Below are 59,261 nucleotides of genomic sequence, written 5' to 3' on the forward strand. Positions count from 1 at the left end.
TAGGGAACAGTTTTTGTTGTTGCATGTTTGTTTGTTTGTTTGTTTGTTTTTTTCTTTCAGTTGATTTATTTGATGGTCAGACCAATAAAAAAAAATATTTGACTAAGAATTAAACATTTTCATCTTTTTTTTTTTCTTTTTTCTTTTTTCTTTTTCCTTGTTGAATCAGAAAATAAACCTCACACCATGTTTTTATGTTGTACTTTAAAATCAGTGTTTAGGAACTTGCATCGAGTCAGTTCAAATACAAAAATTACTAGCTTTTTAAAGGATCCCAAACACTTTCATTCTCAGATAAAAGCTTCACCAACTGCTTTTTCTTTTGTCCAGTAAGTCAGAGAGTTGTAGGGGTCCTGTGCCTGGCCACTTTCTCAGACAAGGAATTTTAGGTGTATTCGAGCAGAGTAGCTCCTGCTTTTCATGCTGCTGGGCTGTATCTAGAAGGCCTGCTATCATTCGTTTTCAATTGGTGCAGTTCCATCTGTTAAAAGAAGCAAATGCTCAGATTCATAAAATAGTGAACCTCCTGCCTGGTGATCAAAACAGCCTCCTCAGAGAGAAAAAAAAATCTACACTCCAGTTCACTCTCTGATGGATTTGAGCCTAGATCCTATAAGAAGGCTATCCTCATTGCCAGTGTAGAGTTTCAGTGGATTATTTCAAGTCCTGAAACAATGCAGAGAATCACAAGGAGATCACCCTTCTTGAAAATAAGCTTCCTAGTAGTAGGAGTAAATTTTAAGGCAAATTCCAGGGTTTCATTACCTAGAGAAGGGCACTAGCATGCTATTTTAGTGTCTCATTAGAGGATTATTGAGAAGCATGAGCACTGTTATATTTTTTCCCTGTGGCTATTTGTGTATTTTTTATGAATTCACTAATAATTCAGAAAAACTAATATTTTCATGAGTAAATGCTTTATTGGAAAAGCCTGGTTTCACTGAGCATTGCTGATTCCATGTATGACTTTTATTGCCCCAGTCCCTAATTAGGAACAGATCTGTTTGTGGAAGATGTGATTCCAGTTTCTTCACAATTTTTCCTATAAAAGGCTGGGGGGAACAAAAGCCTTGGAAATGACATTTCCAGATATACTCTTTCTGCATGACAGCATCAGCCTGGGTTCGTGCATGTGTGTAGGAGGAGGTGTGAGTACTGTGAGCAGTAGGGCATGTTGCTCTGCAGTGGAACATGAGCAGCAGTCAAGAAAGTGCTTCCCCTAGAGAAAAACAGATATGACTGAGCTGCCAGGAACTAGGCAAAATCAGAACAGCCACTACTGCAGCATGCATAAACATGTTTAACCTAAAAAACACCGAGGAAACAATACTGTATCTAGCTGATCAAGAGGCAGGTAGGCTGGTCAAATGTATATGCTGCAGAAAGCAAGACAAAAACAGCAAGAATACCCATGCTATTTGTAACAGCGCAAGGATGTGAGAAACAACTGTATTGATAAACTCTTAAAATTCATTGCAATATAGATTTGTTTGAACTAGCACTGACAGAGCAAGCATAGAATATGCTTGCTTGCTCTGTCAGTTGTCAGCTCAAGCATAGAATATGCTTGCTTAGGATAATAATGCTAACTGTACTAATGAAGAAGAAAGTAAATTAGCTAAGGCAGAATATTATGCAGATGGGATTATATTGCTTCAGATGCTTGACATGAAATGGCTAGCAATGCTCCTGTGTATCATTACTCACAAAGGGTTTTGGCATGTAGACTTACCCTTCTTTACTCCCCAGAGTAAGTGATTCTGGGGAAAGCAAAACAAAACCAAAACCAAAAACAAACAAACAAACAAACAAACAAACAAAAACTTATGGAGAAGACTTTCAGAGAAGAGGAAGATATTTACTCGCTGACTTCAACAATGCCAAAGATTCTTTGTCACACATTGCAGAAATGGGATACTAGTTGTTCAACACCCAACATAGCAATTTATATGTTAGAGTAATAGAATTCCAGATAGATAATGTAACTAACTACAGTATAATATTAGGAAATATATTTTCTAGGCTGAAAAAAGAGAGGAAGTATATGTGACTAAAACTGGAAACCATTTGGGTGCAGCAAGGCACACTGAATGCAGGCATAACACTGGATATGTCTTGGAATTTGTAATCACAAACATGCAAATTGGCTTGCTAGTCATCTTCAAAAAATTTACCTCTTATTGTTTATATTTTTTCCTTCAAGCTTCATACAAACTTCTGTGGTCACTGGAATCTCTGCAGATGATTGTCATTGTGGTGTTTTTCATTAAAAATGAAGAAGAAGAAAGTGGTAACAAACTGCTTGGAATAGTGAGAAAGAAACAGAAAATGCTAGAGAAGTTTATGAAGCTGGTCAACTCTTAGTTTTTTTTGTTTTGTTTTGTTTTGTTTTGTTTTGTTTTTTAACTATGCTGGCAGCGTCTATAAAGGATTTATTTCTGCAGAGCCAGCTACATTAAAAAAAATTTACAGGCTTTTAATAAATTCATAATGCAAACTTCAGTCAAGTTGGCAGATATGTCAGAAATGTCTGGGTACTTCTCACTTCTTGAGCCTCACTTTTTTAATGCTTTTCTTTACAGTGCAACCATCCATACGCTGAGCTGAGGTGTTAACACATCTGTGTTAACTGTCATCATTTCAAAATTAACTCATACCTAATATGCATTTCTGGCAAAGCACTAGGTATTTGTGGCTTGGTTAGCTATTGACCATAGTTGCAGTGTTATTAAGGTGACTTGACTTATTCTGTTTTACATACTTCTTCTAAACATAGTTGCTTCTTTACATGATAATCCGTTCAAATCAGTTTGTAATGCACTTTGGTAATTAAGTGAAACAGATGTCAACTTTATGATGGTAGTTGTGCATTCAGACTGGACAGATGAGTGGTCTGCTCCTCCCTCCTTGCAGTGGAAGAGGCTGCACTTTTTCTGAACCATAAAATATCAGTGGTGAGAGTTAGAGAAACCATGGATTAGGAAGAATTAACATCAGACTTTCAAGCACAATGATGCTTTTTACATTGTTTTAGAGATCCTCTTCATAGGGAAAAAGGCAGTGTGTTTTACTGTTTCATTTATAGTCTTCTGGCATGACAAATGAATTAGATGAGATGTGGCTGAAAGCCTACATCAGTTTCCCATTTCCTTTATATTGTTTGATTCATCTGTGATAGCAGAAAGATTTGAGCATGAATACAGTCATGTGATTCAAAAATGATGTGATTTAGGCCTGTTATTGGAATCTGAGAGGGAATTTCACCAACTTTCCCAGAATATTTAGAACATCAAGACCATTGCAAATAGAGTTATGAATGCAGTAAAACTGCTCAACCCTCAACTAAGGTTGATTTATCTTGTGAAGATCAGTGCAGTAAAAAACCTATTTTTCATTTTACATTGAATTATTTAATTCTATAGATACTTTTCGTTCTACTATGCAATCAAGATGGGACAAATTAGCCTAAATGGGGATACTTGGGGTTTTCTTTTTGTTAAACTCTTTCCAGATATGAAGTCAGCTGGTTGTATCAAAGGTGTAAGACATAAAGCAGTTGGTAACAACAGCTCTTCAACTTAATAAATTTGTCCAAGGAAGTATCATGAACTTTTGTCTTCATTGAGACTAACTGGGATTTGCCAATTACAAGTCCTTAGGATCAATCCACATATGTACAAAGATTGTTCCGAAGACAGACAAAGACCTTTGAAGAATTCATAAGGCTATCCGTCCTACAGTCACATATCATTAATTGGAAAAAAATCTGTTGATATCAACCCAGCTGAGGGAAAGCAACCATTAACAGCAATTGTATTATAGAAAACATAATGTCCCTACCAAGAAAACTCAGTACATTCACATTCCATTGTCCCTGAATGTTTTTAGTTCTAATAGATTAAATTATCTAATAGATAATTTTGACATCTCTTTGGAGAAGGGTTAGTCTTTTTTGTTTGTTGGTTGGTTTTAAAACCAGATAGTGTCTAAAGTGTCATAATCTTTGGCTGGAACTTTAGGATGCTTTCCAATATTGTCCATTAGGACTTATAATAATGTGCATATATACCTCTAAATACCCACACTGTAATATGTATATTTTTTCTTTGTTGGAAGTAGAAATTAATTTCCAAGTACAAGCAGATGATCGTTATAATTTAATTAGTAACACTGTCACACAAATTTTTTTTTCAAAAAATAAATTACTATGTTATTACTAAATTAAAGAACATAGGTAAACATGCATATATACTGTAGAGACTTTTTAAATCTTCTGTATTTTTTCATATAGATTGAACATAGAGGAACAGAAAATATTTTGCTAAAATGGCAGAAGTTTCCCAGAAATCACATAAAATGAACTGCAATAATAAAGGTTTTCATAATAGGATTTCAGAAAAAGAGATTATTTCTATGTTGGGTTTCTATACTGAATTATATACAGAAGTGCACTGGAGGAGAATAAGGCCTGAGGCCTCTGAAAGGCTTTTGGGGGGGGGGGGGAGGGGGGGAAGACTCTGAAAGTTGCAATTCAAGGGAATGTTTTCTCTTAATTTCCTAATTTTATATTTATTACTGTTATATTAACTTGACATTCTAATTTCTGTGAAGCACCTACTCTGTGATAGGGAATCATTACTTTACTTGGTTTTATCTCTAGGGAAACAAAATATAAACCAAATACTCAATGACAGTCCTAAAACTGAAGAAAGAAATTATGTCAACATTAGAAATGGAATACTGAAGAAAGAAACAGCACAAAATTGTCACTTTGATAGAGTAAGATTTCATGTCATATACCCTTGTAAGGATTTGAGCTGGATAAGTGTATTTCAATTTTGAAATCACACACTGAATAAGTCATATATCAATATATATTTGGTATATTGTTTTGGGGCCTAAATCTCACACATTTCATGTCTTAAAATACCAATATCTGTCTTCCCATCTTCAAGGGATGACAACAATTTATGAATTATTTACATGGTAAGTAGCTGTTCATTGTTAGACAGTGACTATCCTAAAGACTGACAGTTTTGATAGATAGTGTTCATGTAAAACATGATTTTTCTATCATATATTTAGCCAAGTGTATCCACATTCTTCATGCTAGTTACTAGGTAACAACTACATGGAGATATAATTTGTCTATACCAATGATGTTAATAGGTTAGATATCACAGGTTTTGACAAGAGAGATAGAGTAGGTAAGAATTCTTTTTGGAATATTTTGAATAGTACTATAGATGTTTTTCAACATATTTGCATTAGGAATTCTTAGGTAAAGTATTAAGAATGTCTTATGTAGATCCAAAATCTCTTCTAAAAGAAGAACAATCTTTTCAGCTGTAGAAAAGATGCAAGCAAAGAACAAATTAAAGTCAAAATAAAACTGCTACTTCTTGATTTATGAGTTGGAACAAGTTTCATTCCAGCAAAACTTGTATCTTAGAGATCTCACAGAACAAGACTGACACTGAAATATGTTTATATGACAACAGCCTGCAGTAGTCGGAAACATATCATGATGTCCAATGGAATTGGAGGCTGAATTTCATTTCCATCCAAGCGTAGATAGCGGAGGCGAGGAATGTTACCATAAAAACCATAGTCTTCTGCTACAGTAATTGAGACTGGGCATATCTGAGTACCATTGACACCTGAAAATATAGATTAAACATGTTAGGTAATTTCCACGGGAAGGATTCATGAAGATAAAATGTGTTTAGAAGACAAATATGACAGCCTTTCACCAGTATTTTTATGGGAGTCACTTGTCAGAGTTGGAAAAACACAGAATTAACAATTAACTACTTTGTTGTTAATGTAATAAAACATGTTAAATAATGTAATCTAGAACAGTGAATTGCATATTTAATGTTCTGTAATTATGACTAAAAGGTACTAGATACATAAGATACACAATTTTTTCTTGGACAGAGATTTTTCTTTGACAGAGACTAGCTTAGACAACTGTCTGTATTTATTGAGACATAGCTCTTTGACCTCAGAGGGACCAAAACAAGGCTAATGCTGAGGAATTTCAAACCTCTTACTGCAATTATAGTGCACAATTTTTAGCAGATACACTTCACTGAAGATGTCATGTTCAAAATGATAACAATATTGACCTACTTCAGCCTTATTCTAGAAAATACTGGCGGTGTTGGCTTATCAAAGATGTCAAATTACTTGGACCAAATTACAGTCTTTAGTGATTAATCTGACTGCATTAAGATCTTGTTGGTGCCAGACCACCTGCAAAAACTACTTGAATAGAGAATGTAACAGATTTTTTTTTCTGAGTACCCTAGAAACAGAAAAAGAAAAGCTTTTTGCCATTTTTCTCCCTTATACATGTATTTAGCAATAATAATATCCACATATTATATCAACAATAGTATATTCACAATATCTGATTACAAACCCCAAAATTCATTTAAAATAAAACATGATTTGATTTGATTTGATTTGATCAAAAGAAAAATAATATTTCTGAATAACATAGTACAGATGTTTGCAACACCTTGGAAACAAACATTATCTTTGTCATGGAAACTAGATAAATACATCTATTCAGGCAAGGACTGCATATTTTATCAGAAATATTATATCAAATCCTCTTTGCCTATTTTGTGAAATTTTATTAATTCATCTGATATTTTGGGAAGGCATTTGATATTCTTGGAAGAAACAAGGTACAACTTTTTTTTCTTGTGTGAAAATGAAGCAGGAAGCTTGAGACTATCATTATGGAAACAATATTTACATGGTATTTCCAAGTTTTACAAATGAATCGACATTATGTAGCAGAAAATATATCTTCTCAAGTCAAAATGCTGTCCCTAGGAAACAAGATGGCTTCAAATGAACTCTAAACCTCTGTGTTCTCTGATCTAGAGAATATCTCAGTATAATAGTCTTCACTGGGTTAATTACTCCAACCTTAATGTGAGCAAGAAATTATGTAACAAGCAACCTGTGAAATGATTTCTTGATGGTGTGTGGTATGAAGAGGTTTGGTCTTTTACTGTTTTCCTCCTGTAAGTAACAAATCCTGCCAAATTATCAGAAGAGTAAAAGTCTCTCTTTCTTCTCGTTCAAACTTGGGGTTCATAGGTATATTGATAAATTTTACCAGCAGAAGCAAGAGGGACAGGGCAATCCAGTTGTATGGAATGCATCCACCTAAACTGATCTATGCAGACAATAGTGTCAGACTAAGCAAATCATTTGACTCTGTTTATAAACTTTGGAAAGATGGATACATTCAAAAGGTGATACAGATCTCCCTAAAATGGATTGAATTTCCTTCTGGAATTGTGTATCACTTTCCATTTCCTAAGTTGGAAGACTGTATGACTAATTCAAAATAGATACTATAATCTGGGATGATTTATTCAAATAACATGAATCCATATGTGGTCAACAGTATTGATAAGTAGAATATTTAAAAATGAGGTTCTGGAGCTGCTATAGAAGAAAGCTTCCTCATTACTTACTAACACTGTGTATCTGCTGAAGAACCAGAAAGAATCTTTTTTTTTTTTTTTTTACCAATAAAACTCATAGCCTCTCAACGTTTAGAAAATGAGTTTATATAGAAGATTAATCTGTAATGACATATATGATCAGGAGGATGCTTCTGGTTTAATCTTGTAACCTACAGCTGCACCCATTGTGGTCTAACTCAAATAGTTGGACTTCCTTTTTCCTTTTTATATATTAACTACTGCAGCCAAGGACAAACATGGCAAATTGTATGTTTCTGGGTTCTTTCAGCAAAGAAGCCAGTAGCAGTTATAGCTCAGGGGTCTGACAATAAGTCAGAATCTAGAACTTGTACTATTTTACCATTTTCTTCCAAATGCTATATAATGGATTCTGATAGAAAAGTATTGCTGCTTGGCCCAAAGACTTCTTTTTTTAAAAAGTTTATTTGACCATTTTATACACGGCTACTTAGAGTAAATCCTCATTGGGAAAATAAATAAATAAATAAATAAAAAGAACAACCTTTCAAAGTGATTAAGCAGTTAATGAATGTCCCATTTTGAAAAGTGGTAAAGACATTTAATAATGTAAATCTTGTAGAAAATTATTATGACAGACTAATTGGAAAATGATACTAGGTGTGTGACTTTTCCTGGTTTTAACATATTTTTTTTATCTTATTAAATAAAATAAAATAATTTGGTAGGATTTCAAAGGGTCTGTGTTACCTGGACACAAAACACATCTTAACTGGGCAAGTTATATTCCATTGATCTTAATTTAGTATCCATTTAAAGAGACAGGAGATAAAGTCTACTCCTGAGGCCATTCAGTGAAACAATTAAGCTAAATCTCTTTGCAGCCAAGGGGGCAATGAAACATGTTCAGTGACAGTATATGTCATGACCCCTAACTTTAATTAACTGTTAGGCTTTTTGCAGGCCAGTTAAATATGTTTGGGTTGTACAAAATTTATTTGTCTTTATGAGGTTTCATACATTTGATTTGCTGCATTCAATTAATTAAATTATTATTGGTTATCTTCTTCTGGTATATTTTTCTTTGATAGAGCAGCCAAATTGTTATTTTTAGTATCTTTGTGAACTATGGTAATACAACAGAGAAGTAAGGAACCATTTATTCAATTAAATCAGTGTAACAAGATGAAAAATGTGGAGAGGTGAATATATTCTGTACAGTGATAATTAGAAAGTGATTACTTTGATTTTGGCATGAAACAGCTTACTGTACTGCCTAGCAAAAGGCAACCACAGATAAGTAAACTAAGGGATTTAGGAACTTGGATCTTAAAGGATCTGCAGAACTTGTGAGCAGATGCTCTCTCTACCCTATATACCTAACTACCATGTTCTTGCTGTACAAGGATGAATGCCTGAAACATTGCTAGAAGCAAAATTATGACATGATGGGCTTCTATTGCCTTGAGAATAAAGTCTTGTGTCATTTATACAAAGAAGACATTTCAGGAGATAAGCATTAGTAGAATGAAGTTTCTGTAAAGTTAGTTAAAAGAATTTTCAGGAAGAAAGGTTAATGATAAATACCAGCATTTCATACATAAAAAAATAAAACATGGGTAGAATATTCAAGCTTGAAATATTCAATAGCCACAATGTTCTATTAGAAAAAGACCATTTTGACTGCAGATAACATTTTATTCTGCTTTAAGGGTCTCTCACATTAGGCTCCCTTTTTTTGTTTGTTTAAGTAACTTAGGTAAAAGAGAGATGTTCAAATCAGCTGATCTTTGTTTCTGTTAGCTTAGTGAAGCTTCTAAGATGCTCATGAGCTTTGGAAAACTAGCAGTCTATATGTATATATATATGTATATATATATAAATATGTATGTATGTATATATATATGTATGCAATAATCAAAATGTGAAGGGAAAAAATTTCCTTAAGCCACCTATATTTCTGACCTTCTGATCTGCTTGTATTTTATTTTATTTATTTATTTATTTTCAGTATTTGAATTAACAAATCAAATGTGGTATTACTTACATAAATATATTTGGTTGTCATATTTAAAACTGACTTGAAAATCGGCCCATGGGAGCTTTTTTGCTTATCTCCCTATAGCCTGTGGCACATTTTTACTCTTTGTTTTCAAATAATAATTTTTGTAGTTAAACAGTCATTTTCAAAGAATTAATGTTAATTGACAATACACACTTACTTTTGATTCTGTTGTGATCAAGGTGAAGGTGCTCAAGACGAGCATTGATAGGTGGAATTTTAGTGAGCTGGTTATGAGACAGCTGTAAGTCTAGAATAGATGAAACATTAAACCCATTTGGGGGAATACCATCATCAGATAACTTATTATAGTTCAGCCTAAGGAACGTCACTTTGGGTATTGCACTGAAGTAGTTTTCTGGTATCACTTCAATGGAGTTGTTGTCTAAAAACAGCTGCAGTGTGTTAGCTGGAATGCTTAAAGGCATCTTTTTAAGGGAATTTTTTGCTATGTTGAGTTGCATAAGACTGTTGAGTCCTTGGAAGGTGTCACTTTGAAGAGCGCTGTCCAACAAATTGTTCTGGTGCAGATCTAACATAGTGAGGTTTTCCAAGTTGCTGAAGACTCCTTCTGGGATTCTGGAGATTTTGTTTCTAGCCAGCCTTAGCTGTTCCAAGCCCACTGGTAATGGAGCAGGCACCTCTTCCAATTCATTATCTTCAAGGAACAAGTAAAGCAGCCTTTTCAGCTTGCTCAGCACACCACTTTCAATTCCACTGTTGGTAATTTTATTCTTATTCAGATTTATCCACCTCAGATGAGTGGCATTCACAAAAGGCTTATCTGAAATTGTTTCAATTAGGTTGTTTTGAAGATAGAGGTACCAAATTCTTGCTGGGATTGCAGGTATTTCTTTAAGACCTTTGTTATCACAGTATAATGCATTGGGGAAACTAGGAGGACAAAAACATTCTTGTGGACACTCAAAAGTGTAGTGAGACCAATGTTCAGGATCCAGGTCATCATAAACTTGTCTCACAGTTCGAGTCCACACAGAATGAGCTAAGAATAAGAGCAAAAGGCTTGGACAGACTTTTAGAGTCATCTTTTGCCTTGGAAGGGGAGAAAAACAATTAGTTGTTTTAACACAATTCTCTAACAATATACCAGATTAACAAAACTGTATTACATTGCAAATAATATTTCCTTTATGAACAGCCAAATTCAGTTACCTATGGCATTAATATAGCATGTTCAGGACAAATTTAACAGTAATACAAGTGTTAAATGTTAAACATTTTCCTGATTCAACTTAGTTTTTACATTTACTACCAATTTAACAGATGTTCTTTCAGATATAATTTCAAAGAATCTGAAAACACGGATCATTTCTCTGACAATAAATCATTACTTCTTATAAATTTATTTAAGTTTTCCTTAAATAAGGAAATAAGTGCTGTTTTGCATAAGTTAGTTAAGGAACTGTATTATTTTCAATAATGCTATCAATACTATGATGATCTTTATACCTTTGTAGTCAGTGTTAGTCCATTTAAAATTAATCTTGAAATCTTTTTCTGTTTTTCCTCTGTCCTAAATTATAGTGGCATCTGGATCAGATTTTCCAGGTCTTTTGTCATCACAGAAAAGTGAAAGATCAAAGAGTGTTTTAACAGCTGTTTGTTGGGCATGTTCTTAAACAGCTTGGACGGAATATGGACACCCTTCCCCTCCCTCTCTCTTTCAAATCCAAAGTTTTAATTTTTTATTTTTTTTTTCTCTAAAGCAAACAGCCAAAATAAATGCCTGATCTAAATTACAGAAAAAGTCCTAAAGAAAGTATATCATATACATTCATGCTTCTTGTATCAGTTTTACCTACTTAATTACTTGCTTTGTTTATACTCTTTTATCATTAAAAAATGAGCAACATTTTCAGTGATAATTTGCTACAACAGGAAATATCTATGCAGCACAAAGGCTTCACAAACTCTTTTTTTTTTTTCTTTTTTGCAATGAAGAGGTAAGTGAGAGCTGAGATTTCTGGTCAAATAAAGAGATTAGTTTTAGCAAAAATAGTATTTAAATACAGAGGGAATTCTCTCATATGGTTAATGAAAAAGTAAGGTTAATAGCTCAGTTAATCTCTGCATATCATATGTAGTCATTTAATAGTTTTCATTTTTGTTATTACCAGTAACAAGTGCAGTATCCTACAGATCTTACAGCCCTACATTCTGCTATCTGGAAATATTCCAAGTATTTGAAGAATAGCATATTTAAGTTACACAGCGAAATAGTACTTTAATAACATTTTTAAAAATAAATATAAAGTAATTTACCTTGTTAGTCAAGTTCTTGGAGCTATCTGAAGCCAGTTAAAAATCAGTGTTTGGCTCCTTTTGGCTGCTAACCACTGTGTTTTGCTTCCTGTTCTTCTAAGAATTAATAGCATATAAAACTTGAAATGAATGCTAACATTCCCAGCTGTATTACCATACACACCTTATTAGCTATTGTTTCTAATTTGACATTGCTTCAGAATTTGGGCTTACCTCAGCTTTCTTGGATCTTCTTTTCTTTCTATTGGTCACTGTTGTTAGACCGTAATAGCCTGACTCAGGCTACAAGCTGTGTTCTATGAATACAGCCTAATATATACGCATCAGTGACTACAGCTTTTAACCCCTAAAATAGCTAAGGCACCTCAGCACCTAAGCAAGAAAAGACAGGAAATACTGGTTTTAATGTCAAACAGCCACAGAGTTGAAGTAGTTTGATTTTTATAGTTTAGCAGATGAGAGGAACTGGTCTAGATGAAACAGGTAACACAAAATGTACCTTTATTCAACATTTTTGTCAATTGATACTTTACATGCAAAGCTTGCTTGCATCATAATTCATTCTCATGATACCTGAACTGGCCACAATGAATGAAAAACAGTGCCATCTGCTCCTACGGAAATCTTTTATTTGATTTTGATCAAATGCAGATGCTGACATGCCATTTAAAGACATAATTCTTGATTAAGAGAAGAAGATAGCAAAAGCATTCGCTAAGAATTTTTTAATAACATCTATTTCCATTTCTCTAAGGATTAAAGCATGCTTTTTTTTTTTTTATTTATATATATATTTGCATATATTTCGTCAAAGAATTCATGCTCTCCAGTGCCTCCTGCAGTGATCTCTGTTTTTAATTATCAAGGCACATATTAATTATCTTGTTTTATCATCGATCTGAAGTAAACACTTTCCAGCCAACTTGCTTTCCAAAGCATAGACACATATTTCTGATGTTAAGTACTTTGTTTTCTTTTCTGGTACAAACTTAAAGTAACAGATGAATATAAGAAAAACTAGACATTCAAAGACAGAGCCTAAGCATTTTAAGGGGAAAGCTAATGAAAATACTCTAAAAACAAAATATATCCTCATAACTTTGATGTTTATATTAGTTATAAAATTTATATAATGTATTAGAGTTTAGTCTAATTCATTTTAATAATAAAATCTCTAACAACTTATATCATAATGTTTAATACTTTGATTCCTAAGAATGTCTAAAAAAACACATTTAAGAACAGAAAGAAATATCTAGTAATATAATCTTCATTTTAATCCTCACTCTTCTGTGTTATCTTGCAAAAACAAAAAGGTGTAAATCAACTAGTATGTGTTCAGCTTCCAGTGAGTTCAGTAAGGTTAATGTTAAACACATAACAAAAATTTGTTCATGAGTAAATATTTGTGCTACTTTGTATAGGAATGAAATACATCCTCATTACCTGTTATTTTTACATAGTTTACATGTAAGTATGTGCTTAAAAATGAAACAAGTGTTTATGTGTTCCACCCTATTAGAACTCCAGACTCTCCAGCATTTCATACAAATTATTAGGGCTTTCTTGTAAGTAAGGGATAAGACTGATTCCTTCATGAGTGCTATGCTGAACATTTCAAAATCTTAAATTATATGAAAACAATCTATACCTATACCTCAAAATTAAAGTTTCTATCTTTGAGTAGATGCAATGCCTGTAAACAAAAAATTATATGTACAACATTCAATTTTTCACTATGTGTGCCATTTTAAACACCTAGGCCTTAAAATGTTACCTTTGACATCCTGCAGCAGTCATGGTGCTGCATATTAATGACAAGAAAGATGGTCAGCTAGACTCCACAGAAGAGAGGTGGGTAAAAGCAGAAAGTGCTACTGTATGAATGTTACAATAGCTGTGAGTTCAGTAACAAATGGTTTAAGGAGGCTTCAACATGAAAAGTGTATCTATGATTCTTGTCAAAGCCAGACAATACAATGCAAATCTGGTTTGTATTTGTTCTAAATCTTCATGGAGTACATAGTGAAGATATGGACTTTCTGAGATCTGTTCACTATTAAAGAACAAGCCAAGACCTTCACAAATGTTATACTGAAAGGTTTTAAACAGTGAGTACTGGTGGCAGATATCTTCTGTGACACACTTAAATACAAGTTCCCAGATGTTGCACATTTAAAAAGAAAGAATTTATCTTATACTTCAGGAGGGTCTGAATTTACCCTTTAACCTGCTAATCATGTACAGATGTTCATTATGTTATCACAGAAGTCATGGACAAGGGACTTTTGCCTTACCTTGTGACAGGTAGTGGTACTATTTGAGTGAACTACTGTTTAGCAAAGGAAAGCGGGTCACAATGAGACCTTTGTGGATCTGGAGACCATAAATTTGATCCTTATCAAACACATATGTTGCCATCCCTTTTAAAGATGCAGTTCCTCACTAGGAGAAGAAAAGAACAAAAACATTTGCTAAGAGATTCTTTATAAGGTGCATTTTTTTTACTGATGCAAACTGTAGGGATAAATAAATAAATAAATAGAGACAAAATTCCTCAAAATCAATAATATTTTTAAGAATATATCAAGACTGTGATGGCTGCAATATGTATTCTCACATGCACTCCCAAGTTTTGGAAAGAGCTCTTCAGGAACATGTGACTGTTTGGGTGCCCAAGCAGATGTTGCAGAAAAGTCTACTTTCCATGAAGCCATTAAGATTACCCACAAATTCTCCTTCATGCATTTGTTTTGTATGGTTCTCCATCATCTTTATTATTTAAAGGGTGAAATATATGGTGATAAAGTTTTACAGACTAATAAAAGGCCATAGCCAAGATTTCCAAAAATGACTAATGGTTTGGGAGGCTTTTCAATGTGAGTATCCAACTTGAGAGACTTTCCAGAGCCTTATTTTCAGTAAGAGGGGACTGAGAGTTTTGTGTTAACAAGGTCACTTTTAAGTTGCAAAGCTGAGCAATCAAAGACAAATATCACTGAAACACAAAACGTTTCTGAGATCGTGAACTATCTCTAAAACTGTATTTCAGCATCACAGAATTGTAGGGTTTGGAAGGAACCTCAAGAGATCATCGGGTCCAACCCCCTGTGCTTGCAATGTTATCACATGACAATAAAAGGAAGTGTAAACATGAATATAATAAAAATCCTGCAAATACCTATTCCGTGGATCCTAGACGTCTTTTAAAAAATATGGCTGAAATTATCCTAGTTTAAGAAGAATGTCTGAAACTATTACAGAATTTTTGCTCCATATTTCTCCCACTGGTCCACATTGCTAATCAATGTCATAACAGTCACTGTCAAAAAAAATCAGAGATTGAGGGACACCAATAACCACAGAGGGCAATAAAATCTCCTTGAACAGAGTGGTGTACTTGTTTGGGAATTGAATAGCCCATATGATTAAGAAAGACTGGAATGGCTAAAAGGTCAAAGACTAGAAAGAACCACAGACAAGAGATATGGACAACTGAGACTGCTGTAAGAACAGTTGCTCTGTTTCAGTATCAACATTGCTGACAGGGAAGAAATGCGTTGCTTTCTTTCAATAATGGCTGCCATATGATTCAGATTTAGTATGAAGCAAGGTCTGTTAAACATCAAGCATGTGTATAGTTCATTACCAGCAAACCCAGGAGTACACTGCAAGCAGAGCTAATTCACCAGCACTGTGGACTGCTCCATTTAACAAAGACTGCAATCCCGTGTGCCTAATTTAGGTACTACTTTACTAAAATTTTAGGTTTCTTGCCTAAAAGGAAAATCAGTTTGCCTTCCCCAAAATTCTCTTAAACTCTCTTCAGGGCGACTGGAAAAATGGTGATGATTCAAAATCTGCCGAAACAAAGTCTGTGCACAGTTTAAGCACCTTTCACCATATATTCTGCAGTTCCAGACAGCCGTGTGATCCATTTAATCCAGGTGTTTATATTTATTCAGGGTTCACTCTGCCTCTTTCACTTCTGCAGATTGGCACTTAGTGGTGATATATTTCTCTTTTTGCATTGTTGCTTAAAACATAGAGAAGAAGCTTTCCTTTTCAGGCTGTTCTCAGAGTCAGAAGGACAAAAGATTACCCTGCATGATATATTGCAATTAATAATAGCTTCTACTTATTTTAAAAGATATGCAGTCAGGTTGGCAAGACCAAGCAGCATAAAATAAAGAAGATGGGTGAGGGCATCAGTCTAGCTCAAAGGACAATGCAGTTAGCCCAAGCGGCCGGACCCAGCACCTATAGACATGGTACTTCACAACATTCACATCATTCCTGGTGAAAAACAACAACAACAACAACAACAACAACAAACAACAACAAAACAACCAAAACCAAACATACATCAAAAACAGATTTAGGAGCAGGAACTCTGACCCTCTCCTTCTCTTAAAGTAATTTCAAGACTTTGTAATTTTCCTCTCCTCAACAGTCCTTCAAACAGCCTTCTTGAACAGTACAGAGGTTCAAGAGAAGGCTGGGGCACTGGTGCCTACATTCCTAGCTACAGAGAAGGTAGGATCAAACTCCAAAGCTAAATACAACCTAGAACTGCCTGCCTAGACCTCTCAGTTAGGAGATGTCTCTCCTGTTTAAACAGGCATTCTGTGCATATGTGTTCAGATGAAGTACACCAAGTTTACCTGGTGAGCTCTCAGGTTCAAATAGGAAGCACTGGTTAAGGGAATCCTGGAAAACTGTTGAGCTGGCTTATGTTGTGAAATGCAAATATCACCTAACTCTTGGTTTATATGGGATTTAGGAAGATTTGGTTTTATCCTAAAAGTTTGGAAAAATATTTTGATGGTTTACTTTCTGCACACCCTCACTTCCTTATGAAATTAATATTTCAGTTTAAAGAGATCCTTGCATAGCAGCAAAATTCAGAACACAGTAGCTCAGCTTTTATTGAAAATATCAAGCTCTCCTGAATATGCTTCATTAAGGAATGATTTGTCTCTCTGTTGCTTTTCTCTCTATATTTTAAGCTCTTTACCACAGTCACACAACAAAAGTTCCACAACACAATGCCAAGATCTGGTATTTACCTTGGCTAGCTAGATTTAGATTACCTACCAGGTAAAAGTACTTGTTAATCTCTTACCTTAGTTTGTTTTCAAGTTTTCATCAATTTCAATATTGAGACAAATCTATCCTACATTAATAACAGGAACCTGATTTTTAAAATGTTAGATGTACAACACTATATGGTAAGTGTATCTTAAATTAAGTACCCAAATTACACATTTGTCAGTTAAACACATACACCGAGTTCTTGGCCCTCCATATGACTTTTTAAATGATTAATAGGAAAATAATGATAAAATAAAACATGAATTAGTCACTCAATGACTATTTTGTATATCTCCAGTTTTGAAAAGTAAGCTATCATTGATTAAATACTTGAAGGTAGCACAAAGATAGTGAAAATAGATAGTGAAAACAGATAGTGAATCTTTGTAGTAGTGTTTCTTTTGTTTTCTTATTTAATTCTATTGTTTAAGAAGTGCAAATTGTTTGAATTCTTCTACATTTAGCTTCCCACAAGAGGGAACCTAATTCTGAGAAGCTTAGACCTATAGAAAGATTTGTCTTCTGAAAAGAATAACAAGAGTTTCAAAGAAAGAAAAATCTTTCTTTGAGAAAACTTATTGAAATGTATATATATATGTATATATATAGTAGTCCTCTTATAATAAAACCATACTATACTTATTTTGCCAAATGAGAAATTCAAGGATCAGGTGATTTTTTAATATTTAAAAAGAAAATCCAAATGGTATAAGCTGTATGAAAATGTAGCCCAAATTTTATATTCCATTAATTGTAACATATTTTGGTCTAATTTGTAATGTAGATACTCCCTGGAAAATATTGAAATTAACTGTCATGATGTTTGTAATTTTCCAGAATTGGCATTTCCAAAGGCATTCATGCTATCTTCCAGAGTCCTAACTTGAAGTTAGAATCTCACTCACCATGACCACTCCAGTTGTTAATCATCCTTCCAGACAAAATATGTTGAAACTATCTCTTTATACTGTAGATGAAATTCCTCAATAAGCACTTTGGTGCCAATTGACAACATCTTCTTCTCTGAAGAAAGATGCACAGCCCAGCTCCATGCCAGAATTAATGCATCCATCACTATCCAAACATGCTGCAGCATTCCAGAGACCATAAAGGAGCATGGTCATGTTCCATCATTGCCTACTCTTTATCTTAGCTGATTTCCCACTCATCACACAGTTTCTATGAAGCCCAGAGCTAACTGACTAGTTTCTTTCTGTACTATACAGGTATATACAACTCATGCCATGGTTTTGGATACCTGTCATCCTGAATCTAGAGTGGGACTAGATTCACTAGTTCAGAGTGGGACTGAAAAATCCTGCAGGGGATGAATTTTCTTTCCCACATTTAGGAACCTGCATTAAAAAAAAAATAATAAAAAAATCTTATTTTTATACACAAAATCACAATTCCTTTTCAGAATAAACACAGAGTTGCATATAATTTTGGCATTCTTTTGAGAACTTATTAGTTTTGATGTTTATTTCTTTGGCAGTAAAATGGTCCTCATGGTGAAAACTAAATGTGAAGTTCACGAAACATTTTTTTTTATTCCATTTGGAAACCAGTCTATAAAGTAAGATGTACAGCAGATTCACATGGCAAGGTACTGGAAAGTTCATGAAAAAAAAATAAAAATTAAAAGACATTGCTCAGCCTTGTTTATCTTCTAGATATCTTACTAATAAATTGTTTTACAGGGTATGAAATTTATAAAAACTTCCAGTGCTTCTGTCTGTAATCTCATATATGTTTCAATAGAAATATATTTTTACAGATATTATACAGTACATTCCAAAGTGTCTTTATAATTTTTTTGGAATGTATTCTCTAGTCAGGCTGATCAGATAACACTGCTCTCTTGCACAACTTATCTCATGCTAGGAGACACCAAAAATGTTCTTTTGCACAGCATAACTGTCCATACAGTTAAATCTAACAGCCCATTTTCTTTGCATATCCAAAGGCTACCTGACAACTGTGCCAATCTCCGTGGCTGTGCTACTAAGTGATACAAGAACTGTTAGAGCTACAGTGGAAATGATACAAGGAGCTGCAACTTCCATACTAACAGCTCCTGAAACAGAAGCTGTCTAGGTCAGTAATATTGTAGTATAGTAGTGTCTTTCTCTGATGAGTGCTGGCATAACAACTGCTGCAAGGAGCCCATATATCTATTAAGAAAATATATGATTAAAGGAAAGTTGTGCTACCTTGCAGGCAATGAGACTGTCCTCAGAGATGCAGCTAGCAAGCAGCTCCTCAAGGGATATTCTTAAGAGATATAAGATATGTGAGTTTTTGCACATCTAATGAATGATAGAAGCCTAAAGTTAGCCAATGTCATATCATTTTAAGGAGGTGGTTATGTTTTCTGGAAAAAAAAAAAAAAAAGTAATAAAAAAAATAGTGCTGCCATTCTCATTGTTTTCCTAGACATTACTGCTTTCCCTCATAAAAATTCGTGCCTGTCTCTTGGGAACAAAAAAGACTAACAGAGTCTGAGTATGAAAAAATATTTGATTTTTCCAACCTCCATTGCAGAGATTCTATAGTAGGTAGTTTTCTGCAACAATAAAAACATGGCCTATATGATAACCAGAATAATCTATGTTTGCTTAAGCTCTTATGACTAAATATGACAGAAGGCACAGGCAGCATTCATAAACCATTTTAAGTCATGTGGATTTTTTTTTTTATTAACAGCTAAAAGTATTATTAGTGTTGTCTTAGTGATGAATTTAGACACTCATTAAAACATTGTTGATGATTGTTTTCTTGGAGAAAATAAAAAACTCTGTGATCTGTATAATTTTCCTTGTGCAATGAGTATGATTTGCCTTCTTTTGCCAGAAGAACAGTATAACTTTTCTTTAAATAAAGCTTTTAAATAAAGCTTCCTCTCTTGTTTATATATCTACATCTGTCTGGACATGTAGACAAAGGCATGTAAATACCAGCCAAAAAATATATATATATATATGTATACATATATATGTTTAAAAAAACAAACAAACAAACATACAAAAAAAAAAAAAAAAAAAAAAAAAAAACCTTGAACTTGCTCAAGTTGGGCAATTTTGGAAGGTCCTTTTCCCTCAGAGAGAAATCTGTCTTTTGGTTGCAGCACGTAGACATATGGGCAAAATTGTTTCCTGTCACAGCCCATAACAGAAAACTGTTTTCCTTTCCATAATAAAATGCCCCAGGCATCCAATCTGACATTCCTTCATTCAAGGTGAATGCCCTGAAGCACAGATTTAGCTCATCTTTTCTTCCCTTGTGTCAGCTAGTATTCAACTATTCACATTAAGTAGAAAAGCTTTAAGAAAGATTTATCCATGAAATTCATATAGTTTCTTGATTAAGTTATTTTCTTACAATAGAGAGTCTTTTTATCCAAAATCTAAATATGCAAAAAAAGTGAGAACCAAAATGTCACAGAATCACGGAATGATTGAGGTTGGAAGGGACCTCTGGAGATCATCTAGTCCAACCTCCCTTCTCAAAGGGGGTTCCCTAGAGTACATTGCCTAGGATTTTGTCTAGATAACTTTTGAGTATTTCCAGAGAAGGAGACTCCACATCCTCTCCGTGCAACTTGTGCCACTGCTCTGTCACCCTCACAATAAAGAGGTTTTTCCTTTTGTTCAGATGGAATGTCTCCCATGAGCACTTTGCCCATTGGGGCGGTAGCCCTTAAGACTCACAACATTATTTTGTATATATATCTAAGCATTTTTGACAGTGCAGTCCCACATGTAAGAGTTAGATAGTCTGGATCCCTGACTTCACTGCTAGTACTCAGTAGTTCACAAGTGTCAGAATGGAAACAGATTTGTACAAGCCAAATGTAGGCATCTGGGTATCAAATGAAAGTTTCCACAGTTCTAACCTATGGAATATATATCCAAATGTTAGCTGAGTTATGATTTTGCAAGTATCAGGGGAGTCTGAATTATAGACTGGAATGCGAAATGATAAATTTTCCACATGAATTTAAAACAAAACTCTTCAACTGTAGTGATGATTCTTAAAATTGATATTTTTTCTCTATTATTTACCATCATTCTTGGAATCACATATTCTTGTACAATATGAATATGTTTGAAGGAAACTCTGGAGGTCATTTAGTTCCACCTCATCTTCAAAGCTCAGGGCAATGCCAACACAGGTTATGAAAACCTCCAAGGACAGAGAGTCCACAGCCTTCCCAGGCAACCCATGTCAGTGTTTATACGCTCATTTTGAAGCAGTTGTTCATCTGTCCAGCCTGAATTTCTGTTTTTGAAATTTTTCCTTTGCATTCTTGTCCTTTGTGCACCCCTGAATCTGGTTCATTGTTCTACAGTGTTTTTTTGCCAGTGGAAGACTGAAATAGATTCTTGGTCTGAGGTATATAGTATATTCATGGATACAAAGGGAAGTGAACTCACATTGCTTAGAAAAAAAAGTAGACTGAGGGACATTCTTACAGGCACTTTCTGTCTTTGTGGCTCTCTACTGGAATTTTATTTATTTATTTATTTATTTTTACAACCTCACAGCTCCTAGCCTCTTCACTGGATGTTTATTGCAGTTGTAGGTACAAAAATTAAAGCTGCCTTTCTTAAAGATGTTTTACTTTCTTGTCCCCATTTTTCAAAATAATTTAGTTTATGCTGAACAGACACTTATTTAATCCCCTTTTGGTAAAACTGAGGGTTTTCTGGTAGACCATACATACCTGTAGAAATGTACACAAAGTTATAACACCTTGAGAGAACGTAAAGAAGTCACAATAACCACAAGCAGTCAGATAGATTTGATTCCTTCTGCCAAGTGTATTGGGATATTTCCAAATAAAATTACATTTATTGTCAAACTACTGTGCTACCTAGAATAAATGTTTCCAATAGACATTTTGTTCCCTAGCCTAAAATTTGTTCCTTCACTCCGTCTCTTTGTGACAGAGACAACTCTCACCTCTCCCAGATTCAAAATGGGAACCAAATTCACAGCCTAGGTCTAAAGACAACTTTTGCACTTGAACGCCTGTTTTTTCTGACCTATGATTCTTCTTTTTAGATTGCCTGTTTTTTTTTTTTTTTTAATAAATTCAAAAAAAAAAAAGAAAGAAAATGTTAATATCATTTTTATGAGTTTCTCAGTCACTAAATTCATACTTATACTAGGAATTGAGATGAGTCCAGCAATAGTAAAATTCAATTACAAAAATGTTATTATGTCATAACTATAAAACTGTAAAAGTAACAATTTATAATGGAAATATTACCACCATCTCAGTTATTGCCATAATTGGTATTATAAATAATGTTGTTTCTTTTTCTTTTATTTATTTTTTTATTTTCTGCAAAACAACTTTCATCTGCTCTTTCTAATTTAGAAATACCTGGATAGCTACAGGAATTCATGTGCACTGTGGTCATTAAGGCAGTTATTTTCAGGAAACATGATAGGCCCTTTAGGGTAATTTTTATATAGAAGGTCTGTACAATTATGAAGTTTCTGATCTTCTTATATTGAAGATAACAGGGAGGCTTCACTGGTTTTCATGATTTCATAGAATCATAAAATATCCCAAATTGGAAGAGATCCACAAGGATCATTGAGTCCAACTCCTGGCTCCACAAAGGGCCACCTAAAAATTAAACCATATATCTGAGAACATTTCCCAATGCCTATTTGTAGTCCTAAAAAGAGTTTAGTTCAGGCTAATTTACAGACTTCATTATCTCCATACTACTGCAGCTGTGTTATTATCCATTAATGTCTGCTTACTTTTAAGTTAGATTTGCTCCTGTACATACATGTATTTCATAATATGACCAAGGTTAGGAGAGAACAAGGGTGTATGCAACACGTTTTTCTGTATCCAGGGTGCTGAAGCCTGTATAACCAAGCTCCATCAACTTACCTTCCAGAAAGAGCAGAAATTGCAAGTTATAGTGACTCAATTTCTAAGCCTCTAGCTCTATTAAGGATTACTGAACACCTATATTTCTGTCCAGTGCCTACAAAACTATTTATGTAATTTTCATAAAATGAGAACTAAAATATACTGATGCACCTTAGTATAAGGTACATAATATATATCATTGTATATCTGCTTCTCCTAGACATAGGGACTGGGAATTTAAACAATCTTCATAGTGATTAAAATGACCACTTAATGCAAAAGTATGCTATTGTGGTTTACAATATAAGAGCAAAGAGATACAGGATATAATGTCCCCTTTCTCCTTTAGTGGAGGGACATCATGTTCTGTATTTTTATTAGTTTTTTAGGGAATTTCCAAATCATAGGAAAGAGCTATTCAACACAAAACAGTGCTGCCAAATACTATTTTCTCTTAATTGTCCAAGTGCTTATTGCAAGATAAAGGTTTCCCAGTTTCTGAGGAAGCTCACTGGTATCATTTGATAATTTGATATTTTGTCAGTGAGCTTCACTTTCTTGTGTCCCTTGAATAAAAGACCTTGTGAACATCAGTGGATGTTTTATATGTAACAACTGGCTATGCAGAAAGTACCCTCAGTAAGAGGTTTTAATCTGTCTTGAGGTGAACTGTTTTCAGTCTCACTGCTCACAGTTTCATTTTGCACAAAGAAAAATTACTCACTGAAAAAAAAAATGAAAAGATTTTTTTCTGTCCTGTTTGCTAGATCACAGCTGAGTGGCAATATATTTCAGTATTGGTTTGTGCTGCAGAAGTCCTAGTGTTCAGTGTTTTCTGTGAAAAAGACATCTGGGTTAAAAAATCTATGGAAGTGGTTGAATAATTTTCCCATAACCTTCTCTACTTGTTAATTCTTTAATATTTTTTTGGCACTCACAGAATCACAGAATCACAGAATCACAGAATCACAGAATTTCTAGGTTGGAAGAGACCTCAAGATCATCGAGTCCAACCTCTAACCTAACACTAACAGTCCCCACTAAACCATATCCCTAAGCTCTACATCTAAACGTCTTTTGAAGACTTCCAGGGATGGTGACTCCACCACCTCCCTGGGCAGCCTGTTCCAGTGCCTAACAACCCTTTCAGTAAAGAAGTTCTTCCTAACATCTAACCTAAAACTCCCCTGGCGAAGAACTCCTTTCTCTTCTCATTTTACAATTCCTAGGTTCTGTTCCATAATGATCTCCATTCTTATGTTTTACAAAACTCCCAGATTTAGACTTCATTCTTCATTCAGCTTTAGACTTTTATGAAAATTCTAGCTTACTTGAAGCAAAGGTTATTTTCAATCCTTCCTGTATGTGCACATAAAAGTAATAACACTTTTGAATTCCGAATGACAAAAATAAGTAGGGAAATGTCTCCTGCACCTCAATTTTTTTTTATTAATTTTAGGGTTCCTTGGGATTACATATTGATTCTGAACACTTGCAACTGGCAAGGTGCTGACTAAGGTGTCTTGTTGTTTGAGATTTTTTGTTATTTTCTTTATTTTATTTGATTGCATTTTTTCCAGAGGTGATATTTTCTCTTTTTGCTATGGAAACTGTAAGTTTCTGTTTGAGTGCTTAATAGCCTAGTACTTGGAGGGGAAGGAGTACCTCTGGGATTATCTGTGTTTGCAAACAAACTATTTATAATTCTCATCTACATTTATTTTAACGTGTGTTCCAGAATGCTGACAATATTTGGACTATTCATTCCCAGGTAGAATATACTACTGTTTCTCTATTGTGAATAGCTATGTTTACCTTTTACTTATTTTCTGCAGTTTCTGAGAGATTTTATTGTTCTTTTGACAACATTGATGAATTAATTCACACTGTTGCATGGTTCTGTGACTCCCATACTGCAAACTCCATAAGACATTGGCTTAATGACCAACACAAGTACAGTGTTAAACTATATCTTTACAAACATATTGAAACTTGAAAGTAGAGAAAACAGTTTATTTAATCTTACAATAAATTTTGCAAAATAGAATAGCTTAGATTATCATACTTTAACCTTTTTTTTTTTTTTTTTTTAATTTATAAAAGACTGAAACACAGTTGACAATGATATTGGCACAGAAATACTATTTGCTATATTTTATTTTCTACAATTTTGGATAATATTAGCATGCAAGTAATTGAATAAAAATACCTGTATATATGACTTATTTTGAAATAAGAATTTTACCAGCAATAGATTAAAATCTTGCCATGAAAATTTAGATGAAACATGACAAAAAAAAATAAAATAAAATAAACAATTTTTAACCTGAAAAAATATTCATCCTGTTATCTTTTACATATTCCATTAATAGTATATTGTAATGGTCTCTGAAAGATATTTTCATATATTTTAAACTGTTTTTATATTGTTAAATCATTTGTTTTCCCTTGAGATTGGTAATATGAGCAAGGCATGAATAATTAAGAATGCTGGATTGCTTGCAGGAGAATCTTCTATTTACACAGGCTAGCCCATACTGCTCAACGCTCTGATGAAGCCCATCTGACTATGTAGTTATGTCTGATACCAGATGGCACATACTGCATGCATGGATGTAGATTTCTATGAGGCCAAATGTTTTCCTTCAATTTAACTAACCAGATGAAGGCATATTTTACACCACATCTGGTCAGTCTTGTGCTTCCTAAATACAAGCATTTGTAAAAGTATGCACACATTTCTTTACTGTTGTCTTAGTGTTGCATGCTAAATATTAACAAAGAGAATGGTTAATATGCAGACTGATATTTTTTAAGGCATATTTTAATTTTAAAGAGCTATCTTGATGTAATTCATGTAATAATGACCACCTAGAAGGGAATCTAAGATTCTGAGGCATCTCACTCCAGTGAGATCTCAGCAGCCACCCGAAGGCAGTTGTACATCTCCTGTGGCAGGTCAGCCCGAGTGAGATTGTTTCCATCCAGGCGCAAATGTGTGATCTTGGAATAGGTCAATGGTCCAACAACCTTACAGAAACTGCTCAGTGGGAACTCTGAAACAAAGGGGACACGAGTAAGAGAAAGCACAAATAATTAAGACAAATGAGATAAAAATATTATTTTTCTGCCTTTTCTTTTTATCTTAGAAATTGGGAGTTCTATATTTTATTTTATTTTATTTTATTTCAATATTTTGTGTGTCTCTGCTTATATCATTCTACTTGGGCTTACTGGGACTTCAGGGGGTTTTGTTAGAGAGCTTCTTCACATTAATTGTGAGAAGTTCAGAATTTAAAGATTGGGTATTTCAAGTGCTGTGTGCTTCCAGCATCTATTTAATTTTTAAGTCTTCAGATTTTATTTAGAGGCTCAATTTGGCATTTAAAAAAAAAAAAGGAAAGAAAGAAAAGAAAGAAATGTCAAGGCAAGGAAGAAGGAAGGAAGGAAGGAAGGAAGGAAGGAAGGAAGGAAGGAAGGAAGGAAGGAAGGAAGGAAGGAAGGAAGGAAGGAAGAAGGAAGGAAGGAAGGAAAAAGAGAGAGGGGGGGAGAGAAAGAAAGAAAGAAAGAAAGAAAGAAAGAAAGAAAGAAAGAAAGAAAGAAAGAAAGAAAGAAAGAAAGAAAGAAAGAAAGAAAGAAAGAAAGAAAGAAAGAATAAGAAGGAAAGAAGGGATAAGTTTATGGAAAAGTTGTACATAATATAATCTTATTCATATGAAGAGGCAGTCCCCTGAGTATGTTTGTAAAATATTATTTTTGGAATGTTTCATTTTAATTTACTAGTTTTAAAATGAAATTTGGGCTGGGGACATTTAAATCGTATAACTGAACCTTTCCAGAAAAGCAGGACTGCAAGGTAAGTATAAAAGTAAAAAAAAAAAAAAAAAAAAAAAAAGTAAAAATATTTATATTTATTGCAGTTCACATATCATGCCATGTATAGCTTCCATCCAATTGAAATATGGCAGGCTATGAGTGGAAATTGTATGTTATGAGCAGTATTAACTGTAAGCAGAAAAAAAATGCATGAAACAGAAATTCTGTGCTCGGTATACATAAGTTCATATCCATGAATTGTATACCTCAGTCATTCAGAAAAGATTTGTCCTCAGGAGAGAATCTCCTGATTACCTTAATGTCCACTGTATACCACATTGTGTAACTCTGCAAACATAGTTTTTCATTCTTCTCTGAGTTCCCTTTGATTCAGACACTGTCACCACTCAAGAACCAATCTGAGAGACTTGATCTTCTTAAGTTTTTTGTCAGTGATTAAACGTTATTAAATGCTTTTGTGGTACAGAGGATCAGCTCTCATAATTTCTGAGAAATCAAGGTAGGATTCTCAAAATCAAAAACGCTTTTGACTACAGGTCATAGGTCATTCATGGGTTTTTGAAAATACCACATTATATATCCTTTCTGCATGACTATTTACCTCATTTAAGAAAACAAGATGACCTACATTCAGTTGTAGTACTAATGGAAGAGGAAGTGGATATCTTTGATATCTCTACTTTAACCTCAATTGGATTTTTCCAGAACTGACATTACAATAATCTTGTATACTTGATGAAATATTTATTGTGTAAACTAGGTATAAGTGTACACCCATCTCTAAAGGCAGATCTTTAAAGAATGACAGTGTAGTTAATTTGTTAGAGACAGAGAGATGATGTCAAAGAAAGGGTAAATATTTGCATATCTTTCACAAAGTAAGGAATATTATGTGGAGATTGAGGAAATGTATTTCACGTGTTAGATCTTGATCACCAAGAGTTTTTAGACTAAACAAAAACAACAAAAACAAAATTCCTTGATTTTTGAATATTTTACAACCTTGTTCTGAAAGGGTGAAATAAAAAAGGCATTCTTAATGGAACAAGTATCGGGCAGTCCAGATTGGAATATTGTACAATATTAAACTTGTAGACCAATTCTAATACTTTACCAGTTAATGTACCCACTGAAGTGAACTAATGATTCTCATGAGATAGGGTCACGCAATCTAAGAAAAAGTTACAAGATTGGATCTGTGTAGATTTTGTTGTATGAAAAGAAGTTTGCTTGGCCTACAGCCTCAACCATTTATTATCTAGGCCAAGGTCTCTGGAGATTGTTTGGGTAAAATTTGTAAATTGGTAAATAAACATGAATTTTAATATATATGTTTTTCGTTTTCTAGTCTTTAATGGAAAATAAAATGACACAGTAAATATAATTTTATTGAAGACCATATATATATATAAGTTTTCAAAATTTACTTCTTTGTTTACCATATTGTTACTTTTGAGCACAAGTTCATATGTAAATGTTGTGCACGTAAGCAAGTTTATTAGTGTTACCAAAATACCCAGCTGTGCAGATCGTTTATGAGATTGAGACAACTTTGCAAGTAGATTCAGATTTAGTCTTCACAGAAGTCAAAGGAACTCTGTCATGGACTTCAGTGATATTTGGTTCCATTTCTTGGTGTAAAGTGCATGTATTTGGGAATTAATTTATTATGCAGTTCATATAATTGTCATTTGTAAGAAGCATATTAAAAATATCTGTTTTCTAATTGTATCTATATTAGCAGAAAATTAGATAAGTGTTTCTTGGAAGTGCACCCAATGTGTTCTATATGTTCTGTATGGAAACTGCAACCTGTGAAGCTGAAGCACATAAGACATTACTAGTTTACTTCCTCCTTTATTGAAGTGATTCATGTTTCAGATGTTCCTGTTCAAATATCTTTCTGATTAAATAGTATTAAGGTTTAGAGGTAAAGAACATTGAATTCTGCTATTAGTATGACATTCATGTTTTCCCTACTCAGAATTTCTGCATGAGTCAGACAAAGAGATAGTTACAAGGATTGGGTAAAAATTGGATTTCCACCTGAACAGTTATTTTCTCACTAAATGTGTCTGTTCCCAGGAGAAATTCTGTTGTTTTAACAATATTTAAATAAGAAATATCTAAAGAGAGAGAAAAAATATAAAAAAGTCAGGAGAATGTTTTGCCCTCTGCTCTCGGATACCCATAGAGAAAAATAGGACCATAGAAATATTTAAGTTTTTTAGACAGAATTTATTTTGACTATATGCTAGGCAAGAGTATATCCCTTGCACATCAGGACTACAAGCAGCCTTAAGCTGAAGAAGATTAATAGTGTTAAGATTTTTTGTTCAGGTGTGCAATACAGCAGAAAAGATTAATGGGATCAGCTGTCCTAGTCACCTTTGCTGGTCTGTGGTCCCATAGTAATTGTATCTGAGTCATTACTGTACAAGCCACTGTAAAAAAAACATTTTGGTATTGCTAAAGTATTTCAGATAAAATACCACGAAGTATCTCTCCAACTAACTGTGTTTATAGTAATTAAAATTATGGTACAGCTACTGATCCAGCAGAATATTTTGTCTACTGACTGTCCCTTTGAACATTTTCAAGTTTCCCCTTGTAATACTCTATTCATATGATATCTTCTTGCTAGGAATTCATGTGGAAGCCACTGTTTCCTTAATCCTTCATAAGTAAAATATGGAGAAGTCCATCTGTGGACCCTCTTCACTGATCCTCATTGATTTCTATAACTACAGAGTGTATTTTTGCCTTGAGCAATCTACATATATAATAATAAATATTACAAATATGTATTTAATCCCAATGCAATCCTAAGGCATGGGAGTAAACCAATGTTGTCATTAATCAGGAAACTCCACCCTGAAATTATTTAAAAAGACATACTAAAAAAGAAGATTCAATCTTATCCATTCTGAGTTTGAGGTATGAAGAGAGCAAAGGCACTGGTCTTATGTTCGCTTGGAGATCCAACTAGCACATAACATTACACTTCATTACATCATTACACTTAAACGGAAAAGCTGAGCAAAACCTAGCACATAAATAGTATCTCCTTAAAAAGAAATGATTATTGCTTGTCCCACGTTGATTATTAGCATATTAGGGAACACAATATCTTTTCTGTGAAATTAGATAGTCAAGGAAATCTATTATGAAAATCTGCTACATTTCTTTTTCAGGCAAAAGAGTAAATCAGAGCTCTCTTGCATTATTCCATATGGTAGCAATGAAAGTGCAGCAGTAGCCTGTCCTGCTCCTTACACTCACCCTCTCCTGCTGACTAGCATTTTGGAAATACAGCTTTCATTGAAAAGTATATTGCTGTCACAGTTGTTTAGAAGTCCTTGGAAACATGAATGGAAAACAAAGTTGGTACCTGGGTATCTTGCAGAAGGCTCAGAAAAGCCATTCTAATCAGTTAAAATTGCCTCATTTATCTTAGGATAAATTAAATATCAACAGCTCTTTTAGGAAAGAGAGTGTCTGACAGAGTTCTACAGGTTGCTGTATGTAGTACCTCATGTGGGAAGCATTAATTCATTTTTTTTCCCTCTTCAAAACAAGGAAATGAAAGGAAATGAGATACAGGGGAAAAAAAAATCATAATATTGAGGAACATGTGAAACAATAAATAACAAACAAAAGGTCTTGCCTTCTCCCTGGTAAGATCTCCATTAAAATATTTTGCTGCAAAGGCTAAGTCTGTATTGAGTAAGGAAAAAAATGTTTCTTAGCTAACTGGTATCCTAGACCCCTGATGGATACAGATCAGAAGATGAGGATTTTATGGTTTATAGTTTATGCTAGCTAGCAGGATGATGTAAGTCTTCCAGCAGAAATGCTGTATTGACCTTACTACCTCTACATGAGAGGCCACTGCTGACAGAGATCCAGCTGGAGAGCTTCTAACATGAAGGTGGGGTTGGCCCAGCTTTATAGTATCTCCTTTCCATCCTAGGATTAGGAAAGCCTTCTAAAAGCTCTGTCTCAGTAGAAACCTCGTACAAGGTGTGGCTGTTATTGATTTTAGAAAGAACTGTTTTAAAATCATGTTTGAATGGAGACAAACTTGACACCTAATCATCTGATGCGGAAAATGAGAATTAAAAACAGAAAACAGGATGAGGATCTGCTAGGTGGAAGGGCAGGAAATGGGAGAAAAAAAAAAAAAGATATATATATATGTATGTATGTATGTATGTATGTATGTATATAAGCTTTTTCATTGTCTTTTTCATTATGCCTTGTGCCTAGTATCACAAGTGTTTATACTAGTATTTATTGTACTCTTGTTTTCTCCTCTCCTCCAGCACTTTCACTGACACTCTTCTGAAAGGTTGCACATACTGTAGTTTGATTCTCAGCTATCTTTTTTTGACTTACAAATTATGACTATCCTTCACACTGATTAAACTTTTCCCAGAGTTTTGTTTGTTTGTTTATTTTCTAAATTGTATATGTGCACTCCATTGATTTTGATAGAGGTGCTTCAGTGTACCTGAGATGAGTATTTAGCAAATAATAACCATATATGTATGAAAATAGAATATTGTATCTTTAAGATTAATTTGCATAGCTAAATGTCTGTCTTTTAATATCAATGCAAGCAACAGTAAGAAAAATGATAGTCAGTACCATTTATTTAAACTGGTTGAACTACACTTCCAGATACTTGCATCAACCATTAGTGTCTAGGTAGTGGTAAACAGAAATGAAAATATGCAAATTTAACTCACTGTTAATTTTGTTGACTTGGAGGTAGAAGTTTTCAAGATTCTCACTGACAGTTGGAATGCTCTTCAGCTGATTGAAGGAGAGATCCAACTCAACCAGTGATGTGATATTGAAGACGTTGCCTGGTATTCCAGAATCTGTTAATTTATTGTGGGATAAACGTAAATATTGCAGGGTTTTAAAACCTTGGAAATACTCATCAGGAATGTTGGAGATCTGGTTATTGTCAAAATACAGCATAAGCAAGGAGTGAGGCAGTCCTGTTGGTAGCTTTGTGAGTCGATTGAAGCTTAAGTCAAGATACAAAAGTGAATTCAGTCCTTTAAATGCCCCAGAAATAGAATCTGCTTTCAGCTGGTTGTTCTGGAGGTGAATGACAGTCAGATTTGCCAGCCCCTCAAGTGCACCGGGATTAACTTTTGTGATCTTGTTGTGACTTAATTGCAGGTCATCCAGAGTTTTTGGGAGTGGTCCAACAGCTTCAGTCAAATTGTTGTAATTAATGTGAAGTTTCTTCAGATGCTTTAGTTTAGAGAAGACTCTTCCCTTAATTTTTGAATTTTCCAAATGGTTGTGATCTAGGATAAGCCATTGTAGGTCTGTTACATTATCAAATGTATTTTCTTCAATGCCCTCAATCATATTGTTTCGAAGATAAAGGTATTTTATTCCACTTGGTACAATTGGAATGGTTTTCAGTTTAAGATTGTCACAATACATTGCAGTAGGGTAGCTTAAAGGACAATTACATTCTGGGGCACAAACTGCTGAGGATGGCCCAAAAGGATCATAACCATAATCATCTGCAGGACCATAGTCATACTGGCAAAAAATGCCACTAATCAATACCAGAAAAATGTGCAGTGAGTTTAAAGTCATCTTTTCAATGTGTCTTGTCCCTGTGTAGTGAAGGGGGATAAAAAAGTTACAATTCTGTTTTGTTTTTTTTTGTTGTTTTTTTGTTTTTTTTTTTAATCAATATTTGAAATTTTAGCACACAAAGACTATGATTCAAAGCTAATCAATTCAGGCTTCCCATATAAAGATATTAAATAATAAAAATGTATTCCTTTGTTAGTAATGCACAGTTGCTATTACAAACTTACAGTCCCTGTTTTGTTATAAACTTCCTTTGTAGTGTGAAACTGCAGGTTATTCTGCTGTTGCAAATAACACATTTTTAAAGTCATACTGCTGCCATTCATCAAGTTACAATAAGGATGATAATGTCCAAGTTTTCTAAACTTGGCACAGAAGAGTTTCCAATTTTGCTGAAGGCCATGTTCAGAGATAGTTTTTCCATGTAAATTCTATCAAGCTTTCATTGCTATTACTAATATGTTAGAATTCCTCATGTTTAAATAACATATGATGTTTTCAATTAAGTTCAAAAAGGTCAGGAAAGTTACAAACTGAGAGGGATGGTCTACTATATAATTTGTTGTTAAATTCCAGTAGCTTGAAATATTTTATTCTCCCATTTCCTCTAAAGAAAGGTAGGAAGTTCCACCAAGTTTCATATTCAGATAAACAAACTCATAGAAACATAGTGCATGTTCTCCTGGACCTGTCAACCAGTACTACATATAGTACTACATATGGTGCATGAGTATAATCTCTCTGTCTAACAGGGGTCTACAGTGGATCTGAAATGACTGCACTTCAGATAGTGCAAGTGTCCTTGCAAAGTCAATATATAACAATGAATGTGATAATTACATTGTGTTACCATTCTAAATAAATCAGTCAATAAAGTACTTGCTTTGCATAGTTGGCCTTCTAGATCACATATAGCTAAAGGATGTTTTAGTGTCTTTGGGTATTTTATTGTGATACAATATGAGTGATCTCACCTTACATTTTAAAGGCATACTTCATAAGATATTAATTTATTATTATATCACAATCTTCATAGATTAATATCTTGATAATATTTCTTGCTACCTACATGGATTCTGTGTTGTAAAGTCAGTGAACTAACTTTGATTTTCACTGGTGAAAGTGTACTCAACTACTGTTTAAAGAGTGAGACAATTAAGAAAATCCTTAGTAAAATCATGCTCTCAAGTAATTTGAGACAGCACGTACAGCCTTTAAACTGACCACTATGCATTGATCTCACATCTAGGCAGTCTTCCAGAAAAGTCAGCGTTGCTATTGGCACTGTTTCATGTAACACAGAATACCTAAAGTTGAAATGCAGGGTCATTGCTAGAAAGTCTTTAACTAAATTGGCTTGCTTTTATTAACTTGATAAAATCCACATAACCACTCAACTAAAGTAACTCTAAGCAGGGCCTATTGATCTGGTGCAGAAAAAGGATTTTTTTTTTTTTTTTTAAATTTGGTCAACCATCCCAAAAGCCCCTCTGCTGGATATTAAGCTGGAGATTAAGTCTTCTGGATGAATAGGAGTATTGCATATCTTTTTCCATGGTGTTGGTTTCATCACATTTACCTAATTACAAAGTATTGCATAGAGAATCAATCAAATGTGATTTGTCAGTGTAATTTTCTTTGTTCTTTAATACTGCATGGGAACATGAAAACTTGATCTTCAGTCCCCTGCTGGTATAAGTAAGTACAGCTCCTCTGAAAGAAAAATTACATTGACAAAATTCACCTCAAAATCTGGTCATATTTAAGTACTAAACATTAAGGACAGGAGACTAACTGCTTCTGTTCTCAAAATATAAAATACTGTAGAGAACTTCTTGGACTACATTCTTTGGATTTACAATGACATTTTTATACGTCCTCATTATTTTATAGTCTTACTGATAAAGTAGAGTAAACTTATTTTTTTTAAATTCAAATTATATTGCTCTTGTATTTATAAATTATATTCATTATTCTTGATTTATTACTGAGGCTGACATAGTTATTTTAAAGAGTATACAATGTTTAACTGCTTCACAAAACCCTGGAAGTAATTTGGAGTTAGACAGCAATTTTTTTTGAATGATTTTATCAAAAAATTTAAAATTAAATGCCAATTCCTTATTGCAAAGCCATAAGTGTATGTGTCTGACATAAAATAGCACAATAAAGTAAATATTTAGTGTAGTTAATTTATTTTATTTATTTATTTATTTTCATTCATGGTTCTAAATGTTTCTCTGTCAGAAATGTAAGATGTAAATAGATCATGTACACATACTTGGTTGTTACACTGAACTATATGAATTCAAAAGATAACATCAGAATATGTTCTTAGATGTTTATCTTATAAATATAAGCATTCTTGAATGGATTGCTTGTGTTTGTTCTACTCAGTTATGTTGTAAAATACCTGTGAAAACATTTATGAAGTTGCTCAGGCGACATGCCAAAACATTCTAAATGACAAATCCACAAATTTGGAAAAAATGCTTACTACAGTAGAGTAGACAAACTATTTAAATTATTTTGGAACCTATACTGCCTTAGTTCTAAAGTTGTTGTGAAATAAAATAAATATAAATTTATGATCCCACTGTAATATAAAATATAAATATACCTTAATTCTGCAGCATAATGTTTTACACAATTTGCATAAGAGGTATCATTAATAAGCTTCAATAGGATATTTCAAATATGTCTTAAAATTAACTACATTATTCAAAGTATCTATGATTTTCCTCTTGTTGTTTACTTGATTAAATATTTCACTGTCTGGATGCCTTGTCTTTTTGTGAAATGAAGCAAAATGATTTAACAAACGGAGTGCTATGGAGCTATTACTAATAGACTATGAATGAATAAGTCTTTAAAAATATATTTCTACTGTACATCAATTCTTCTTTTGAAGTAAAACAAAACAGACGAAATGAGAGCAAGATTTATGCACAAAACATGTGAGGTCGTTTTAGGGAAACTAAAAAAGTAAATGTACTAAACAACTGTTGATTTGTGTTCAATTTACAAATTGGCAAACTTATCCTGACATGTTTTCACATTCATATTACAACTACATTTAAATAGCTGAACATTACAGTTAAAACATGCAGAAACACTTACCTTACTGCCTTGAAGCTGCTTTCGTTTATTCCCAGAGCAGATGCAATAAGGGACTGTATCGACCAATATATGCTGTAAACAGTGTCAGGAGGTAAAAGTCTGCCAGATCCTCTGTGTTACAGGAGGAGAAAAAAAAAAAAAAAAAAAAAAAAAGCCCTAGTCACGCTGTTCTCTGAAGCTGCTATGTCATCATGGTGATCTTGTGGTGTGGCATGTACAAAAATGCAGCTCTCTAATGAAGTGCAGGTGGATACCATATTTTGTACAAGGACAACCCATCTGCTCTTCCTGTGGGATGAGAGAATGATAAGTGTTCAGAAATCTGAAAAAGTTTAGACCACTAGCCACAGCCTTATACAAAGATTTTTTTGTATTTTAGAAGGAAAATATTTTCCTTTATAAAACAAATTTTAAACAGACTTTTGTTTCCCAACTTATTTTATACTGCTAGACATGAGTTAACAAATAGCTCTAAGACCTCAGTGCTGCTGTATTTCTTTAGCCAAGTGACTCATTCCTTTGTTTTTATTTTATTTTATTTTATTTTATTTTATTTTATTTTATTTTATTTTATTTTATTTTATTTTATTTTATTTTATTTTTGTAATATGTGCACAATAAAACATCCTTAATACAACTTTTAGCTTAAGGACTAGATTAAAAGATGTAAAAATTATCTTTAAATTACAACCTTTTGCTCAGCATTAAATAATGAGTTCAAAGTTTGTTCTACAAAGCTTAGGAATTTACATGGTCTCTAACTTTTCTTTGGTGATTAAATGCATGTCTGTTTAGTACAAACACATCCGAGGAATATTTTTTTTCAGCAGTTACTGTAAACTTTATATGTTTGTTCATTTTTACACTTACAACTTTCTTCTGCTTTTCAGAATCTGGAACTACTCAGCTTTACATTGTCTGTTTCTTATTCCGTGGATGTAGTTCAAGAATGCATCTTACAGCTTGGAGAAGAATGTTATTTTCACTGGGAAATGCCAAGAAAATAATGCACTAAGACAGTAACTGTTTAAAATGGATCCTAATGTTTCTGTGAGAACCTTCCCTTATCTCTAATTGGTGGATATCTTCTCTTTTTATGGGATGCAAGCTCTGTTCTAAAGTTGGATGGAGACAAATGTGCATATAGAAAACACATACATTTTAAAGAACCTTGTGTGTTTAATTACATATAACTGTAATTATCAATTTTGTTGTTGGTGGTGGTTTGTTTGTTTGTTTGCTATCTGTTATCACCTGTATGGAGTAAATTACTTTTCCATAACTTTTTGTAATCCATTCCTTTTGCTAAATTTAGTTTTGTCTTAAGTCACATGATAATGCAGTGAATGAAACCAGTTACTTCTATGGAAAGTCATGGTACAGTATTTATCTAGGCTGGAGAATCCTAGCAGTGTCTTGCAGCAGAGAAGCCTGGATGGGGCTTCCACTGAGATCTGATGATGATGCATCTAGGCCACCACGCTTGTGGGGGTCACTGGAAGCAGGGAAAGATTGGACATAATTCAGTGTCCTTCACAGAGAATGGGAAAAAACACCACATAGTTACAGCCCCCTGGGCTACAATTCCTGTTTCTGCCATAACAAAATTAATATACAAACTTACGCAGGACAGTGTAGTAAGTACCAGTTCAGTTCTGAGGGAGTAAATTTTACTCTTTTGATGTTCTGACGTCATGCTGGTCACTGTGGCATGGGAGATCCATTTATATATTAAGAAACAGAGGCTGAAGACGGATCATAGCTACACTGAATGATGTAAATCACCTAAATGGTTAATAGAATGTGAAAACTCCTCCCATTTAAAGCCATGGGATTGCCATAGTAAACTAAGCTAAGTAGGTGAAATGTGCATGGGATCAGGACTGGAAATGTAAAAGTGGACAAAGTTGTTGTCCTGTGCATGGACAAATGGATACCAGATGGAGTTTCTCATGCACGGTATGATACTTATCTGAAAATAACTTCATTAGTTTCAGTTGACCAGAGAAAACCTAAACTGTAGCCTTGACTGCAAATGGAACAATAAACAGGAGTATTGAGCAAATGATCTATCTGGAATAAAGAAAACATTCTGAGTACAGAAAGGGATGCATTGGAGTGTCTGGGGAATTGCTCTGGGGAAGAAGGTACAACAAACTGAGCAATGGTGAATAACATTTGTAAAGACAATTTAAAAATCCACAGGAAAGGTACTGGATGTATTTTCTTTGATCAAAAACATATTTTGAAAGAAAAGCTCATTATAAAAAGTTAACAGATATTTTGATCTTTCAGTAATAGATATGGTTTTACTTCTGCAGTACAAACAGAATTGTACATTGGGTAGATATATCATTGTATGTTACATGTTAGTGTGGGCTCATCATGTTTTTGGCAAAGTTATATTTACGTACCAGTAGTTTATTACACTGATTTATGTAGGTCCAGTCTAAATCTTTGGTCTCGTACTATAAACAGAAACACAAAACTTGCATATCTTTCATATCTGGTAGAAAAATCTTATTAAACAAATGTGATGATATTTTACAGTTAACATATGGTAAGATCTTAGGTCACATAAAGTTCAGATGAGATTTTTTTCATTAATATAATTCCCTTCTTGCTAACTGATTTCAATTAGCTATATAAATTGCACAGTCAAAATGAAGAATCACATGCCAAGAATAAGGTATAAAATAATAGAATTTTCCTTTTCTTCAATAAGATTTTTGCCTTCTCTCTATTCTGTGATTGAATGCTGTTCCTTCAACATCATTTTATATGCTTTCTTAATCCTTCTGCTCTAACTCAGGAAGCACACACCTCATAAACGTATGCTTAGGGGAGCAGGTAGGGACTAAAGTACAGCTGGTAGAGGTATGGTTTCTTCTGCAACAAAGGGTGGGAAAATGGGTGGGTCATTTCTTCTCTCTGTGCCTTTTTTTTTTTTCCCCACAGCTTACAGAAGTCATTAAACTGAATGTGAGTATAGTCTAGCTAATTTCCAATTAATTCACAAAATAACATGTAAATTCACCTATGACATATAATTTAAAAAGCAATAATGAATATGCTTTATGCCTGATGATGTCAGGACATACAGATATTTCATCTTACAGTAGCTGTACTTCTAATTAATCCATCTTATTTTTTCTTTTTTTTTTTTTTTTTTTCTCCCCTTTCCACATTTGTCTGCTTTATTTCCTATTTATTTCCATTAATGGAAAATGTGATCAGAACGTACCGTCATCTGTTTCTCTTCAGCTTGTGATACATTAACAGAAATGTTCTTTTTACTAGATTCAGGACTTCTTCTCCAGACATGTACAGGGCTGGAGAGGGCCAAGAAGTCTGGTAGATCTTAGTAAAAGGATATGAAAGCAAACCTCACTGTAAGCATATCACTTTGCTGTAAGTCAGATCTAGCTTTCAAGAATTGTGAGTTACAATACCACTATTTTCTCCCTTCAGTCATTAGTGATATCCCTTCTGCCCTTCCTCTCTTGTAAAAAATACCTTCTTAATAACCCCTCCTAATCTGTGTGTTTTTTTGTTCGTTTGTTTATTTTTGTCCTAATTTTCTAAAAATATTCTAGTTGCTGAAACTTAATAGATATTACGTATGACAACTGCTTCTTTCTAGTCTTAAAACTGTATGTATCTGGTACTGAGTAGAGTACATCAGTGCTTAATTGTGACTAAACTTCAACTCTATGAGTACTTATTCAGAAGCAAGTACCATTTCCATAAAACCCAAGAGATCTGAGTGGTTTAAGAATATGAAATCCGGGTTCTAGGACCACATAGCCCCAGATAAAGTGTTTGTGGAACTTTTCAAATTGCCACGTAAATGGAGTTGTAATTTTGTTCACTGCTCTCTTTTAATTTAAATATTTCTCTCAAAACAAAATGAAGGCCAGTTCATTTTAATTGGATATTTTTACTGCAGCAGAAGGTAAAGAAATATCCATTAAGGAAAAAGATCATGCCATGGGCCACATAACATAAGCCACAAATTATAAATAGATGGTACCGTGTTTGTTGTGAGTTATTGCAAATGTGTGATGTTTTCCACATCTCTATATAGTAATTGCATATAGGCCTGTGAGCCTATATGCAGATAATAAGCAAAAAATATAATATTGGCTCAAACCTCCAGTAATAATTAGTTAAATGTTTTTGTGAAGTTCTGCAGCACTTTGAAAATATTGCTTAAGGCTGACTCATATCAAATGAATTCCACTAAAAACAATTCAGCTCCAGATTCTGAAGGCTGTAGGTGCTTATTATTTCTTCATCTGAAAGCTTGCTTTCTTCCAAATTGAAATTTTATTTATTCAGCCTCTACAGTGCACTTACACGTTAAATGGAAATTTTTAGAGCACATACTATAAGCATTACAAAATTTGTAGTGACCCAAATCCTTTTTTCCCTTTCTCCTAAAAAGGAAATAACAGCTTTGGAAATTTACAAAAATGGTAGTAGTGGTACAACCTATTAGCAGACCACAACAGATATTTTAGTTGAATATGGATATTTGTTTTTGTGGTTCTGAGGAATTACTGTTTTACTTCAGACTTGACAGTGTCTATATTTAAGTACTCTCCATTGCTTCTCAGACTGTTTTTGGTACTAATCTGCACTTAATTCAACTCAAATCATCAATGACAAAATTCCTTTTAGTTAATTCAAAACTTGACCAGACTTGTATGTTAAGAGAGACTAAGGTTATGTTAGTCTCTGTGTTAGCAGAGACTAAGGTTGGTAACTGTTTTATAAACATATAGAAAATCATGTATCCCTGGAACAAGAACCAACTCAGATAATACTAAAATATAACATATGAGAAGATAGAAGATATCTAGGAATTTTGGTGAATTTCTGGGAAAGTTGTGGTTACAGTTAAAAGTTACGAAGTATTAAACAGCACAGATAACTTATAGGGAAAGAAAGATTAGACATGGCAAACTTGATTAGCTCACTGACTAACATTCAAATATAACAATGCTCTACCTTCATAGACCTCCATTGAAAGTCATTAGCTTCTTACATCTTCTTTTAATTTAGACATTAGCAATGTCTTTCTTCATTCAGATCACTACTGTTTAAGGCCAGGAGGGTTGTTGCATCGCAATTTGTAATATATCACAAAACGTTAAACTTTATTCTGTTTTTGCTGTATTAAATCCAATTAAAAAATAAAAATGAAAATAAAAATAAAATCATCTTTGGCTCTGGTAACTCTTTTTCCTAACAGATGAAAGAAGTTGTAAGGCTTGCCACCATTAAAGAATACCCTCTAGCACATGGTCATTTCTTAATCTTCCATTAGATCGTCAAGAAAATAAACTAAAACAAACAAACAAAAACAGATCTTCTGCCTTCCATTTTAGCTATCCTCTCCATGAAGTGTTTTTTTTTTTTTTTTTTTTTCCTTTTGCTACAGCTATATGTGTCACTATTTTACACAAAGATGAAAACACCTTTAATTCCTCATTATTCTTTGTTATACAGCCAACATTTGCACAACATAAGTGTTTTTTTTGTGACGTAAAGGTCTTAGTAGTTCATTTCTGAGCCTTTTTTTCCATTATGATTTCCCTACTGGAAACTGAAAATTTCCTTACTGAAAAATAAGAGTTCCTTACTGGAATTGTTTTCACAAGCTGGCAGGTTACGATGGGAACTGTCCCATCTGTGGGCAGAGAGTTGCTTTCTGAAGCAAAGTTGGACATTAAGACTGCTAGTTACGAAAGTAAGTTTTATTTATCAGAGATTTCACAGTTTTCATCCTTGTGTCTGCTAGCATGTACTTTCAGGTATCACTCAGCCTCATTCCCAGGCTGGTAGAAAAGAGGACCTGCTCAACTTGTGCAGACCCAAGACATTCCCAGTTTAAATATTAGTGTTACTCTGTTTCTCCTTCAAGCATAAACATCAAGCAACTTTAGCTTTATGAACTTAACAGAGTTGCCATGTTATCCAGGAACAGAAGCTCCCAGCTCATAAGGCATACAGGGTGGTCCCGGGAATCTAGCTACTTATGTTTGTGCATGCAGCTGCAGCACTCAGCACATGCTGGCACATCCTTTTCCACAAGACCTCAGTGGGAGTGGGAACTGCTTCCTCCTGCAAAGCTGGCTAACTGTATCATGCTTCTCCATGACACACTGTCTACAACTAAGTTCCAACAGGGATTTGACAGAGACAGCTGAATCTGGTGAATAAAAAATAAATAAAAAATGCAGGGCTGGTATTGCAGTCAGGAATTTGGCTACTTAGACCATTGGACTTGCTTTGAGAAACCTGGTCTACTGGGATTAGATGGGGTCCATCTGTATGAGGAGAGAAAGTACATCTTTAGTTACAGATTTGCCAATCTGGTGAAGAAAGCTTTAAACTAGAGCTACCAGGGGAGGAGAATGTTGATGCTGACATTAACTATTGCTGCCCATAAATGCAGCACAAAGAAATGCCAACCAGTAAGTCAGTTTCATTAGGGGCCCAACTCAAATGCCTCTATGCACACTCACATAGCATAGGAAATAAGCAGGGTAAACTGTAATTTTTATTCCAGTCTCAGGGCTATGATATCACATTCCTCAGTGAGATGTGGTGGGATGGCTCACATGACTGGAGTGCTTAAATGGATGGCTACAGGCTATTCGGGAGAGATAGGAAGGGAAAAAGAAGAGATGGGGGTATTCCTCTACTTTAGGTCTGGAGTGTATGGAGCTTATTTATGGCGATGAAAGGGTTTAATGTCTCTGCCTAATGACCATAAGAAAGGCCAAAAAGGAAGATATTAAGGTAGGAGCATGTTATAGACCCAACCAAGCTGAAGAAGCAGGCAAAATATTCTGTAAGCATCTAGAAGTGTAAATCACTAGCTCTCATTCTCACGGGAGACTTCAACTTCCCAGGTGTCTGCTGGAAATAGAGGAGAAGGAGCAAACTAGATTCCTGGAATTTGTGGAGGATTACTTCCTGACACAGGTGATGAGGGAAATGACTAGGGAAGGCGCTCCACTGGAACTCGTGCTTATTAACAGAGAAGGTCTCAAGGCAGATGTAATGTTTGGAGACTGTTTCAAGTACAGTGACCATAAAATGATAGAGTTCTCAGTCCTTGGGGAAGCATGGATGGCAGTCAGCAGAACTGCTGCTATGAATTTTCATAGGGTTGATTTTATCCTATTTAAGGACCTGGTTAACAGGTCCCTTGGAAGAGACCTTTAAAGAGTGAAAGAGTTCAGGAAGGCTTAATATTTATTCCTCAGGAAATAAATCCTGAAGGCACAAGAGCAGGCTGGCAGGCTGTCCCTATGTGCTGAAAGATGATCTCGTAGGGTAGAAGACTAGCCTAGCTAAATAGAGAGCTTATTTTGGAACTTGGAAAAAAATAAATAATAATAATAATAAAAAGACCTCTGGAAGAATGGAAGAAGGGGCCAGTATCTGAAGAGGACTCCAAAGGTGTTGTGAGGTTATGCAGGGAAGAAGTTAGAAGTCCTCCACCTGGGGTGCAATAACCCCAAGCAGAGCTACCGGCTGGGAGATGAGTGATTGGAAAGCTGCCAGGCAGAGAAGGACCTGGGAGTATTGGTTGATAGTCGGCTGAATATGAGCCAGCAGTGTGCTCAGGTGGCCAAGAAGGCCAACAGCATCCTGGTTTGCATAAGAAACAGTGTGACCAGCAGGGCTAGGGAGGTGATCGTCCCCCTGTACTTGGCTCTGGTGAGGCCGCACCTCGAGTACTGTGTTCAGTTTTGGGCCCCTCACTACAAGAAGGACATCGAGGTGCTTGAGCGGGTCCAGAGAAGGGCGACAAAGCTGGTGAGGGGCCTGGAGAACAAGTCCTACAAGGAGCAGCTGAGGGAGCTGGGCTTGTTCAGCCTGGAGAAGAGGAGGCTCAGGGGTGACCTTATTGCTCTTTACAGATACCTTAAAGGAGGCTGTAGTGAGGTGGGGGTTGGCCTGTTCTCCCACGTGCCTGGAGCTTTAGGTTAGATGTTAGGAAGAACGTCTTTACTGAAAGGGTTGTTAGACATTGGAACAGGCTGCCCAAGGAAGTGGTGGAGTCACCATCCCTGGAAGTCTTTAAAAGACGTTTAGGTGTAGAGCTTAGGGATATGGTTTAGTGGGGACTGTTAGTGTTAGGTTAGAGGTTGGACTCGATGATCTTGAGGTCTCTTCCAACCTAGAAATTCTGTGAAGTTTGTGAAGTTCCAGAGCACAGATAGAGCTTAACTTTCCAAAGTGTTTTTATAAGTGCACAAACAAGAAATGGAAGATTGAGGAGAATCCCCATTCTTAACTGGCTGAAGGGGGGAAACATAATGATGAGATGAGGAAAAGGCTGAGGTACTTACTGCATTATTTGCCTCTGTTTTTATTAGTAAGTAGTAAATTCTACTCAAGGTACCCATATCATTGAGCTGAAAGACAGAGACAGGGAGCAGAATGAAGCACTTTCAATCCAAGATGAAATGGTTAGCAACCTACTATACCACTCAAATACCCACAAACCTATAGGATCAAATGATATCCACCATAGGGTACTGAAGGAGTGACTTGCCAAGGTTCCAGTTGACTGGGTGTTGGTGAATGTGACACCCACCTGCAAGAAGGTCAAGGAGGATCCAGGGAATTACAGGCCTGTCAGTCTGACCTCAGTAAAAGGGAAGGTCACAGATGGCATCTTGAGTGCCAGCACACACCATGTACAGGAGGACCCAGTCATCATGTGTTTATGAAAAGATGGTCCTGCCTGACTAGCTTGATCTCTTTCTATGACAAGATGACCCCCTTAGTGGACAAGGGAAGGGCTGGGGATGTTTATTACTTGGATAGTAGCAAAGCATTTGATACTATTTCCAACAGCCTTCTGCTGGAACAACTGGCTGCTCATGCCTTGGATGGATGTACAGTTTGCTTGGTGAAGAACTGTCTGGTTGACCATGCTTAAAGAGTCACAGTGAATGGAGTTAAATCAATTTGGCAGCCAGTCACAAGTCGCATTCCTCACGGCTCAGTTGTTGAGTCAGTTTTGTTTTACATTTTTATCTTTGATCTGGATAAGGGGATTGAGTGCACCCTCAGTAAGTTTTCAGATCACACTAAGTTTAGTGGAAGTGTGGATCTGCTTGAGGGCAGGATGGCTTTTCAGAGGTATCTGAGTATCTGGATAGGCTGGATTTATGTCCTGAGTCCAATCCCATGACTTTCAACAAGGCTAAGTGCTGGGTGCTGCACTTGGGTCATAACAACCCCATGCAGCAAAATAGGCTTGGAGAAGAGTATCTGGAAGGTTGCCTGGCAGGAAAGAACCTTGGGCTGCTGGTTAACAGCCAGCTGAGCATAAGCCAACAGTGTGCCTAGGCGGCCAAGAAGGCTAATGGCATCCTGGCTTTTATCAGAAATAGTGTGGCCAGCAGGATGAAGGAAGTGATCCTCCCTCTGTGCCTCTGTACTAGTGAAACAACACCCTGAGTACTGTGTTCAATTATAAGCCCCTCACTACAAGAAGTATTCTGAGTTGCTTGAGAGTGTGCAGAGAAGGGCAACAAGGCTGATTAAGGGACTAGAAAACAAGACTTATGAGAAGCAGCTGACAGAACTGGGGCTGTTTAGTATAGAGGAGACTGAGAGGAGATCTCACTTAACACTCTCTATAACTACCTGAAAGAAGGTTGCACTGAGGTGGGTGTTGGTCTCTTCTCAGATAACAAGTGACAGGATGCAAGGCAATGACCTCAAGCTGCATCAGGGAAGGTTTAGATCAGATATTAGGAAGAATTTCTGCATGGGAAGAGTGGTTAGGCATTGGAATGGGCAGCCCAGGGAAGTGTTGGAGTCACCATCCATGGAGATATTTAAGAGACATGTCTCTGGATTTTAGGGACATGGTTTAGTGATAGACTTGTAGTGTTAGGCAGGTTTTTAGGCTTGATCTTAAAGGTTTTCTCCAACTTAAATGATTCTGTGATCCCATGATTACTTATTTATTAGTACCTATTATAACATTAGTTGTTACTTTATTCATTAATTCATTCATTTTTACATTATTTTTACTGGGACTGATGGCAGATTAGCAAACTTGTAGCTATGGTATTTACCTATCTATAATCCTGAAATACTGCACTGATGTTCTGTTAGTCCCAGGCTCATGAAAATGGACTTTGAATGAGCCAAAGATCTCTTACATAGCTTCATAAAACATTTAGGTACAAATTACTGTCACATCCCAATTTAAAAATGTTTATTACTAATAAATATTATTTATTTATTTATTTATTTCCCCTTAAGAGTTCATTCTCATATGATGAAAGTACTTCAGTCTAATGAAAGTATGTCAGTCTACTCTTCTCCAAGTGCAGAGGAACAATTTATACTGACTTTATTTGCATATTTAATTACTATGAATATTTTTGTGTCTGTCTAGCTGTGGCTTTATAAAATTAATAGAATTTTTCTTGTCATAAACTTCAGTTTCTTCTAACTATCTTTAGCCTTGCTATCCATGGATCTTACACTGATATCTTCAATGCAACTCAGATTTATTTATGTCTTATTGCTGGTATGAGCAAAGACACTATTGTATGTGTACAACATGTGTTTCCAGCTCAGAAAGCCAAACATATCCTGGGCTTTATCAAAAGGGGTGTATCTGACAGGTTGAGCGAGGTGACTCTGCTCCATTCTCATGAGACCCCCACCTGGAGAGCTGCATTCATCTCTGTGGCCCCCAGCAAAAGAAGGACATGGACCTGTTAGAGGAGGGCCAGAGGAGGGCCATGAGGATGATAAATCAGCTGGAGAACCTTTCCTTTGAAGAAAGACTGAGGGAGTTGTGCTTGCTTAACCTAGAGAAGTCTATGGGGAGATCCTTTCAGTAGCCTTTCAGTACCTAAAAGGGGCCTACAGGAAAGATGGGGATGGACGCTATTGTAGTGACAGGTCAAGGGGCAATGGCTTTAAACTATGAGTGTAGATTTAGATCAGATATAAACAAGACATTCATCACTATGAGAGTGGCGAGGCATTGGAACAGGTTGCCCAGAGAAGTTGTGGATGCCCTCTCCCTGGAAGTGTTGAAAACCAGGCTGGAGGGGGCTTTGGGACTCCTGATCTAGTGGAAGGTGTCCCTGCCCATATCAGTGTCATTGAAACTAGGTGATCCTTAAAGGTACCTTCTAACCCAAAATATTCTATGATTTTATTATTCTCAATATACTTTATATTTCCTAATTTTTCATGTCTCATACTTTTTTATATTCTTTCGATTCCAATTGCATTTCACTTTTCTACTGAAACAAATATGCTTATGGCTAAAATTGGCCTTTTTTGGTTGCAAAATCATGGGAGTATTTAAGGACAATCTCTTAAATGCTTTTTAAGTATAGGTATTCTTATTTTTCTTCTAATTTTTTCCTTCCATACAAATTTGTTAATCCTTTTCCTCTTCAGGGATGTTTAGCTCTTCTGAAGTACTGGCTAAAAACATGCTTTTGACCATATTAAATGGTCAACTTCGGCAACCACCAGATTCCAATCCAGTGATTAACTTGTCTTTATTCATCATAAGGAAGTTCAAAATGGATTTACCTCATGTTGTATGCAATACTTTGTGTCTTAGAAATTGTACAGTGTTGAGAAGCTCTACTAATGCTTTATTATGACAACAGTTCAGAAAATAAAATTTCCTATTAGAAAAGATATTTGTTTTAAAAGTTTCTTCATCTTGCACCTCATCAAGATTACCTCCATCTCTCTGTAAGATGTGGACTTTCTCTTTTATAAATTGTCTCACATGCTGTATCTCACACTTTAGCTTCTGAGAGACAGCTAATGTAGGTGTCTACATGTATGTTAAGATTCCAAGCATTCTTTATAGTCAATGAGAATCTAGAAAATAGAGTTATGAAGCCTAGGGAGTGACTTAGCTCTCTTTAACACAAACACCATGACAGGATTTAGTTACATAAATTCTAGTATTATTTGAGATACTCTAAGATATCAAGGTCATCTGTATAAGTTATGAGAAATGGCTTAAAGATCTGTTCTATTTTCAAATGGCAACTGATGACAAATCATAGTAATTCATATTACATAATAAAAAAAATACCTGTGTTCAGGCAATTGCCATTTATCAAGGTGCTTCATTTAGCTGGTGATATGAAGACATCTACTGCTGTCAGATATGTCCAGGACTGTCCAGCACATCCACATCTCCACATCACTGACAGTTATGACCTAAGATCATGAAATTTTTTGTTATTTGGAAACAGTGGCAGGAAATCAGGTATGTCTAAGTAATCTAAAATTACTTTAGACATGTTTGGGGACCTGATACTTCACTTGGAGCTCCAGTCCAGGAGACAGCCAATCTCTTAAAATGAGGTAATATTCCCACTTTGTGGAAATTGTCTGAATGATATTCTCTCCAACAGTTTTCATTGCCAATTTATATTAGCTGAGTGTTCAGAACAATATCTGCATTCAAATATGATAGAAATAGTGTCAGGCAAAATGAGATGTACATGGTACAAACCTGGAGACAGTCAGGATCTGTTCCGTTGTCCTGAAGGTATCTTTTTTTTTTTTAAAAAAAAAAAAGTATAGTTTTTAAAAGGGGTGGAAGGGGTCAAAGGTAAAACAAAAATTTAGAAGACAATCTAATATTTCTATTAAGTCATTACTTGATTCCTCAGCGAGCTGTTTTCTTTTATTTTATTAAAGTCTTTTAAATGGATTTCTTATATAATTGTATGAGTTAGAAAAGAAAGAAACAGCTTACAGCTTTTGAGATTTGCGTCATAGGCTTTCACGGGCTTATTGTGAATTTATACAAGACTGCTTAAGGTCTAATTTGCTCTTCATCCAACTCAGGAAGGGACAAGCTATACCAACATTTTCTTCATCCCATGTTGATGGAGGAAAATATATCACTTTCTAGGTATAGGTTTCTTCCTCACCTCTCATAGATCTTAGAGCTCTCTCTACTCAGTCTGACATATTTTTCTTTACCTCTTCATGTATTTCAAATTTCAGGAAACACTTCACAATCATTTTGGTATAATTATGCATCTGTATATTTCTATACGTGTACGTCTGTTTGCTAAATGGTAAACAGATTCGGCCTCACAAATGGACATAGTAGAAATCTCTTTGACTTTCTGGTGGATTCTGTCATGATTTCTTGATATTTATACTTACTTTTGCATATGTAAATATATATTATGGAAAAAATGGAATTACATTTTCAAACACACTTCGTGTTTTCAGAATAGCGGTATGTATTTAACCTAGAGGGGGTCTCTTTTTTCTCTCTTCAAAAGCTGGATTGCAATTTCTCTTGCATTTCTTCTCATAATTATGTAAAGTAAAATATTACATTCAAACATTGTAACTCCTCCAAGCTTTCAGTCAGATCAGAACTCCATGTTATTAGCTGTTGGTCAAAGACAAAGACAGATGTAAACTTTGTTGTGAAGGGCTGAAGAAGGCATTACAAATGACTGAGAAAAAAATAATGATAAAGGAAAGCCTTCACAGAGCAAGTAGGTAACAAATTTGTCAATTGGCCAATGCAAGATATGAATAGAACCCCATTTAATATTATTGACTATGAGCACGACACATTTCCCATTTACTCTCTATTTACAATAGTAAATCAAATAGTTCCTCTGGCATTGACAAATAATTTATTACAGTAAATTTATTAGTTTATTTAATTTTATAATTGATCTAGCCTGAATTGAACAACTCATAGCCATGGTCTGAGACTTACTACTCTCAGCATGTTAAAAGGAAGCCATATAGTTTTGTGGAGTGAGATAGCCTTAGAACAGAGACCAGGCTAAGCTATAGTAGCTAGTAGTTTCCAGAGCTGGAAAATGGCATGTTTTCACTTAATAGTAAAGACACATCTTTAAACTCTGAACTATAATCTGGTCTTTAAATATAAAAATTAACGTTTGGATCCTAAAGTCTGTTGACATTAGCTGAGCCAAAATTTGACTTTTATCAAATCATTATTTCATTATTTTCATAATTTTCTCAAAATGTCTATGTGTTTTCGCATGTATGTGCATATGTCACGCTTGCTTTACACTGAAATTCTGAAGACACATGGATTATTTGAAAAAAAAAAAAAAAGGAATAAATTCTACAGAAATAAGATCTGATTCCAAGTCTCAAGTCTTAATAGAGTAATGATTTTTAAATGGAAAAGCTGGTTTCACAGAGGATTGTAGACACAGACTTATAGACAGCAGTACTAATAAGACACACTATAATTTAGGTTATATTCATATCACATATATAACTTCAGTAATGGCTAGCCAGTTGTGGTATAGCAATCCATTGCTTCTATTCCAATATCCTGAAAGCAGAATGAGATCTTGTTACAATAATCATACATATTCATAATAGTTTTTTCTGGTAAACAAAAGTGTTCTACATGTGTTAAAGTGGTTAAATCTTTGCAATTGCTATGGAATTTTGATCACAACTGTAATGGAATAACCCTGAGAGTAGCCAGTAGCATAAAACAGTATAAACACGGCAATATATTAGAAAGTCCCACACCATATTTAAAATAATACTTGATAAGTTCTTCCTCCATTTTTGTTTTGTTTTGTTTTTTATCCCACTGAGGTTTAGTTTGCCCTCTTTCTGTGTCTTAGTAAAGAAGTTTCTTGAAGCATGCAAGTGATGAAGAATGACTAAGACTAGTATTGAGCACAAGTGTGTGAGACTGCATCATGTCCTGTATATCCAGGCCCATCAGAGAAGACTTGTGTTGTCTCAAATTGTTAACTTTCCTAGGGAACTCAGAGAAGGAGCATTCTTTACAGCCAGTGGGGAATAGATGGTAGGTAATGGCCTGTGACATTCTGACTCAGGACATGGTGATGTAAAAAAGGTGTTTGCTTTACCAATAACAGTAAAAGCTCCTTGAAAGCCCCCACTAATGTTTTGTCCCACATTCACATCCCAAAACATTTTCAGAAAAGTATGTGCTTTTCCAAGTCTTGGAAAACAGGGTTTGGGCTACTAATTCTCTCAGGTGATGTTGAAAACTTGAATCTGTGCCTATGTGCCTCTAAGCCAAATAAAGATTATCTTGTCTATGTCTGAACTTCCTGCTAAACTTGGAGCTAAGAATGTCCTTAGAGAAGATCTCATCGATTTCCCATATTTCAAGACTGCAAAACATGCTGTTGGGAGTGACTGGGGGCTTTTCCAGGGTCTTTTATGCCAACATATATGGTTGGTCATAGATGCCAAGTGTCTAGGCCCTCAGCACATCAGCTGGCTCTGATAACACTGACAATCCCAATTCGCATTCTCTGGCCATGTTGTCTCTATCTATTGACCCAGCAGCTGTATTTAAACTAAATTTCAAAACCCAGCTGTGGACATGCTTTAGATGGTTATCTACCTTGCCAGTCCTGATATTGACTTGACATTTGAGTGTGATCATGGATGTGCCTCATGTTTGCAGATCTGTCTCTGGACGGTTGGCCAGCCCTCTTTACAGTCACTGAAACACTTTTCTTGATCAGGTGCTATGGGACTGCGCACCTTGCTGATGAGGATGTTGTCCTGCCTTGTGTGACCACTGGCTCCCAGCTTACCTTCCCCTGCACATCTGCTATCTCTTGTTGCTCTTCAACAGTTATCTCAGGTAAAGCACAAAGACCTGAGTTGAAACAGCTTCTGGATGAATTGGTAGAAGATGTCTAGGTAGGTGGAGGCCCTGGGGGGAACTGGCCAAAACACTTAGACTCTTGTGCTATACCCACTGCCCTGGTACCACATAGGTTTGTGTACTACTGCACATGCTCTCATACCAGACCAGAAGTTTTCTCTAGCTGAAAGGTGAGAAAGTATGGGAGGTTGTGGTGGTTTTACCATGCTGGGCAGCTAAACACCACAACCGCTCTCTCACTCCCCCTCTTTAGATGAGGAGGGGGAGAAGTAAAGCAAAGAACAACTCACGGGTTGAGATAAGGATAATTTAATTAAAGGGAAACAATAATAATAATTAAAGAAAGATTATTATGAACTAAGCAATTTAACTAAAGGGGAATAAAAACGGAAAGGGGAAAAGGGAGGGGGAAAGGGAAAATAAAAAAAAAAAAGGAGGAAAACAAACAAATAAAACAAATGAAGGCTATGTGGAAGTGCAGAGGAGAGAAATTACTCTCTACTTCCCACAAATGAGCGACGATTGACCACGTCTTTGAAGCAGGGCCTCAATACACACAGCCAGTGTTCGGGAGGAGAACCGACATTTTCACAACGAGCACCCACCCCTCCCCTCTTCTTCCTGTTTCCCCCTTTTATTGCTGAGCGTGACATCACATGGTATGGAATATCCCTTTGGCTGGTTAAGGTCAGCTGCCCTGGTGATGTTTGCCTTCTCACTTTTTGCCCACCCCTTAGGAGGGTTAGAGAGAGGCCCAATGCTATGCCAGCACTGCTCAGCAGCAGACACAACACTGGTGTGATAACACTGCTGTTCCAACTACAAGTGCAGAGGACAGCACTGTATGGGCTGCTGCAGGGGAAGTTAACATTCCACCCAGACCCAGTACAGACGTTTCTTCTTTTTTTTTTTTTCCTCTGTAGGGCAGGGCTTTGGCAAGATGGCATGTGTCTTCTCCTTTTTCTGTTCTTTCTCTCTCAGCTCTGTAGAGTAGCCAAAGTCATTGAGCAGTTCCCTGTTTTTTTTATAGTGTTCGCACATTCCCACTGCCCAAAATGTAGGGAATTCAACAAATGAGTCAGAAATCTGCCAGTGAAATTCAAAGGAAATATTACCATTTCACAGTAATTAGTCCTGTGGCTGCTGTGAGGAGCCTACTTACTTAAGTTTTTCTAAAATATAATCCAATTATCTGTATCTGTTGTACAGAAATTCATACAACCTTTTGTATCTCTCTCTACCTAATGCATGCAGTGGATAATGACATGACTTCAAGAGCTTGGTGCTGGAAACATGTAATGCAGAGTAGAAGAAAAACAAAGCAAACAAACAATAAAACAACAACATCAAAAATACATTTATATATATATATATATAATTTTGGTGATGGCAATATGAAATATTAAATTGCTTGAGGTTTATGATCTCTCAATCACTCTTGATTAGTCAACATTTCAGTGATGCTGTTTTGTCTCAAGAGTTCATTGTAACATATCCACTTTCTCCGTCCACATTAAAATGATGTGTATGAACAAACCTCTAAAGGATTATTCTCAGAAGTGGATAAGCCTTATGAAGAAATTCAGTTGTCCAGTTTTTCTAACAAAGCCAAACTTTTTTTTTTTTTTTTTCTGGCATTTTAGAATTTGGTTTATTCTTTGAAATTTTTTGATTACTGCAAAGATCCAATACCTTTAAATCAAAAGATGAAAGGATTCATCAGCAGAATACTGCACATTTAGTTTAATTGGCTCTGAGTTTTCCCACTGAGAGGGTTATTCCTAACATGTATTTATCTCTTTCAAAAAGTTGGTGTGTGAAGAGTCACAAGCCTAATTCATCTTAATTAAAGTCTTCAGCTAGAAACAATAATACAATAATGAAGTTTGCAAAAAATATTAGTCAAATCATTAAAGCTTTTTCATTAAAATATAATTACATTATAATAATCAAAATTTTATAATTATTGTCTTAAAATATAGTTATTTAATTTATTATAATTAGCATAACTATAATATATTATATTAGGTTATTATTTATATTGTATAATATTGTATATCTATGTATTAATATAGTATATTATTATAAATATAAGGAGAATCTCCATCCTTTACTGGATGCAGGGGGGGACATGACTAATGAACAAAAGCCTAAGGAAAAGGCTGAGGTTTTTAATGCTTTCTTTACATCAGTCTTTACTACTCAGACTAGTTATTTATCCTTATGATCCTCAGCCTCCCAGCCTGTAAGGCTGGGGTGGGGAGTAGAAGAAACCCCCACAGTTCAGGTGGAAACAGTTAGAGATCTGCTGCCCCACCTGGACTGTCACAAGTCCATGGGGCCGGATGGGATCTGCCTGAGGGTGTAAGGGACTTGGTGGATGTGATTGCTGGGCTGATTTCCATCATCTATCAGCAGTCATCATCATCCAGAGATCCCAGATTACTGGAGACTTGCTAATGTGACACCCATTTATAAGAAGGGTTGTAAGGAGGATCTGAGGAGCTACAGACCTGTCAGGCTGACCTCAGTGCCAGGTAAGGTGATGGAACAGGTCATCTTGAATGCAATCACGCAGCATATGTTGGATGACTGGGGGATCAGGCCCAGTCAGCATGGGTTCATGTGCCCAGGTGGTGAAGAAGGCCAATGGCATCCTGGCTAGTATCAGGAATAGTGCAGCAGGACCAGGGAGGTGATTGTCCCCCTGTACTCAGCTCTGGTGAGGCTGCGCCTCGAGTGTTGTGTTCAGTTTTGGGCCCCTCACTACAAGAAAGATATCAAGGCCTTGGAGCATATCCAGAGAAGGGCTACAAAGCTGGTGAAGGGTCTGGAACACAAGTCTTATGAGGAGCCACTGAGAGAATGTTTTTTTTTTTTTTGTCTGGAGAAGAGGAGGCTCAGGGGAGACCTTATTGCTCTCTACAAGTACCTGAAAGGAAGTTGTGGGGAGTTGGTGGTCAGCCTCTTCTTGCAGATAACTATTGATAGGAGAAGAGAAAATAGTCTCAAGTTGAACCAGGGGAGGTTCAGGTTGGAAATCAGGAGAAATTTCCTCTCAAAAAAACTAGTTAGGCATGGGAATGGGTTGCTCAGGGAGATGGTGGAGTCACTGTCCCTGAATCACAGAATCACAGAACTTCTAGGTTGGAAGAGACCTCAAGATCATCGAGTCCAACCTCTGACCTAACACTAACAGTCCCCACTAAACCATATCCCTAAGCTCTACACCTAAACGTCTTTTAAAGACCTCCAGGGATGGTGACTCCACCACTTCCCTGGGCAGCCTGTTCCAATGTCTAACAACCCTTTCAGTAAAGAAGTTCTTCCTAACATCTAACCTAAAGCTCCCTTGGCGCAACTTAAGCCCATTCCCCCTCGTCCTGTCACCAGGCACGTGGGAGAACAGGCCAACCCCCACCTCTCTACAGCCTCCTTTAAGGTATCTGTAGAGAGCGATAAGGTCGCCCCTGAGCCTCCTCTTCTCCAGGCTGAACAAGCCCAGCTCCTTCAGCCGCTCCTTGTAGGAGTGTTTAAAGAAAGGTTGGATGTGGTGCTTAGGGGCATGGTTTAGTGGGTAACTTTGGTGGTAGAGGAGGGGTTGGACCAGATGATCTTAGTGATCATTTCCATTCTTAATGATTCTATGATTATATTTTAGTATTGTAGCTGAAAATGAATAATAGCTTCAAGTATGGTACACCTTCTATGACACACTTTAATACTATTGAATCAATAACAAAAAAGAGCGGGGAAAAATACTGAACATTTTCTTGCTTCAGTGTTGAATATGAAAATATAAAGTTTTCTGAATTGTAGCCATTTATGCAGAGAAAGCCATATATCTTCTCTTGTCCATTTTGCCAAATGCTAGAAGCAACAAAACACACTAATTCCAAAATATATTTGTGGATATAAGGACAACATCATTTCATGTATCAGAAATTATAATTTGCAAGTACTTTCATCCAAGATTGGGCCAAATACAAATCTTGGGACAAATCTTTGTGTCAGATTATTCTGAAGTGTTCTGGAGGTCATTTAGGTAGTTTTTTGTTTGTTTGATATTTTAAAAGCAGCTAAGGCCATGCATGGCTTCCTTCCTTCCTTCCTTCCTGTTCTTTCTTCTCCTTTTTTCTTGTAAAAGTAAATTCCCATCTGTAGCTTTCTGGTCTTCTAACTGAAAACATTGGAAATATTCATGTCAGTAAATATTTGTAGACTCAAGGCCCACATTGCTTGTTATTTCCCAAAAACTTCTTCACTGTGTTGCTTGCTGTTGTCCTACATGTGGATTCAGAAACATGGCATCATTGCTTTTCTTTATACTGTAGATACTCTGATTTTGTGATTAGTTCCCTTTATTTCTTAATTTTATTTTTCAATATTCTGTTATAATCCAAAATAGTATGGCCATATATATATATGTAAAAAATATGATTAAAACAATAGCAGTTTACATAGTTTTGTCCAATTCCATTTTTTGTTCCAGAGATTTAAATAAGTTCCAGTTTAAGGAGGCAGTAACAGAGCAGTAACTTTCTCTTTTTATGCTGGTTTAAGACACCCACTTAGAGGTAATCTCCAGAATTTTGTGCCACAATGTATACACCAAGTAAGGGAAATTCCTGACAAAACAGGAAGGAAATCATACCACATCTTACAAGTATCTGAGAAAGGAAAGTGTGGTGTTTAACAGGCAGGGTCATAAGCCTTCTGTAGTGCCTATGTCCAGACTGATCATCAGGCTCTTAGGGTACGTTAACAGTGCTTAACAACCAGAGCAGGAAGCTGGGCAGGAGACTAAAGGCTCCTTATGTCACCTTAAATGTATCCATTGGTGAGTCTGGCTGTTAGAGTGTTTGTGTTGAGTTTAATTCAAACACTAAAGCAGTTTCCATGCCGTTTCAGGGAGTGCACAGAAACTTTATTCTAATTCAGCTGGAACAGCTGGAGCATTAGGATCTGCTGCCTCTGCACAACAAGGATGATATTTTATTTTAAAATTTATCAACTACTTTTAGTTTTTCTATTATGTTTTGACAATGATATACTTAGTATTTAATATCTCACAGTCCATGTTTTTCCTTTCACAATGTTTCCTGAAGTTGTCACAAGTACATTCCCCAATTATTTTTCTCATTATTGAATAAATTACTTCTAAGTAAAACAATACCAACTACAACACGTTGGTGGTTTAAAATTTGCGAAGAAAAAAAAATAAGCAAACAACAACAACAAAACACCAACACTTTGAAATAGTTTGATGATGATGGTGGAAAATAAGATTCCTTCTTAAAAAAATACACAGGGATGTAAGCCAAGCCCTGAAGCAAAACTGATTTCAGAGCAATGCGTACTTTAAGAGAGGATGAGAAAAAATACATCCACAAGCAAAACGAAAAGAATATTTGACTGTGGACTTGCAGAAAGTTTATTGCTTCCACAGCTAAACACTGATTTGCATGCTCTCCCCCTGCTCCCCAACAACAAAAGTACCAAAGAAAACATCAGCAAAACAAAACAAGCAAACAAACAAAACCATCACCAAGAACAGCAAAACACAGCAGTGAATTTTCATAAATCCTCAAGAATCTCTTTCCTCCTGGTTCCCACAATTCATGAACACCAACTTTGTTACTGTGCCTCAGTGACACTAGGTGGCACTTCAGAGTAGTGCTAGGATCAGAAAGACTTTTGTAATCTTTTCTGGGTATTATGTGTATGAAATTAAAGATGAATAAAAGTAATGCTAGCCTCAAACAGAAATTTATTAAATAGTCTTTTTGGTTATTTTTCATATAAGACTAAGAAATAACCAATGCTATCTGTCTGAAAAAAAAATAAATAGAAAATATAAAAAGAAAAGGATTTTAACAGATTTATTCACTGTTTTAGGTCAAAAAATCTATTGCCAGATACTGTATTTAGAGGATTTGAGAAGCAGACCAGGGAGGGAACTGAAGAAAAACTATAGGCCTGGAAATCAGAGCAATGTGGTCTGTGAAGTATTTGATTTGATACTAAGGATTTAAAAGTTAATCCTTTCCTGGAAATTAAATTAGTTTTAATGTCATCAGTAATCAAGTATGTGGTCACTGTCCATAACCAGGTGGATGTTAGAAGAGACAAATCAGCTTTCTTGTGTCCTAAAAACCAAGCATTTATGAAGGGTTTAATTTGGACGTTTTCTTGTTAAGTTTTGAAAAATAAAATTCTTTACTATTATTTGGTTTTGCTAACATAAAAATGTATATATATCTTTGGAAAATCCTAAACTTTTGGGATATCATTAATTATAATGATAATAATAATAAAAAAGGGGGGAGGGTGACAAAGGGAAGGTTTCTTCGAAAGCAAAATAACAACTTCAAACTTTATTATCAAGCTAAAGTAAGGCATTAAAAAGGTAAAGCATTGCTTCTTTAAGATATTGTCTTTGTTTCCAACTTATTTTGTCAGTTCAGTGAGAAATTAGAAAGAGATTTTTTTATTTTTTTTTTCAGTTAAAAACCTCCTGCAAGGATTTTAATGAACGTTCTAATAAGATTAATGAATGAGGGAAAAAATGATTCATTTAAATATCATAAAATAGTAGAAAATATTGTCCATAACTCTGAAAAGTCCTTTGAATGAGAGGAGATGAAATTGAAACTATTTTGCAGGTTTGTTCCTAAATGCTGTGACAAGTTATAGGCATCATTAATTAAAGATGACAAAAATGCATTGTTGTCTAATTTTGTTACTGTCTTCTTCATCATAAAAATACAGTTATGACAAAATATGTCTTTAAAAGCAAAAACAGGCAAGGTGTTGTTTTGTGTGTGTGTATTTTTTTATTATTTTGTATTCAGTGAAAGCAATAAAAAGTTGTTGTACTTTTTTAAAAGTTGCTGTATTTTTTAATTCTGTTAAATCCTTACATCATTCTTGTAGCTGAGCATCTGTCACGACACCTTCTCATATCTCTTGTTTTCACTAGCTTGAATTTTCATATTATTAGGATATGTTTTTGGATAGGCTTCCTAGAAGACTATCTAAAATCTGAGAGGTGGTCATCTGTTTTGCCTGTAGTGATCTTTCTGCAGTCCAGGGTTGCAGGAGGGGCTAGGATACCTCAGCACATCCCCAGAAAACAAGCATTTTATTCCTTTATGAGAACATAATGAGAGTAATTCCATGGTTGATGTGGTTGATTACTATCTTCATTATTTATGAAGGGACTGGAGATGGACTGTTTAGACTAAAGTTTTTCTATTTTATATGTCATTTTTTTCTACCTGACACTTTATACCCTATTGTAAGCCCTCCCCTCTCCTCCTCTCCCCTCATTTGTTCTGTATTAAAAAAAAAAAAAAAAAAAAAAAAAAAAAAATTTAAAAGTATCAGGCTTCCCACTTCTTTGAAGTCTTTGCAGATGTTGCATGTAGTTTGGACCCAGTATAGGGTAGTTATATCTGTCAGTTAGATATCGCAGAGTTGGCTGCGTTATGTCTGGAAAATTAAGAATGTGTTTGCATTCAGAATTGATCACCTACAATGATCTTGCTGGAGTCTCATGCTATAGGAATTACCTATTGTCTTTTATTATGGAGGACTGGGAATAACAAAAATCCTATTACATTTCCAGTCCTTTATTGATGGCAGAGAATGAACTATACGAGGAATACCTAGTGCTTAAGAACAGAAGGCAAGTTTGGTGAGTTGGTATTGTATAACTATTAGACAGGCAGAGGAGGACCAATTTCAGATATTTTCCTTTGGACTTAAAGTCGCTTCTAGTTTGAAAGAAAACCTCTGTAGAGATTTTTAAAACTATGGAGAGAAAAAGGGTAACTTGTATATATGTTCACATGAAGCTTTATGTAATAGGTTATTTGTATTATTTTTAAATACATTTCTTCCTGTAAGTTGTATCTGTTAATTTGAATCATGAGAATATTAACTGTGAAATTCAAGCTAAAAAAGGCCTATATCCTTTATTGAAATGCCAATGTTTAGCTTTCTACATGAAGTCTCTTTTCAGTAACATCAGAAATACAACTAAGAACCAAAGAGTAAAACCAACCTCCCTCCTCCCCTCCCCCCCCCCCCAAAAAAAAAAAAAAAAAAAAATCTGCTGATTTTCTGGAGGGTTTTCCCTCCAGT

At 35.2% G+C, this 59,261-nt stretch overlaps 2 protein-coding genes and 1 long non-coding RNA gene across 8 annotated transcripts; 1 reads left to right on the forward strand and 2 right to left on the reverse strand.

Moving 5' to 3' along the window:
* Window positions 1–4,496: 4,496 nt before the first annotated feature.
* Window positions 4,497–18,293, reverse strand: KERA (keratocan). 6 transcript variants are annotated; one of them, XM_068668041.1, is made up of 6 exons: window positions 18,170–18,293; window positions 14,115–14,262; window positions 12,031–12,189; window positions 11,818–11,913; window positions 9,695–10,587; window positions 4,497–5,660 (listed from the first exon to the last, which is right to left on the reverse strand). In XM_068668041.1, exons 5-6 carry the CDS (start codon window positions 10,578–10,580, stop codon window positions 5,488–5,490), a joined length of 1,059 nt encoding a protein of 352 aa, XP_068524142.1. In that variant the 5' UTR covers window positions 10,581–10,587; window positions 11,818–11,913; window positions 12,031–12,189; window positions 14,115–14,262; window positions 18,170–18,293; the 3' UTR covers window positions 4,497–5,487. The 6 variants fall into 6 exon arrangements, with proteins under 6 accessions (XP_068524142.1, XP_068524151.1, XP_068524115.1 ...); XM_068668050.1 differs by lacking the exon at window positions 12,031–12,189 and having other exon boundaries at window positions 11,818–11,910; XM_068668014.1 differs by lacking the exon at window positions 12,031–12,189.
* A 6,516-nt stretch (window positions 18,294–24,809) lies between these two features.
* Window positions 24,810–35,554, reverse strand: LUM (lumican). Its single transcript, XM_068668076.1, has 3 exons — window positions 35,396–35,554; window positions 31,399–32,295; window positions 24,810–25,866 (listed from the first exon to the last, which is right to left on the reverse strand). The coding sequence occupies exons 2-3, from the start codon at window positions 32,273–32,275 to the stop codon at window positions 25,712–25,714; spliced, it is 1,032 nt and encodes a 343-aa protein (XP_068524177.1). The 5' UTR covers window positions 32,276–32,295; window positions 35,396–35,554; the 3' UTR covers window positions 24,810–25,711.
* Window positions 35,555–36,091: 537 nt separating this feature from the next.
* Window positions 36,092–56,423, forward strand: LOC137848706 (uncharacterized). Its single transcript, XR_011091486.1, has 3 exons — window positions 36,092–37,354; window positions 50,907–51,089; window positions 56,025–56,423. It is a non-coding gene; the product is annotated as an uncharacterized lncRNA (long non-coding RNA).
* Window positions 56,424–59,261: the final 2,838 nt, after the last annotated feature.

This window comes from Anas acuta, chromosome 1, assembly GCF_963932015.1.
Source record: "Anas acuta chromosome 1, bAnaAcu1.1, whole genome shotgun sequence".
In the NCBI taxonomy this organism is placed as follows: domain Eukaryota; kingdom Metazoa; phylum Chordata; class Aves; order Anseriformes; family Anatidae; genus Anas; species Anas acuta.

Bases quoted from the DNA above. Each gene is read 5' to 3' on its own strand.
- LUM (XM_068668076.1), bottom strand. From the start codon at position 32,275: ATGACTTTAAACTCACTGCACATTTTTCTGGTATTGATTAGTGGCATT. The intron at 25,867-31,398 runs GTGAGTTAAATT...CCTTTGTTTCAG, and splicing joins CCAAGTCAACAAAATTAACA to AGTTCCCACTGAGCAGTTTC.
- KERA (XM_068668050.1), bottom strand. From the start codon at position 10,580: ATGACTCTAAAAGTCTGTCCAAGCCTTTTGCTCTTATTCTTAGCTCAT. The intron at 5,661-9,694 runs GTAAGTGTGTAT...CTATATTTTCAG, and splicing joins TGATCACAACAGAATCAAAA to GTGTCAATGGTACTCAGATA.